At 44.8% G+C, this 72,089-nt stretch overlaps 1 protein-coding gene across 5 annotated transcripts; it reads right to left on the reverse strand.

Annotated features, from left to right (window-relative positions):
* Window positions 1-4,867: 4,867 nt before the first annotated feature.
* Window positions 4,868-57,956, reverse strand: STAMBPL1 (STAM binding protein like 1). 5 transcript variants are annotated; one of them, XM_059172460.1, is made up of 11 exons: window positions 57,761-57,956; window positions 31,793-31,875; window positions 23,242-23,459; window positions 20,208-20,283; window positions 17,200-17,295; window positions 14,811-15,168; window positions 13,843-13,967; window positions 11,522-11,665; window positions 7,049-7,161; window positions 5,899-5,998; window positions 4,868-5,189 (listed from the first exon to the last, which is right to left on the reverse strand). In XM_059172460.1, the coding sequence occupies exons 2-11, from the start codon at window positions 31,820-31,822 to the stop codon at window positions 5,133-5,135; spliced, it is 1,317 nt and encodes a 438-aa protein (XP_059028443.1). In that variant the 5' UTR covers window positions 31,823-31,875; window positions 57,761-57,956; the 3' UTR covers window positions 4,868-5,132. The 5 variants fall into 5 exon arrangements, with proteins under 5 accessions (XP_059028443.1, XP_059028445.1, XP_059028442.1 ...); XM_059172462.1 differs by lacking the exon at window positions 57,761-57,956 and adding an exon at window positions 56,957-57,094 and having other exon boundaries at window positions 11,528-11,665; XM_059172459.1 differs by lacking the exon at window positions 57,761-57,956 and adding an exon at window positions 56,957-57,094.
* Between the last annotated feature and the right edge of the window lie 14,133 nt (window positions 57,957-72,089).

Consider the following 72,089-nt stretch of genomic DNA (forward strand, 5'->3'; position numbering starts at 1 on the left):
GGATATCTTCAGGAGGATTTCTAACACGGAGCAGCCTGGAGAGGAAGGCCCGATTGCAGGGGGAAAGGAGTCTGCGCCAACACACTCGGTTCCACCAGAAGCCACTGCTGCCGCTAAGCTGACTCGAAAAGATATGGAGAAGAGGAGGAGGATGAGAAAGAGCAGGAGGAGGAGGAGGGGGAGGAGGGGGAGGGAAAGAGCCAGCCCTAGAGTTCCACATCAGAGTATGAAAACCGGATGTACAAGTCACGTTCCTTCCCGGGAAACCCACGTTAGGTCAGGTGCTGCTCGAGGGACACCTGCTGTCAGCTAGGGCTGGGACAGGTGTGAGTCATGCAGAGAGAACAGGCGTGGCTCTGGCAGATGGAGCTTCCGGTCTGGAGAGAAAGATGGACAGTACACAGGTAGCCGGGGTGCGCGGTGAGGGTCACAAAAGCGGAATATGAATATGACAGACGGGCTCTTACAGCCAGGGGCTCGGAGAGGCCCCCCTGAAGATGTAGTGTTTACGAGAAACGTAGTAGGAGTTAACTAGGAAAATATTGGGGGGGGAGCTGAGGGGAGTTGAGGCTGGGGAAGGGGAAGTAGGATGTGGGTGGCCCGGGTTCCCGGCAGAGGCCGAGATGGGACAGAGCGCCCCCGTGGAGAACTGAAAAGAGAACCCCAAAGCCTGGGACGACACACAGTCTGACACATAGTTTGACTATGACTGGGCTGTGATTTTCCCAAGCAGAGTTCATACCGTTTTCTCTGTGAAACGTTGGTCCCCAAACCAGATAGCACCTCCTCTGTCAGGAAGGCCATTTTGAGTGAGAAATTTGGCTATTGGAATTATTCACCATTTGTGAGTGCTTCATCTGGTGGGTTAAATTCTTCATGTCATTGTCAGAAATGTATCGGGAAAACAAACACGCAGGGACTGCCACCTCTCTGATTTATTCCCGGTGGCTACAGCTCTTCCAGAATGTTCTTGTCATGACTCCATGCCTGCTCTGACGTCTGGAGGGAATATAAATGATTACGGTTTGCCTCGTTGCTTTTGTGACATACACTATCTTGAGAGGCTATTTTTTTTAAGATTTTATTTATTTATTTGACAGAGGGAGATCACAAGTAGGCAGAGAAGCAGGCAGAGAGAGAGGAGGAAGCAGGCTCCCTGTTGAGCAGAGAGCCTGATGCGGGGCTCGATCCCAGGACCCTGGGATCATGACCTGAGCCGAAGGCAGAGGCTTTAACCCACTGAGCCACCCAGGTGCCCCGTGACATACACTATCTTGAAGGAAAACTGATGAGGACAAAAGGCTTTTACGCAGTGTAGTCAAGGACAGTTTTTCAGAGGCTGAAGCTCAGATGTCCCACAGGTGGTACTTCCGTATTGTTCTTAGGTCATGTCTCTTTCTTTCCCTCCACATTTGGTTTTGAAGCTTATTCCTCCGTCCTATCATTGGGTCCATTATTTCCTCCCCTCTTTAGATCACTCTGCATACACTACAACCTGAAACTCCTGAAGAAACGGCCTAAAATCATCCACCAGATCTCCCTCTACAAAATGACGTCCCTTGTCCCATACAAAAAATATATGAAGCAGGCAATTTCCACCCTCATATTAAGACTAGCCCTTGTTCTTAAAAAAATGAAATGCTTGTGATTTCAGATGGATGTCCCCAGATAGCCTTTTCCCATGTGAATGCATAAACCACTGAGTTTCACATGAAGAAAAGTAGTATTTAAATGCCATTGGTATGGCTCCTGTCAGTTCTGTCTCCTGTATTTCTAATATTTATTTAAGAGAAAGAGAGAGAGACAACAAGCAGGGGGAGGAACAGAGGGACAGGGAGAAGCCGACTCCCTGCCAAACAGGGAGCCAGATGCATGGCTGGATCCCAGCACCCCAGGATCACAACTAGAACTGAAGGTAGACGCTCAACCGACTGAGTCACCCAAAAGCCCCTTCCCCTGTATTTCTAATCTTACCCAGTCAAGAAGTCAACGGTCCTTGGTAAAATGAAATTCTTTTTCATTTAGAAAAATATTCTAAAAATATTCTAATAAATAAATAATATAAACATAAACATATTTATATTTAAACAAATATCATAAATATTAATAAAATATAATAAATAAATAAAATACCCTAAAAATATTCTAGTGACCTCGATAGATGCCTGGGACTGGGTGTCCCACAACAGTAAGCGTGTGATGACAGAGTTCTAGAAGCCTCAGGCATCTTCGTCATGAGCTCGGATTTTATTATTCAAATTTGACTTTGGAGTGTCTGGCTGGCTCAAAGTGTGTGTGGTTCTTGATCTCGGGGTAGTGGATTTGAGCCCCACAATGGGTATAGACATTACTTAAATGAGGTGGTTTTTTTGTTGTTGTTGTTTTGTTTTGTTTTGTTTTGTTTAATTTTGGCTTTCGGGGCACCTGGATGGCTCAGATGGTGAAGCCTCTGCCTTCGGCTCAGGTCATGATCCCCAGGTCTTCCGAGTCTGACTTGATTAAGTATGACTTAATCAATTTTCTTTTTGAAAGCTATCTTCTTAATTCCGTAACTCTGTTGGAAGGCATTTGAACACCAGATCACAGGGAACAGAGTAACAGCTATTCACATGCTCTTGAATGCTACTTAATGTAATTATGGGATTTCAGGAGATATACAGTAGCACTTCTATAAAGCATGGCAAATGGATAAAACATTAGCTTTTTGGCACTGGCCTTGCTATAGACTGAATGTCTGTACCTCCCACCTCTCCCCTCAAAATCCATATGTTGTAATCTAATCCGTGGTGTGATGGTGTGTGGAGGGAAGTGGCCTGTAGGGGTGACTAAGTCAGGAGGGTGGAGCCCTGATGATGGGATCAGTGTCTGTATAAGAAGAGACTCCGGGGAGATGAGCTCTGTCCATCACGTGAGGACACTGAAGAAGGTGGCTGTCTGCAAACCTGGAGAGAGCCCCTACTCAGAGCCCGAATGTGAGGGCTTTCCCTCAGACTTTGGGCCTCCAGAACTGAGAGAAATAAATGTCTGTTGTTTAAGCCACCCAGTTTGTGGTATTTTAGTCAGAACAACATAAACAAAGACATGCCTTTCGATAACTAAAAAAAGAGTCCTCTTGGACTCTTGACTCAGTATGATGAATCTCTCAGAGCCACTAATGTGGCTGTCCCCAAGGAAAGATGTTCTTGCCTCATGAAGAGCCAAGATGCTAGAAAAGGAAACACGTCTCTTGAGGGAACAAAGGAGAGTTTTTTTGCATATTTGTTGTCTTCATGACAAATAACACACTAAATTCTAAGAAGAACAAGGAGCTGAAAGTTTTCCTCTCTTTCTTGATCGGTGCCGAACACATGACATTCCTCAAGCATCCTCATCACCTAAAACACTCTCCGGCTACATAATTCTGTTAGACGGGCCAAGTGAGAAACATCTGCTTTCCACGTGTTGGGGTCACTGTGGCTGGTTCCCCAACGAAAACCTTCGTCTCAGTCCAAGCAACTGAAATACCACAGTCTTCCCAGCACGACCTGCGTGTCTGTGGCGTGGGAGGAAGCAGGGGGAGACATGGAGCCAACCCTGGGATATGGCGCTCGCCGCCACCGCATCTCAAATATATGCCGATCGTTCTGCAAACAAAACACTTCTCACAAGAATCCGGGAGCCACTTCAGGAGCTGAGCACAACCCACACACTACCCACCTTGCTCTTCGATAACTGACAAGGTCTGTGGAGAAGACAGTAATTTCTGCAGAACAGAGAACGTCGTTTCCAGTTCTGTCCGTGAGAACAAAAGAAAACAACCTCAGTAAGTGTTAAGTACTGTATGAGTTTGGTGGACGGCCGTAATAAAATACCACAGGTAGAGTGGTTCAAATGGCAGAAATTTATTTTCTCACAGTTCTGGAGCCTGGAAGTCTGAGATCAAGGTGTGGTCAGGTCTGGTTTCTTTGGAAGCATCTTTCCTTGTAGACGGCCAGACAGAGAAGACCTCCCTGTGTGCCCTCTTGATTTCCCTGTGTCGGCCTCCTCATCTCTCCTCCACATAAGGACCCCAGCCAGATGGGATGAGGGCCCTCTAGTGTCCTCATTTTACCTTAAACCTCTTTAAACGTTCTACCTCTGAAGACAGTCACATTCTGTCTCCACAATGTTTTTCCTTCTAATTCAACCAACATCGTCCACAAATCTCCCACTCCCCCCTGCATTTGATTCAAGTAAAAGCGTGAATTATCCAGATACCAGTTGCAAACCCCAGTCCAAGCTTCGGTAATGTTGTCTTTATGTCGCCTTACTCAGCTTAAAGGTATTTCTCTTCATGTTCCCTGTTCCTTGATTTATAGCTAGATGCTTTTCATTGCAAGTGCACTTTGCAAGTGATTTTCTTTTTAATTCTCTTGGGCTGAGAATTATCAGTTATTTCCTATACCTCATTTCTTCTCCCCGTCACCTCTATTAACTTTCACAGTAACAAGCTGTACGCTTTTATCTGAGTCTTTTTTCATTCTTCCCTCCGCAAGCGTCCCTGCTCGGACTCCTCTCCATCAGGTTAATGAATTGTCTGCTCCCCCAAGCCCTTTGACACCTGCTCCCTGAGTAGAAGCTCCCTGTCTGGTATCGGCCACTCACAAAGCTCTGAGCTTGACATTGAACGCCACACGGCTCTCCTGTGTGCAGCCAGGTGTCTTCTCCCACATGGTAACTGCCCATCTTGGACCATAGGAAGGGTGGCAGGACCCGATGGCCCGTCTGGGAGACCCCCGAGCACTCAGGATCTTTTGTTTGGAATTGCCTTTGATAGGAACGACGAAGAAAATACAGCAAAGCATTGAAAACTGAAAACGCACGCGGAGACCTCTCCGAACACCAGACATACCGTTGTTTGCAGCATTATTTATTGTGTGGTTGTTGTATCTGGGGGATTCACACTATTGACGTAACACAACGGTGACCTCTCCGGAGACAGAGCAACCCAAAAAGAAAACTTCAAAGTGGGCAAGAACAATAAATATCAAACTTTCTGATCTAAAATGTATAAATATAAAATATCAGTCACTTCAGGAAACGTGTTAAGAAAATCTGGCTACCGCACGTTCACGGGGAGGAGTCGTGTCGACGGGGCTCGTCTTCAGAACACATCACCTCAGGTCCAGTGTGGTTATTTTTATGTCTTTTACCAACACATGTTTGCATATCTAGGTGAGAAAAAACTGGTTTTACATCATGATATTTTACCCTGTTTCTCCGCAGAAAGGGAATATGGACTTCCGAACTTAAAAACATTTCTAATTTTGAAGATGTTTCCGATCAGAACAGAGAGAATCGGACTGATTCATTTCTAGCAAAAACACACAGACAGAGGTTGCCAAGTTAATTGTCACTTTAAGTAGATTCTAACTTCAAAGCAACGTTTCTCTGATGTTACTGTTAAAGAAAAGATATAGTCAAATGGTGTTTCTTTGGGGCTATCTGTGGCTACCCCAGAAGTATGATTACAGTTTCCAATGAACTGTTATGACAAAATTAATCTGGCCACATCAAGTGGAAAGAAGTCATGAGAAAATAAATATCATTTTCTTTCATTGTCTGCTTAGTTAGAGTCTGAGGAAAACTGCATTTCTTTAAGTATCCCATAGATCCATAAATGGAAAGACAACTTTATGCACAGTGAACTGTGCTACAGAAACAATGGCATTCTCCTGTAAATAAAATAATCGTGCAAAGAAATCAGAAGTAACTAAAAAGCTTGCTGAATTTTCAGGATAAGAAAACCCCAAACTAAGCAGTGTTTTATCCCATATTACACTACTGCTGTTTCTCTCCTTCAAGGGGGGGAGGAGGAAATGAACAGGTAGAAAATAAGTATCTGAAGAAAAAAGAAAATAGCCAGCAGAGTCTACTCACACTGAACAGCCTGGGGTCCTTGGTGTGCGGATGAAAGCCCTTCTTTTTACAAGCAGAAACCTCGAGCATGCCGGCATTGGTGAGCCGGAAAATGCCGGTGCTGTTCCGGGGTGAAAACAAAAAGTGGAAAAATTAAAGATCATCTGGATTTCCAGAGTGAGCGGGGGGAGGGGTGGGTGGCAGGGGACAGAGTGGGAGAGAGAGAGAGAATCTTAAGCAGACACCGCGCTCAGTGCAGAGCCTGATGCGGGGCTCGATCTTACCACCCTGACATCACGACCTGAGCTGAAATCAAGAGTTGGATACTTAACCGACTGAGCCACCCAGGCGCCCCTCCACAGTGATCTTTTAAACCAGTTTTGCAACAAGTGGCCCAGAGGAGAGAAACTCCCAAGGGGCCAAAGCCAACTCCATGCACCTGCTGGGCTGCAATGGGGAAGAGGCAGCTGAACTTGTCCCATGAGACTGGAATGCAAAACGGAGGGGCCATGGGAGGAAATGACAGGTGGCAGATATTTCTACTTTTTCTAATAACATAGACACTGTTTAAAGAAACAGCAAATATTTATCAAGTGCTAACTGTGGGGCCAGACACCATTGCTAAGCCCTTTCTACAGACTGCCATTCAGGTTCCTCTTCACATCAGTCCAGATGGGCAGGTGTCAAGGATAAAGAGACTGAGGATCATAGTGGTCAGGAATCCTGCCAGTCACACACCATCTGAAGCTGGAGCTAGGATTCCACTCTCAAGTGTATCCGACTCCTCTGCTCATCATCACTCTCTCATCATTGTCTCCCAAATCTAGAAAGGCTTTGAAGGTCATTAAGTGGAAGCTGGAAATTTTCTTACAACACGAGGCAGGACAGGAGAATGAGGAACCCAAAAGGCAAACTGAAATAACGTCCAGCTTATCTACTTGGAGATCATGCTCCCTAAGTAAAGAGAACCGGTAATTCTACTATGAAAGGACCTTAAAAGCCCTATGACTACAGAGGTAAAGGTAAAAGGGAGCTGGCCGGCACTGAGCCCTGCCTCCCGAGGGCCTGGGGTGCCTGCCTGTCCAAGTGCCACCCCCCGCCATGTGGACGCACTTGAACCCAACAGCCCCAGACAACGCCTCACTTGGACCCGGTCCCCAGGGCCACTTACTCTTTATGCTTTGGTGAACAAACTATGGCGACTGCCTCCGGCAGCATGAGCTGATAGGAACAGTGCGTGTGGAGATCCACACTGGACAAGAACGCAGTTTGGGTCGGATGTGTCTGTCAACGGGAAAGAGGACAGTCTTACTGGAGGACTTTGCCAAGGCCGCAGCCTGTTCGAGAGATCTCTCACAGCTGGCTTTTTCTTTTCTTTTCTTTTCTTTTTCTTTTTTTTTTTTTAACCATCATTGATTAATAAAACCAGGGTTTAATAAACTGTGTCCCTGGCACAATCCCTCCCCTCGTGTACCCTGAGAATAACCACGAGCCCGAGAAGAGGCTCCTGGAAGTGTCCATGCGCTTTCTGCGTATTAGGACAGACAGGACTGGGAATTAATTAGACTCGCGTCACAACGCAGCTAGGAGACCCTCCTGCTGGCATCTTAATTCCACACACGGGATCCCGAGGGAGCCCAGAGATAGTTTATATAAAGCCACGGACACGAATGGAACGTTTTCAGTGAATTTACTCCATTTTCCTGTGTGTTCTCCCGTGGATCATCATTGCCTACAAATAGGAGAGCAGAACTCTCCAGGGTGTCGGAGGTGTTTGGGACTCGTCCTCCACAGCAAGTAAATACCCATATGATGAGAAGGAAGGGGAGATTATAAACCAAGAGCTGTATCTTCCAGGTTTTGGGCTATAAACAAACTTGTGTTCACAAGAGACACATTAGAGGTTCACACTCGAATAGGAAAAACACATGCACCCACCATGATTTTAAAAATTCACAGTCAACCTCAGTTACCCTTGAGAAAGGAATGTGACCACTTTAATCATGAAACCGAGGTCCCTGGGTGTACGGCCTGGGTCCTGGGCCCATCGCTCACTGGCTGTATGACACTGAGAAGATTACTTAACCCCCTCATGCCATTTCATCAGCCTTAAAATAAGGACAGTAATCATTTTCTTCATGGGGTTGCTACATTAAAATTAATGAGACAATCCACGTAAAATTCTTACAACAGTGCCTAGCACAGAGAAGAATCACAATTATTCTCTGTGTTATTGCTGTTGTTATTTTTTTTAAAGATTTCATTTATTTATTTGACAGACAGAGATCACAAGTAGGCAGAGAGGCAGGCAGAGAGAGGAGGGGGAAGCAGGCTCCCCCTTGAGCAGAGAGCCAAGGCAGGGCTCAATCCCAGGACCCTGAGATCATGACGTGAGCCGAAGGCAGAGGGTTAACCCACTGAGCCACCCAGGCGCCCCTGCTATTGTTATTTTAAGACTGTCTTTTTCTGTTTGTTTGTTTTTTGAGATGGGGGCCATGGGGATAAGGAGGAGAGAATCTCAAGCAGACTCCCAACTGAGCACAGAGACCCACATGGGGCTCGATCTCACAATTCTGAGATCGTGACTTGAACCACAACCAAGAGTTGGAGGCTTAACCGACTGAGCCCCCCCAGGTGCCCCAATATTGTCATTATTATCTAAAGGGCACGGACCCATAAAAACAGCTTTGCACTTAACTATGGTCTGCTAAAGAAATGCAAGACTTGGGGCACTTGAGTGGCTCAGTGGGTTAAGCCTCTGCCTTCGGCTCAGGTCAGGATCTTGGGGTCCTGGGATCGAGCCCTGCATCAGGCTCTCTGCTCAGCAGTGAGACTACTTCCCCCGTCTCTCTGCCTGCCTCTCTGCCTACGTAGGATCTCTCCTTCTGTCAAATAAATAAATAAAATCTTAAAAAAAAAAAAAAAAGAAATGCAAGATTTCACAGTTCATTTCCACTTTATTTAACAGATATAACAGAATGAGGGGAAAAGCCGTTGATCTCTATTCACAGAAAATACATATACTGCAAAGAAAAAATAACTCCCGGTCTTGGTCTGCAAAGACGTAGGTCAGCTGAGGACTGGAAATTATCCCACCGTTTAAAAAACCCAAAGCTTTAGTGAGGGAATGACTGGGAGGGCCTGACTGCCTGTCCATCTGATTCAGTGCAAACCTTCTGTCATTACATAGAACTATCTATGCCTCAGCGAGAAAGTAAGAATTTGCTCAGAGGGATTCCAGCACCGTGGAGGCAACCAGCAGACTGTCAAACAGACCCATCGCCACTTGCCCACCCCATTTCTTTGCAGACAGAAGGCACACCGCGAGCATCCCGAGCCCTTCATTTCTGGCAAGAGGCATCGCTTCTACTTGGCCAATAATAGCTCTTCGCGGGAGAATGGCGCTCCAACCCCGCTCCCTCTTGGGAAATAAAAATGACCATGACCATGGCCACGACCATGATGATGACGATGGCTGCAGGTGCCACTTGCTCAGGCACTGACTCATTCGACAGAAGCAAAGTGCTATTACCATCCCCATTTTACAGATGCGAAGACTGAGGTAAAGCACAAGGGTCGTGCAGGGGGCCATTTAAGCTGGGAAGTCCACATGAGAACCCAGTCCTGTTAGACTCTGATTCCGCCCTTCTTTCCGAGGACTAGCTTACATCTGAAAAAAGCTAGCTCTGGAATTTTTTGCTACTATTATGTTAATTTAAAAAAATCATAAAATGTCATTTACAACCATAAAAATTTAGAAGTACAACGATTTAGGGTGTTAATCAAACCACAATGACTTGCAATGGTGAAAGAAACAAAAAAGCAAAATCCTGAAATTTTAAAATTTTGCCAAATTCACGGCTTAACCTCATTACTGCATGTATTACATACACAGGTCCTAAGGGAAAACCCGTTTTTAATGTGGAAAACATTTTATAAGAAATAAACAAACTATAAACTAACATTGACTCCTCGGCGTAAGTAAAACTTCATGGGGTATCATTCTTTCTCAGTTTGTGTTATTTCTTTGGCTACAATTTATTTTGCTTTGAAATGCCTCCCTGTGACAGAAAATCACATTCAACTGCAGAATACCTTGAAAATTCAGTAATTTCTAAGCACCCACTAAGGCACAATACTTACTGTTAAGGCAAACAGACATATGGGAAGTTTTGAAAACTCTTCATCATAAATCATTTCTTGTGTTTGACAGGCGGTTTATATTTTTCAAAGAGCTTTCATACTCGATGTCTTGTTTATGGCTCACACACAACCAGTGAGGGAGAGGGGGCAGTCATTAGCCCCACCTGGTCAGTGGGGACACCCGGAAGCAGAGATGACGAAGGACATATAGAAACCGAGGTGGAAAGGTGTCTGGGGGCCTTCAGGTCAGGTCATGATCTCAGGGTCCTGGGATCGAGCCCCACATCTGGCTCCCTGCTCAGCAGGGAGTCTGCTTCTCCCTCCCCCTCTGTCCCTCTCCTTGCTCATGCTCTCCCTCTCTCTCTCTCAAATAAATAAATAAAATCTTGGGGGGGGGGGGAAGAACCTAGGTGGAGCTGGGACTAAGGTCTCCTCTATCTCTGAAATTACATTAACACCAAATGCTTGCTGATTTTGTGTGGGGGGGAGGGTAGAAGAATCTAAGCATGTGTCCCGCCCCTCTTCAGTGCATCCCTATAAAGCAAATAAAATGAAAAATGGTCACCCATCTCTCTTCAAGGGTCCTTGAATTATTCCACATTCTCTCCGAAAATCTTGGCCATCCATCCCATGATAGTGGGATGACTTATTCCTACCCCAGGTCCACATGTATAAGACTGAATGGAAAAATTGATTGAACCATGGATAGGAAAAGTTGAGCGTCATCGCCAAAACCAGTGGCCACGATTTTCTGAGTTCCTAGAAAAATGTGCTTTGAAATTCACTGACATTATCTCATTTAACGCAAACCACGGCAGGAAGTCAATTCTTATGACATCTGTTCTGTGGATGATAAAGCTGATGCCCAGATTGCTTACATAATTTACCAACATTCCTGTAAGGAATTTTTAGCAAAGCTGAGATTTAAACTCATGGCTTTTGATTAGTAAGCCCTTTCTCGCTCCTATGATGGCCCGGGGGTTGTTGGAACCCAGTATTTTTGGCCCCACCGTGGCTGTTTATGCAGTGATAAATTCCTCGTTGGCCTGTTGGGGAGACATGGCAAAATCTATGGTCCCTGTTTGATATATAAAAGCATCTGTTTCAAAGAAACATTTTTAGGAATTTTCTTAAAATATTCCACTTCTGACCCATGGCAAAGAGAAAGAGAACATTAATAATGGTCTCGTTAAATTAGTTAAAAATCTGACTAGGTCTTTATTAGACTACAGAAAATCATCAAAGCAAGTCATCCAATTTCCAAATGTTTCTCTCTCCTTTAACGCTGGATGGTCAGAAAAAAAAAGATACTATTGCCTTGTCCAAATCTGGACTTGACAGACTTAGACCTGGCCTACCATTGGAGAGAATGCTTTACTATGATGACATTTATTCCACTTGAAAACAAAAATCAAGAAGAAGAAACGATTTAAAGGAAGCTCAATTTCCTCAGGGAGGAAAGCAGCACCCCACGGGAGAGACACCAAAACCCAATGCTCACACGTACGTGGATCCATCCCAGCGTGAGGAGGCCATGTTGGTCCTGCACACGGAATAACTCCTCCACGTTCTCCACGTCACAGTAGTCCGGCCCCGCTGACTGCTTTGGCACGATCACATGGGTGATAGTAAATTCATTATGCGTCTAAAAAACAATCAGCAAAAAAGAGTAACAAGCATCTGGGGGGCAGGGGGGACCACAAAACCACAGCCTGAGCTGGAAGCATAGTGTTTTGCGGGAAGACTCCACCCCCCGTGTCCACAAAATCAAAGCCTCACAGCTCTCTGGACCTCAAAACCTCTTTTCACGATAGAAAATGTTTAACAGGGGCACCTGCGTGGCTCAGTGGGTTAAAGCCTCTGCCTTCAGCTCAGGTCATGATCCCAGGGTCCTGGGATGGAGCCCCACATCGGGTTGTCTACTCAGCAGGGAGTCTGCTTCCCTTCCTCTCTCTCTCTGCCTGCCTTTCTGTCTACTGGTGATCTCTGTTGTCCAATAAATAAATAAAATCTTGAAAAAAGAAAAAAGAACGTTTTTAGCACTTTCACCAGGGCTGCTCCACTATCATCAGTTAATAAGCAATGCCTTGATATAGTACATGTGCAGGGGAAGAGATCCAGACAACACAGCATCAGGTTTATCTGGAGGGGGAGATACCAGTGAAACGGTTTTGTGGATTTACTGAAGGACATTTCTAAGGTTTGTGGAGGTTGATGGCCTTGTGTATTTTATTTTATTCATTGTACTTTATTTCACATCCAGACCTAATTTCTCTCCTGCCATTGGGGGAACTCACTGAGATCTTCCATAATTAAGGTGATGTTTTGGGTTTGCATTTAGAAAACGAAAAAGGAAAAACACAATACTCCCTTCAGGTCAAGGGAAGAGCTGAAGGAAGGAGTCTGGGAAGAGGTGATGGGATTCTCAGGGAGGAGATGCTTGTGCTGGGAGGAGCAGTCCGCTCTCCACAAGCACCACCTTCTCTCCGGTCTCAGGGATTTCCCCCCCAACTGGGGATCATCTGGATGGTCCTTCAGAGGCATGATGTGAGCCCTGTATGGCAAAGACTATGGCTGTTGGAGGTTACAGAATGCCGACACCAAGGGCAGTGCCTAACACATCATACTCAGCACACGTCTGTCTGATAAAGGAATGAATGAATGAATCAATCAATCAATCAATCAAACTGGGTACAATATATGGTCTTGAGGAAGCATCCAGAACACATTGCCCCTGACAGACAAACAAGGTGACCGAGAGAACATGGTGGGTCATGCTCCTGTGTTGGTCATCTGTGCTTTCTCTCTCCTGGAGGACACGTGAATACTTAGAACGGAACTACGGCAGGGAGACTGTGGGCTGAGTAGACCATAGCCATGAAGCAACAGTTCCCAGGCTAAATGTTTAGATGGAAAACGTGCCTAGACCCAAGGGCACCTTCCACAAGACAGTTTTCATCCTTCTTGCAAGTAGCAAACTAAACTCATCTCCTCTCTTTCGTCCTCCTTCTATTTTGACACTGTCTTTCATCATATATTTCTGATAGACTCTTCCATAAGTAAATGGGACCTGTGCCATAAGATTTCAGCTTGTTGAAACTACTGTATAAAACCAAAGAAAACAAGAGAATCCTAGTTTTATTCCACGCGGGTCTGCAAAAGGTTGGCGAGATGACAGACCTCCGATCTGACCCCAGATCAGAATGGGTAGAGTTAATTAGGTAAATATATGGGAAATAAACAACTGCTGTGGAAATCTGATTCAGAAAACTAGATGGCTTTGGAAATCTGGAGACCTGTAATCCATCATTTTTCTTTCTTTGTCTTTTTAAGATTTTATTTGAGAGAGAGAGCAGGGAGGAGGGACAGAGGGAGAGAAAGAATCTCAAGCAGATTCCACACTGAGCATGAAGCTGGACTCGAGGCTCGAGCTCACAACACTGAGATTATCACCTGAGCTGAAACCAAGAGTCGGATGCTTAACCAAATGGGCCAATCGGGTGCCCCAAACAGTTATTTTTCTAAACAAAGGTTTAGCATGTGGTTTGATTCATTCTCTACAACCAACTGATACAGTATCCTAAAATTTTACAACTCATTTCCTAGAAGGATCATTCCATTAAAAACAACAGTAGATTTTTGTGTTCATTAATCTAGATAAAGGCATCTTCATAATTTTTGCAATTATGGATTGCCTTAGGATGATATCTTAGGCTGCCATCTTAGGGATCTTAGGATGCCTTTATTCTGTTTTGCTAATGGTAAGAAAGTCATGACATCAGAACGTATCGTGGGCAGAGAGACATGAAACAAAGGCCATACCAGTTTTCCACAGAGTATCCCGCAGGTTTCTATTCCTCTCACTGTATTAGATTCTGCGAGCAGCAGAAATCTGTGGCAAAGGTCTCTTGGTAAAACTACACACCGCAGTCCTTCGACCACTAGATCTAAGAAATAGGAAAGGAAGAACCAGCTAAAGAAACAAATCTTACACCCCACCACCAGAACTGATTTTGGCAAGCAACTGCAGGGCAATCGAAACATAAAAGATGAAATTATCAGGTGCTCCGCTTTCTGTTTTATTTTTAAAAGTCTTAACAGCGGGAATCAAGGCAAAGGAAGGTAAAATTCCCCTTTATCTACAAACTGGTTCATGAGCAAGGGGGAAGGTGCCAGCTTCGCCATGGGTGATTTATAAAATGGCTGTCTAGCGTAACTCTTTTAAAATAAATGGACACAAGATGCCATCCGACTGTGTCTGCCTTTGGATTTGGGCCCTGCTGGGGGTCACAGAGCTGCCCCCAAGCTGCACTAACTGTTGGCAGAAGCACAGAATCTGCCTGGAGGTTGGCCACCCCCTGTGCGCCAGACCCTCCTGCCGCAGCAACAAGCGAAACATTTACGTTTTTAAGCCAATTTCTGCGCCAACCATTTTCTCGGCATCTTCTTTGCAGTGTACGTGTTTCTCTTTAGGATTCAGGTGGTTTCTTTGGTGAAAATACGAGAATGAAAAAAAAAAATGCTTGGAATTCTCTTTTCAAATCTCGGCCCCATGACCCCATAGGGCCCCGTTTATGAGAAGGCTGCTGCTCTATGGGGGGCAAGTCACGCTGCCTGAATGTGAAGGTTGCAGGGGACGAGGGGTGAGCCGGATGGCCCTGAAATTCACACCCCAACCTTCCGTGGCACTACCACCGTGGATAACGGGAAGAGGAGCCCCTCCCACGGGTCCCCGGACGGAGCCAGGAGGCTGGGTCCGAAGCGAGGCCGGGAGGCAGCCGGTCACTTACTCTGCACGGCGCTCAGTGCCGCCGCGGGCTTCAGAGCCCTGTTCACGGGAGGCGAGTGGCTGGCATCCCGGGCCGCCTCGCTCCTCGGAGGCTGGTCTGCGAGCACGTTCAGCAGCGCACTGGTCCTCCGCGCGGGCAAGCACGACAGAGCGCTCCCGTCAATCTGCTCCGACAGCGCCCGGCTCTCCTGGCTCCGCATCTGACCCCGCGCTAGTTCTTGTTTCTTGAGCTGGTCTTCGAAGAACAGGAACTGCTCCGACTCCAGCTGCTGCTGGCGCATCCGAGCCACCCGCTTCCTCTCGGCCTCGATCAGGCTCTGATGCTCCCGTTGTTTCAGAATTTCCGCGTTGTATTTGTTCTGGAAAAGGTGGTGGCCGGAATAGGAGGTTAGTTTCCATGGCAACCCCAGCCAGCTGGGATGAGACCCTTCCTAGCTAGACGCGGGCGGAGAGAGGCAGACAAGGCCATGTGCCCACAGGGACACGGGCGCCATAGCCCCTTGGTCTGCCCGAGGCAGTGGTTCTGAGTCCACTCATGTTACCAGGGGCGGGTCACGACAGTCAAGTTCCCTCCATTCCCCTGAGCTTTAAACAAATACCAGAAAACCAAGGTCAGGGTTGGCTACTTGGCCTGCCTGACTGAGAACCAAAGTGGACCACCTCAGAAATGGTTCTGTTGCTCTAGACTTCACTGTCCAATATGGTAATGCCCAGCCCCGTGGGCTACTTACGTTTAAATTAATTTAAATGAAATGACATTAGACACTGAGTTCCGCAGTCCTTCCTGCCAGCCACCTTTTAATACCATGTGGCTAGCAGCTCCCACACGGAACATTTCTACCGCAGGAGGAAGTTCTGTTGGTCAGTGTTGCCCTAGAACCTCTTGCCCTAGACTCTAGAACTCAGAGAGCCAGAACTTTACCGAGAAGGGGGAACCACAAGGAATCGGTCCTCAAAATATGGCGCAATCATCTCCATCAGGATGAGCCAGGAACTTGTTAAAATAAAGATTCCCAGGCTCCCCGGTCTTAAAAAAAAAAAAAGTCTAGGCATTATTAGGTTAAAGACTACAAATCTTTAATAAGCCCCTCAAGTTGTTTTGAGAAAAAGTAGCTTTGGTAGGGCTGGGGTGGGGGCACAGCTTACAGCGCACATTGGGGGTGCCCATGAATCCCCCAGAGTCTGGGCAGAAGTGTGGAAGCCGACCCAGCAGGAGTGGGGCATGGCGTGAGAGTCTGCACTTCTAAAAAGCTCCCAGTGATGCCTGTCCTGCCTACAGCAAGGGCTCACTGACGGGCATGCCCATATCCCAGGCGTAAAGGCTGCCACTCTATCTCCACAGAGATATCTCCATGACCTATACTTTGGGACACTGTTGCCACCTGGGACCAAACTGGTGTCATTAAAGGTAGACCAGGCGGTCCCTTCCTGGGAGACCCTGAGAGGACAACCCCAGGAGTGTTGCAGACAGGATGAAGACTGGCCTGGACTCTTCTTTCCTTTGCTGTTGGTTCGTTTGAGCATCTAAGATCATTCTCATGTATCATAGTTCAAGTCAAATCCAAATGATCAATAGTTGAACTTGAGGGAATGTTCAGACTGCCACATTCCCTCAGTCCCTTGGTCTAAAGGCTGCACTCAATGCTGACTTCCAGCTACACCCACGGGACACCGGGAGCCCTGTGCCACATTCAGAGCTCACAAGACTGAACTCCAGCGAGAGTCAGAATGAGTGATAATTCCAAAGCACATAAATATGCAATTGAACAAGAAAGGCAAAGCCATTTTTATAACAATGCTAAAGACTTTAAGAATTCGAGTTTTGAACTTGAGGTCCTAGAGACCGATCAATTTTTTTTCTCTTAATGCCATTCCTCTCTTAGACATCATTACCATTGCTACTCTTTCTGTAATAATGATCCAGAAACCACCATCCATTGGTGATACAATTACATTTTGCTCACATGGTTAGCTATTATTTCCTCTCAATATAATATTGACTGTAAGATCGAAGAATTGAATTCACATTTCCAAAGCCTACATAATAAGATAAATCAGAAATTATATACTGTTCTCCCTATCTCCTACCGACTCTGTTCATCACCAAAAGAGGTCATCTGTCTTAAGGTTAAAGTGGCAAGAGTTGGTGAAAAAGCTGCCTTTAAATCACTGTAGGAAATTTGTTTTCCAATGCATCACATGATTAGATGTTGCAAGGAAATAAAGATACCACATCTTTGGTGCAAGTGCTTAACCTGTATCTCAACATGATTTTTTTATTGCTTTTAATTTAAATGGACATGACATTTGAAAAACTCACATGAACATGAAACTCAAAAAAATATCTGCACACAAAACAGTCACGAGATAAATGTACCGATGGAACTTACTTTGCTTTGCAAATATTCTTGGTATTCTACGTTATATTTCTTTAAAAGGTCCTTTTTCAATTCATCTGTCCTTGGGAATGCAATCTCCTTCAGTTTCTTTTAAAAATATATATATACACATTGATTAGTGGGATTCTCAGTATAGTCTTTCAGATCATCAGCTGAGAAAGAAAAACAGCTGCCATGTGTATTAGAAATCAAGACACGAGTAACCAAAGATGATGGTGGACATAGAAACCTCTCTTCGCTATGGCTCCAAAACACCACTTTTCAGTAGGGAAGGGAAACTATTATCCCTTTTGTAAGAGCTCCATGGACTCCAGTAGTTAGATAAGCATTCTCTCTAGGGAGGTACCCCCGTTTTTAAGCAGTGGGCTTGTAACTGCACATTCCACTGTGGGCAAATGTTATGGCATCATAGTTGGAAGGGACACTGGAGAAGGTAGGTAGGGACTGCTGGGCTTGACTATAAAAAAGAGGCCGAGGCACTGTGCATACAAATGCAGATTCCTGGGCCTCCTCCAGGTTCCCCTGAACCCACAGGTCTAGAGAAGAGGTTAGGGAATGTGGATCTCAAACAAATTCTCAGTCATTATTCTCAATGGCCAGAAAATCTGGGGAACCTGATTTAGCCAAACCCTCCATTTCAGAGATGAGGGAACAAAGCCTATAGAGATTAGAAAGACAACTAGCTAGTGGCCCCATTATGACTAGAATTCAAATGTTCTGACTCTGGCCAGGCTTTTTCACTGAAATTTCTATTTTTTTAATCTTCTGTTATCCATCCATCCATCCATCCATCCATCCATCCTCCCATCCATCCACCCCTCCATCCTCTCATCCATCCATCCTCCCATCCATTCTCCTTTCCATCCATCCACCCATCCATCCATCCATCCATCTACCCATCCATCCTCACATCCTCCCATCCATCCTCCCATCCACCCATCCACCCACCCATCCATCCATCCATCCACCCATCTGTCCTCCCATCCATCCATCCGTCCACCCATCCATCTCCCATCCATCCTCCCATCCATTCTCCCATCCATCCATCCATCCACCCATCCATCCACCCATCCATCCACCCATCCATCTTCCCATCCATCCACCCATCCATCCTCCCATCCACCCATCCATCCTCCCATCCATCCATCCACCCATCCATCCTCCCATCCATCCATCCATCCATCCACCCATCCATCCTCCCATCCACCCATCCATCCTCCCATCCATCCATCCATCCTCTCATCCATCCACCCATCCATCCTCCCATCCACCCATCCATCCTCCCATCCATCCATCCACCCATCCATCCTCCCATCCATCCATCCATCCATCCACCCATCCATCCTCCCATCCATCCTCCCATCCATCCATCCATCCACCCATCCATCCTCCCATCCATCCTCCCATCCATCCACCCATCCATCCTCCCATCCATCCATCCATCCTCTCATCCATCCACCCATCCATCCTCCCATCCATCCATCCACCCATCCATCCTCCCATCCATCCATCCATCCATCCACCCATCCATCCTCCCATCCATCCATCCATCCATCCACCCATCCATCCTCCCATCCATCCTCCCATCCATCCTCCCATCCATCCATCCATCCATCCATCCATCCTCCCATCCATCCTCCCGTTCATCCATCCACCCATCCATCCTCCCGTCCATCCACCCTCCCATCCATCCATTTATTCAGCAAGCATAAACAAAGAAAATGTATATGATTTTGGAGAATGGTTTACCATGAGAAAAAAAAAAGAATAAAACTAAATCAGAGCAAAAGAGTCAGCTGGGCAGCTGGGCCTCCTCAAATCCCATACAGAACAGCCTGAGTCTGAATGAACAAGAGAATTCCGTGGAAATTGCTACACAAGGAATGGCAGTGAGTGGCCCTTCAGATGAGGGTGTATAGAAATTTTTTTTTAATGTAAATGACCATTTGACAAAACCTGAGTTCTTACAGGCAGCCTCAGGCCAGACTTACTGGTAAGACAGCCTTTTCTCCATTAGATGGTCAAGCATCTTTGGAGAGTTACTTAAAATTTCATGTTGCAATTGGCTTTGTATATACCATTTTATTTTCCTCCATGTAAGATCAACCCAAACTACGTAACACAGATACACAGGAAACATTTTTAAAATGTTATTTAAGGGACGCCTGGGTGGCTCAGTGGGTTAAGCTGCTGCCTTCGGCTCAGGTCATGATTCCAGGGTCCTGGGATCGAGTCCCACATCGGGTTCTCTGCTCAGCAGGGAGCCTGCTTCCCTTCCTCTCTCTCTCTCTGCCTGCCTCTCTGCCTGCTTGTGATTTCTCTCTGTCAAATAAATAAATAAAATCTTAAAAAAAAAATGTTATTTAAAAGTATATATATTCTCAGCTAAAAATACCGCTCACTCTATCAGGTTGCCAAGGTTGACGGCGAATACATAACTTTTCAGCAACTGTCTTCCTTTTCCTTGAGGCTATTTCAAGCCACCGCTTACCCTTAAACACTTGATTATGCCTTAAGCGAGTACCCCATAATACCTTCATAATAGCCTGCTTTTCCAGGTAGTACAAGAAAAGAACTAGAACTTCGGGGCCACTTTAATAATCAACACTAAGTTTCAGTTTTGGGGTTGAGGACTGTATGGAAGAATCAAAAACAGCCCAAATGACTCTCATACAAATCTGGGGAATTGGATCACCTTTCTTTCCAATCCCTGGGAGGAACGGGGAATAATGCTGTCTTCATACCACAAAGAGATTGAGCACATTCTTGATCATTTTCCTTTTCGGCCCCTTCCAGTTCCAATTAGACATCCCACACTGGCTCTGTAACAATGTTTAAAGGTTCCAAGAAGAAATCGGAACATCTTGCTTGGCTAATGGAATGAATTTTCTGTGCTCAAACTCTCCAGAGGATGAGAGGGAGGGAGGGAGGAGGAGGAGATTGATAATGGAGATGTATGGAGCATTTGATCCCCCGGGGGAGAATCGACCCCACAATACCTTCATAATATCCTGCTTTTCTGGGACTGCACATTGCTGGTAATCTCGATGGCTGGGAAGCTTTTCTACAAACAAGCTAGAAGAGAAAGTACATCTTAGTGTTACAGGGCAGAAAAAGCTCAGCGATGGTTTCTTTTTTTTTTTTATTTTATTTTATTTATTCATTTTTAGTGAGAGAAAGAGAGAGAGCATGCATGAGCAGGAGGAAGGGCAGATGGAGGAGAGGGAGAGAAGTAGATTCTGCCCAGTGTGGAGCCCAGTGGGGGGCTCCATCCCATGACCCTGAGATCATGGCCTGAGCCAAAATCAAGAGTCGGACGTGGAACTGACTTAGCCAACCAGGTACCCCCATCAGTGACGGTTTCTAATACAAGAAGGAAACTCCTTTTCAAAAAGGACGTGCTTAATCCATTATTATTTAACCTACATTCTTTCCATCAGCCTTTCCACCGAGGGCTGGCAAGATCATGGTTTTGGCATTCCAGGGTAGTAAGCTCGGCGGATGGAGCGCTGAGGTTAAGAGGCTCAGGACCCTCCCTAACAGACCCTGTCACTTCAGTCCTTCTTGGGTCCTGAGTGCCCAATCCTCCAGAGCCCTAGCTCTCTTGCGTGCCCTGCCGGCAACACGGAGGATGGTGTAAAAATGTTGAGAATTAGAAAGATCAACATAATCCCTTCTCACAGTTGAAAAAGACTCAAAGGACCACTGATAAGTCAGGAGTGCCATCGTGTCTGTGTGTCTCTATCAAACATTCATTTTTAAAAAGATTTTATTTATTTATGCGTGTGTGTGTGAGAGAGAGAGGGAGAATGAGAGTGGCGTGGAGAAGCAAGGAGCACGACGCGGGGCTCGATCCCAGGACCCCGGGATCACAACCTGACCAAAGGCAGAGGCTTCACCCACCGAGCCACCCAGGTGCCCTGATATCAAAAATTCTTAACTGCAAATTCACAGCTGAGAGAAATGACAGTCAGAATCCCTAGTGGATCCGAGGAGGTGCTAATTAGGAATTCATTATTTTTCCTCACCTTTTTGAGGAACAAGGGGCAGCAGAGGTAAAGGGAAATCCTTAGACCAAACCGGATTCACCACTTCCATGTAAAATGAAGATTTTGCTTTCCAAAGGGCAGGGAATTCTTGATTTTTGTTGGTGGTGGTTTTTTTTTTTTCCTTATGTCTGATGTCTCCCTAGCTGGTAGAACTATGTCCAGCTCATGATGTATGCACAGTAAATATTTATTAATTAAAAAAATGTCCTTCCTTGATAGACCATGATGGGCTATCAATACTACTTATGATCAACTGATATGCAATACCTTATAATTACTGTTGTCTTCTCCCTCACAGATCACACATGCTCTTGTCACATTGCCCTACGGGGCATGGGGATGGTAAAATAACTCATTTCTTGGGTGAGAAAATTACGGTTTAAGGAGGCTACATAAATTGTTAGTTGCCTAAAGTCACTCTTCTTTCTAAATGGAATAAAGACACAAAGTTGGGAGTTAAAGAGAGCTTAGAGAAGTCTTCCATTTGGAGGTAAGAGAGATTTCTGCCCTTACGTCTTCCATTTGTAATAAGGAACTGAGGCCCACGGGGCGGAGAATTACAAATTGTCACGTGGTAAATGACGGAAGGGAATTCCAACATTCCAGTGATTCGCTAACGCAGACAGAAGAGGGGCTGTTCGCTTTGCCACACTTACTTACCATCACTGCTCTCCCTTCCATGAACGTGGACGAAAAACACCAGCAGAGGACAAAACAGAAATTTTAGCGAATGGTGACTTAGAGTTCAGAAATCAACGTTTTTGGGATATGTGTGCTATCACTGATGTCGAACAGCTTCCAATTCTGTATTTATCGTTAGCTCTCTAGAAACCAGCGGTTTCCCCAGGTAGGCTGAGTGTTGCCAGCCATCGGCTTTCTCAGAAGTTCTCAGGTTAGGTCCCCAACTGAGCGAGGGACGTCAATCATCATGCGACTTTTAAATAAAGTCAGAGTATGGGGTTCAGGACTATGTCAGTAACAAGCATGTGTCTGATGGAAAGTAGGGTATTTTTTTCAACAGTTTGACTCTCTTTTATACCTAGCACTATTGCACCGCTAAATAAATTACCTCTTTAAAAAAAAAATAGATCCTATTCATTTATTTGAGAGACAGAGAGAGAGCACGAGCATGAGCAGAGAGAAATGGCAGAGGGAGAAGCAGGCTCCCCGCTGAGCAAGGAGCCTGATGCAGGACTTGATCCCAGGACCCTGGGATCATGACCTGAGCCAAAGGCAGACGCTTAACCAACTGAGCCACCCAGGTGTCCCAATAAATTGCCTTAAAATACTAAGTAGGGATGCCTGGGTGGCTCAGTTGGTTAAGTGGCCACGGCTTGATTTCGGCTCAGGTCATGATCTCAGGGTCCTGGGATAGAGCCCCATGGTGGGGGGGCTCCAAGCTCAGTGGGGAGTATGCTTGAGATTCTCTCTCCCCCTCTCTCCTCCTGCTCTCTCTCTCAAATAAATACAGAAATCTTAAAGAAAAATACAAACTACAAAGCGAAACTGACTGCTGCTTTCTATCCCTGAGTCAAATCTTCTTTTAACTCCCCCTTCTCAAGCCAACAAGTCAAATTTTAAAACCCTTAATGGTCTGTTCCAGGCGCTGTGGACAGAGCTTAATATGGCTCCTGCTCTCATGAAGCCTACATTCCTGTGGGGGGGAGGATGGCACAAAATGACATATTCTTGGTGAAGAGTGACAAAGACAGGCACACACACGTCAATACCCTGCTGCGCTCCTGTCCCTGAGACTCCCTCCATTCCTGAGCCTCAGGGATGCTGCGGGGACGCCTTTGAACACATTACTTGGTAACTGAAAAACCTGGGACAGTTAATGCTTTTGGAGATTGCAAAACTGGCCCGAATATGACAATGTTCCTGGAGCCCAAACCATCTCACTGAAATAGCATGTAAATATTTCCCCCCATTTTTCTCATTTCAAAGACCTCTCCCTACCAAAAAAAAAAAAAAAAAGACTTACGTTATAAATTTATTATAGAGGACGAAGGCATTTTCCAAATTTCCTTCTTCCAAATACACCGACGCCATCCTCTCCATCTCCACTCCAGATCTAAAATAACGGCGCGGAGTAATGTCTTCCGTGATGGTAATGTTACAGCCAAGCTTGCTGAGGGCTCGGACTCGCTCTTCTGGACTCAGGGAAACATCCGTGTGGTCAGGCATAGCAGCTAACTTTTTCTGCAAAGCAAAAAATGAAATCTGAGTAGACATAGGAAATGAACAGGACTGAAATGACAGGTGTATTTTCTGTACTGAATCCCTGATACCAGTACCTAAGGAAGGCGTTTAGTAAGAGTTCATGGTAATGATGAAAGTGAAACCTTTGGCCAGAAACACATGGGCTTCACCCCAAAAAGACATGCATCTCTACGATAGACACACCTTTGTGTTGGGGGCAAAATCTCCTTTAGGGTTCAGGGTACCATGCTGTGCCAGTTTCTGGGTATGCAAATGTTTTAGGTTATTTTAGGTAAAGTATCACTAAGCTTTGTGTCTTCATGGCTATTTCCATTCTGGCCCACGTGAAACAGGCCAACAGGCAGACTCTTGCCTGCGTAGGGCTCACGTCATTCCGCTCTGAAGGGTCTCCAAGAGATGGCCTGTATTCAAAGTTACTCTTTGATTCAGTTCTCTTCCAGAACATATCCTGTTTAATAAGAAGATTTTAGGACCTCTGTGCTTCTTCACCCAGTGAATGAAACCCCACCAGTAAGTCCTCTTCAAGCCCATGGATACCTCCCATTTCTTTTTAACATAAAAAGACTCTTGGACCTGCACGTAATAAAGTACATTAACAGGCACGGCTAATTAGTCCCTGACTGAGAAAACAACGAAAGTCATTACTAAGAAAAAGTCAGTGATGTTAAGGCATACATTTGTATTTTATTCATGAAAATAGCATCTGTACACATTTGGGGAAAAAACAGAACGTATGCATTCAGGATAACTGTTCTGTGATTCAGCGGAAAGGTCAGTGCTTCGGAAAGGCAAAAATGTCAACTTCTTTTTCTTGTTAAAGGCCGTAGAGCAAATATTTGGGGCTTTGTAGGCCCTAGAGTCCCCACCACAACTACTTAAGCTCTGCTGAGGGACAAACGGCCACACACAACATGTAAGCAAAGGATCCTGGTTCTGTTTTAAAAACAAGTGTGTGACTTTGGTGCTCACACCCCTGTCTGCTGACCCCAGCTCTAGATCACTGCATCTCCAAGCCCACTCTATGTACCAGCACTGCCAGAATCAACTGGGAGTTTCTTCAAAGTACAGAGTCCCCAGGTGCCTAGGTGGCTGAGTGGGCTAAGCGTCTGCTTCTACCTCAGGTCATGGTCCCAGGTCCTGGGATGGAGCCCCAAGACCAGCTTCCTGCTCAGCGGGGAGGCTGCTTCTCCCTCTGCCCCTCCCCCTGCTCCTGATTTCTCTCTCTTTCTCTCTCTCTCTAAGTAAATAAGTAAAACCTTTAGCAAAGTGTTTTTAAGAAAAAAATAAAAATTCCCCATGTCCTTCATGCTATTTGTTATGCTCCAAAAATAAGTGAAACCATATGATAGTTGACTCTCTCTGCTTGACTGATTTCACTCAGCATAATCTCCTCCAGTCCCGTCCATGTTGCTACAAAAGTTGGGTATTCAGCGTAACAAATAGCATGGAGGACATGGGGAGTTAGAGAGAAGGGAGTTGGGGGAAATTGGAAGGGGAGGTGAACCATGAGAGACTATGGACTCTGAAAAACAATCTGAGGGTTTTGAAGGGGTGGGGGGTCGGAGGTCGGGGTACCAGGTGGTGGGTGTTATAGAGGGCCCAGATTGCATGGAGCACTGGGTGTGGTGCAAAAATAATGAATACTGTTATGCTGAAAATAAAAAATAAATAAAAAAAAATAAAGTACATTTCTTAATTAAAAAAAAAAAATTCCCAACAGGCCTCCCCTGGCATCGACAGATTAGAGGCGGGCTTGAAGAACCCAGGGTTGAATTTATGTTCCCCGAGGCACTGCCGCGTGCTGCCTGTTTGGGAAACGCTGCCTTAGACCCCTCTAGCATCCTTTGATCAATAGGAATGGAATTAGCCCAGAGCAAATTTAGCTCCCAGAACTGCCTCTGTCAGTCAAGGGCAGCGCCTTCCATTAAAAGGTCTGTAGAAACTTAAAAAAGAAATCCAGGTGGAATGGATTTTAGTCTGGCCAGGAAGGATGGATTCAAGCCATCAGGACAGGCTACAGAGTCCCGTGTGTATAGCTCTTTCCATGCCTGGGGAGGGGGCCACCGTGGTGGTAATTCTGTAGCAGACAGAACCCTAGAGACCTGGAATTATTTTTTCGTTTTCTTCTTTTTTGTTTTTTTAAGATTTTATTTATTTATTTGAGAGAGCCGACGGCGGGGCTTGATCCCAGGACCCTGCAGTCATGACCAGCTCCATCCCAGGACCCTGAAATCATAACCTGAGCCGAAGGCAGATGCTGAACCCAATGAGCCACCCAGGCACCCTGATTCTTGTTTCTAAAGGGGAAATCTACAACCAGCCACAGAGGCATAAACCTGTTCTCCTCCCTGTTTCCTTCTCCCCGAGGAGGCTGGGGTCCTCAGGGCCTGGGCTTCCTAGCCCGGAAGTCTCCAGCGATCCCTCCCGTGACAAGGTGGCAAGTTCAGTTTAGAGCGGAAGGGATAAGGAGACTTGCGAGTCTCCTGGAGTCTGTCTCCAGGGCCAAGTGATAAAGAATAAAGCAGACACTGGATTTTCGACCTCAGCATCTTCAATCAGTTCTCACTGGGTCCAGAATCGTGAGAAGAGGGAGGTGTGACCGCACACAACACCCAGCCCCGCCTCCGGGACCTCACCTTACGCGAAGGCACACTTCCTTCTAGCCAGACCCTGCTGGGCTGCTCCTACAGTTTTCGAAAAGACTTTCTAATTTCTGAGAAGCTGCTGGAGGCTTCCCCTCCTCAGAAGCAGGAATGGAAGCTTGCGGCGTCTCAGCCTCAGGCCTGAGCGCGGGCGTCTCGTCCAAGGGAGAAGCCCGGCACGTGGCAGCCACGCCACGCGCACCTGTTGCTCCCGGCAGCACCCGGGGAAAATGCTGCTATTCGACAGATAAAGGAGCCAATAGCATCAAAAAATGAGGAGAAAAAAAAAACAAACAAACAAACTATGAAAATTAGCCCATTTTCCAAAGAGGGTTTCCAGGTTCCTACACGTGCAAAAGTAATTGGTCCACTCTTTATTACTAAACAGTCTGCACTGAATTATAATTATTTGTATGCAGTGTCCATGTTCCCTCAGGATGTAGCATATTCCTTGCAGCACAGACAATAATCAATACATTTACCAAATAAAGGAGGAAGAAGGAAACAGGTGCATTGTGATTATAACTAGATTTTACTTGGACGTGAAAATAAGATTTATTTTTCCTCTGTTGAACGGTCCTATCCTTTCCAAACTCAAAATTGATCTCAGAATAAATGAGGAAAGAGCTTCCTGTCTTCATCGATCTATCAAGTCGGGTTTGTGATATCTTACAAAATACAAAATATCCCAATGAAAAAGCCACAGTGTTCATTTGACACTGTCATGTCTACTAACATTTTAATCGTGGCTAACACGTAAGACATGGAAAACACGTAAGACACTCCAAAAGGATGATCCCTTCCTCTGTGGGTGGGATCCCCCCCACAGCGCCCCGACAGCATGGGGTCTGAAAACAAAGAAGTTCCTACAGTTCTCCACTCCTCATCGTCTCAAAGCAACCAAGCCTCTGTGAAGGACGTTCCTGGCAAAGAGGACGTGGGCCATAACCTATTTCAGAGCAAGAACCAGGCCCTCCATTTCTTTCTTTCTTTGTTTTTTTTAAGATTTACTTATTTGAGAGCAGCCAACTATATAAACCAATTAATAACAAAATCAAAGAAACACATCAACAATAATACAATAATAGTAGGGGACTTTAACACTCCCCTCACTGAAATGGACAGGTCATCCAAGCAAAAGAACAGCAAGGAAATAAAGGCCTTAAACGACACACTGGACCAGATGGACATCACAGATATATTCAGAATATTTCATCCCAAAGCAACAGAATACACATTCTTCTCTAGTGCACATGGAACATTCTCCAGAATAGATCACATCCTCGGTCCTAAATCAGGACTCAACCGGTATCAAAAGATTGGGATCATTCCCTGCATATTTTCAGACCACAATGCTCTAAAGCTAGAACTCAACCACAAAAGGAAGTTTGGAAAGAACCCAAATACATGGAGACTAAACAGTATCCTTCTAAAGAATGAATGGGTCAACCGGGAAATTAAAGAAGAATTGAAAAAAATCATGGAAACAAATGATAATGAAAATACAACGGTTCAAAATCTGTGGGACACAACAAAGGCAGTCCTGAGAGGAAAATATATAGCGGTACAAGCCTTTCTCAAGAAACAAGAAAGGTCTCAGGTACACAACCTAACCCTACACCTAAAGGAGCTGGAGAAAGAACAAGAAAGAAACCCTAAGCCCAGCAGGAGAAGAGAAATCATAAAGATCAGAGCAGAAATCAATGAAATAGAAACCAAAAAAACAATAGAACAAATCAACGAAAGTAGGAGCTGGTTCTTTGAAAGAATTAATAAAATTGATAAACCCCTGGCCCGACTTATCAAAAAGAAAAGAGAAAGGACCCAAATAAATAAAATCATGAATGAAAGAGGAGAGATCACAACTAACACCAAAGAAATACAAACTATTATAAGAACATACTATGAGCAACTCTACGGCAATAAATTTGACAATCTGGAAGAAATGGATGCATTCCTAGAAACATATAAACTACCACAACTGAGCCAGGAAGAAATAGAAAGCCTGAACAGACCCATAACCAGTAAGGAGATTGAAACAGTCATTAAAAATCTCCAAACAAACAAAAGCCCAGGGCCAGACGGCTTCCCGGGGGAATTCTACCAAACATTTAAAGAAGAACTAATTCCTATTCTCCTGAAACTGTTCCAAAAAATAGAAATGGAAGGAAAACTTCCAAACTCATTTTATGAGGCCAGCATCACCTTGATCCCAAAACCAGACAAGGATCCCACCAAAAAAGAGAGCTATAGACCGATATCCTTGATGAACACAGATGCAAAAATACTCAACAAAATACTAGCCAATAGGATTCAACAGTACATTAAAAGGATTATTCACCACGACCAAGTGGGATTTATTCCAGGGCTGCAAGGTTGGTTCAACATCCGCAAATCAGTCAATGTGATACAACACATCAATAAAAGAAAGAACAAGAACCATATGATACTCTCAATAGATGCTGAAAAAGCATTTGACAAAGTACAACATCCCTTCCTGATCAAAACTCTTCAAAGTGTAGGGATAGAGGGCGCATACCTCAATATCATCAAAGCCATCTATGAAAAACCTACCGCAAATATCATTCTCAATGGAGAAAAACTGAAAGCTTTTCCGCTAAGGTCAGGAACACGGCAGGGATGTCCATTATCACCACTGCTATTCAACATCGTACTAGAGGTCCTAGCCTCAGCAATCAGACAACAAAAGGAAATTAAAGGCATCCAAATCGGCAAAGAAGAAGTCAAATTATCACTCTTCGCAGATGATATGATACTATATGTGGAAAACCCAAAAGACTCCACTCCAAAACTGCTAGAACTTATACAGGAATTCAGTAAAGTGTCAGGATATAAAATCAATGCACAGAAATCAGTTGCATTTCTCTACACCAACAGCAAGACAGAAGAAAGAGATATTAAGGAGTCAATCCCATTTACAATTGCATCCAAAACCATAAAATACCTAGGAATAAACCTAACCAAAGAGACACAGAATCTATACTCAGAAAACTATAAAGTACTCATGAAAGAAATTGAGGAAGACACAAAGAAATGGAAAAATGTGCCATGCTCCTGGATTGGAAGAATAAATATTGTGAAAATGTCTGCAATTCCTATCAAAGTACCATTCATCTTTTTCAAAGAAATGGAACAAATAATGCTAAAATTTATATGGAACCAGAAAAGACCTCGAATAGCCAAAGGGATATTGAAAAAGAAAGCCAACGTTGGTGGCATCACAATTCCGGACTTCAGGCTCTATTACAAAGCTGTCATCATCAAGACAGCATGGTACTGGCACAAAAACAGACACATAGATCAATGGAACAGAATAGAGAGCCCAGAAATAGACCCTCAAATCTATGGTCAACTAATCTTCGACAAAGCAGGAAAGAATGTCCAATGGAAAAAAGACAGCCTTTTCAATAAATGGTGCTGGGAAAATTGGACAGCCACATGCAGAAAAATGAAATTGGACCATTTCCTTACACCACACACAAAAATAGACTCAAAATGGATGAAGGACCTCAATGTACGAAAGGAATCCATCAAAATCCTTGAGGAGAACACGGGCAGCAACCTCTTCGACCTCTGCCGCAGCAACATCTTCCTAGGAACAACGCAAAAGGCAAGGGAAGCAAGGGAAAAAATGAACTACTGGGATTTCATCAAGATCAAAAGCTTTTGCACAGCAAAGGAAACAGTTAACAAAATCAAAAGACAACTGACAGAATGGGAGAAGATATTTGCAAACGACACATCAGATAAAGGACTAGTGTCCAGAATCTATAAAGAACTTAGCAAACTCAACACCCAAAGAACAAATAATCCAATCAAGAAATGGGCAGAGGACATGAACAGACATTTCTGCAAAGAAGACATCCAGATGGCGAACAGACACATGAAAAAGTGCTCCATATCACTCGGCATCAGGGAAATACAAATCAAAACCACAATGAGATATCACCTCACACCAGTCAGAATGGCTAAAATCAACAAGTCAGGAAATGACAGATGCTGGCGAGGATGCGGAGAAAGGGAAACCCTCCTACACTGTTGGTGGGAATGCAAGCTGGTGCAGCCACTCTGGAAAACAGCATGGAGGTTCCTCAAAATGTTGAAAATAGAACTGCCCTATGACCCAGCAATTGCACTATTGGGTATTTACCCTAAAGATACAAATGTAGTGATCCAAAGGAGCACATGCACCCGAATGTTTATAGCAGCAATGTCCACAATAGCCAAACTATGGAAAGAACCTAGATGTCCATCAACAGATGAATGGATCAAGAAGATGTGGTATATATACACAATGGAATACTATGCAGCCATCAAAAGAAATGAAATCTTGCCATTTGCAACAACATGGATGGAACTAGAGCGTATCATGCTTAGCGAAATAAGTCAAGCAGAGAAAGACAACTATCATATGATCTCCCTGATATGAGGAAGTGGTGATGCAACATGGAGGCTTAAGTGGGTAGAAGAAGAATAAATGAAACAAGATGGGATTGGGAGGGAGACAAACCATAAGTGACTCTTAATCTCACAAAACAAACTGAGGGTTGCCGAGGGGAGGGGGTTTGGGAGAAGGGGTTGGGATTATGGACATTGGGGAGGGCATGTGATTTGGTGAGTGCTGTGAAGTGTGTAAACCTGGTGATTCACAGACCTGTACCCCTGGGGATAAAAATATATGTTTATAAAAAATAAAAAAATTATAAAAAAAAAAAAAAAAGATTTACTTATTTGACAGAGAGAGAGCAAGCACAAACAGGGGGAGTGGGAGAGAGAGAAGCATACTCCCTGCTGAGCAGCGACCCCCCCCCCCACTCCCTGCTGAGCAGCGACCCCCCCCCCCCCCACCCGATGCAGGGCTCGACCCCAGGACCCTGGGATCATGACCTGAGCCGAAGGCAGATGCTTAACCACTGAGCCACCTGGATGCCCCCTCCATTTCTCTATGATCTGGGGCTAAAGCTTTGCACGGGCAGGTGCTGGCTATCAGAGAAGGCTAATGATCATAACAGCTTCCCCTGATCAAGCCCCCATGATTGGCTGCGAACCGTAAAAATATTGTTCCCAATGGTTGTAATGTGCAAAGTAGAAAAATGGGGCCATGGAGGTTACATAATGTGCCTACATTCTCACCCTGAGAATGATCTGGGACACACAATATGTCCCTGCGATCCCAGGGCTCCTGTCACCCCTCCTAAGATGTAGCCAGAGAAGGGAGAATGAGAGTTTTGAGCGTGCGGACCTTTGCACTGGATCCCAGAGCAACATGGACCTGTTGTATGTAGAATGTCTCCCTTGGTCGTTCCCACACCAGAGAAGCTTCCAGGTATTCTCCTTGAAGAAGTGGAGGCACAAAGGATGAAGTCTCTGCTTATGAAGTCGATTCTCAAGTGCCCCTCCCCCACCCTCTTGGAATCTAACCAGAGAGATTAAAATTTCTCACTTTTGTGGACAGAAAGAATTATTTTTAGTTCCAGTGAAGAGGGCTTTATTAGTCACTTCCTCATAGGAGGGGACCGCACAGATGGATAAGAAGCGACAAGTGCTCAACTTCGTGAAGGGAGGGTGACTCATTTCCCATGTGATATGTTTCTGTTCTTCTTTTCGGGTTTTCAGGCCGCGTGGAAGGTATGGGTTGGCGCTACCTACCAGAGAATTCACAGTAAACGGCTGATCCATCTTGTCCTGTCCGCAGAATGAAGGGGTTCACGGTCTCTTCTCAATCACTTCATCTGTTTCAAAGACAGAAAGCAGAGCTATGGTTATTATTTATTCTTATTCTTATTTATTTATTTATTTATTTATTTTTAGAGAATCTGAGTCTCAAATCTCAAACCCCGGGTTATTTCTGGCTCAGAATATAAACACTTCAAATCGACTTACATAACCTGAGTTTTTAGAGAGACTTTGGAAATCTCCCGAAAAAAACAAAACGGCAGGTGGCTCGGTTTCCTTGAAAGCAGACCTTTGAAAACGGGGGTGGGACGAGACTTCGTGATTGCCTAGTGCGCAGTGTGTCTTCTGGGGGTTTTCTTACTCAGAACTCCACGCAGGGTTGTTAAGTGGGTTTACTTTGTTCTTGTGGTGAAGAGCTTGGACGCTGGGGCGGTGGCCTCCTATGTTGGGTGGAGTCCGTCTGGGCCTAAGCTAAGCTCTTCTAGTTGTGGAAGGCAGAATTGTAAGACAGCTCTCGGACTCCTGCTCCTCAGTCTCCATGCTCCCTTTGAGTGTGCAGGAGACCTATAACCGACTTCTAATCCACAGAACACAACAGAGGTGAGGGAATACTTCTCCCATGTTCACGTTATGTCACGTAGCAAGGATGAAGAGGTCTGTAGATAGATAAAGACGTCTGACCAGCCGGCAATGAATCAATCCAAAGAAAGATGATCCTGGGTGGGCCTGGCCTAATCAGGTGAAACCTTTCAAAGATTGAGACAGTCTCCCACTGGCCTGGAAGACTCAGCCGCCATAAATAACCACAGCTGCAGGGACAAGAATTCTGCTGGAAATCATGTCAGTTTGGAAGAGCAGCCCGAGCCTCAGATGAGTCCCTAACCCAGGGCAGCACCTCCCTTGCTGCCCTGTGAGCTCCTGAGCAGAGGAGCTGGGTTATGCTGTGCCCAGACACCAAACCCACAAAACTCGGAGGTAATAAGTGTATGGCCTCTAAGGCCATGACGCTTGTGGTGACTTGTAAAGCAGCACAAGAAAACAGGTATGTCAGCTATGAGACTTTACGTACATTATATGGCCTTTTGTGGACAAGTGTTGTTGGGGGAAATAATGTGACCTATGTCATATCAATGCGATAAGGATGAGATGAGTTAGCAGAGGAAGTGCTTGGTATAGTTCCTAGCACAGTCAAGACTACAGAAGTGTCCGCTCTTACGATGGTCTTTAGTTTACGTTGTAGAACCTGAGGCTCGGAGTTACGTGAATGTGCTCGGGTTCAAACAGTCCCTCCACGAACATTCTCTCCTCTCTGACACTACTTGGGCTCCCACTCCATGACACCACTTCCCACTTCTAAATTTATTTTGGCTCTTTACTCCACAGATCATTTATGTGTTGCTGGACACAACTTCTCTTCAGTTCCTTACTCATGACGGGGGGGCGGGGGGTTAACCTACATTCATTCATTCTGATCATAGCATTCTGTGATTCTAGAAATCTCACCCATTGACCATTCAATCCTTCCAGCTTTTTTTCTGGCCTGAATCCATGCCCAAGAAACCCTCCACAGAAGGTCACATGGCATCCTTCATCCTCTCTAGTGATTCCTGGAGTAGACAGGAAGTTGGGTTTTTTTGTTGGTTTTTTTGTTTTGTTTTTTTAAGATTTTATTGACTTATCTGACAGAAACCACAAGCAGGCAGAGAGGCAGGCAGAAGGAGAGGGGGAAGCAGGCCTCCCACTGAGCAGAGAGCCCAACGCGGGGCTGGATCCCAGGACCCCGAGACCACAACTCGAGCTGAAGGCAGAAGCTCAACCCACTGAGCCACCCAGGGACCCCTAGACAGGGAGATTTAAGCTTGTCGCCTGCAGGAATGGCCGAGAAAGTAACGACCTGGGTGGGGGGGGGGGCACACAGTCACAGTGTAGCTTAAAACCTTAATTAATTCTGGTATTCTGGTATCTCAGAATGCAGGCAACATTATTTGGGGGAATTACAAGTCCTTGGTAAGAAGAAATAAACCAGGGAAAGGAAAGAAGAGAAAAGAAGGAAGGAAGAGAGAGAGGGAGGAAGGAGGGAAGGAAGGACGAGAAAGAAAGACATTAAAACAGTTAAAGAGACAGAACAAAAAGGCTTATGGGAAATTTGCGGCTGGGTGGGGGGAAGGGAGGGAAGGAGACAATGAAACACTAGTTAGTCATTGACTAGGGTCTTGCAGAAGCCTAGAGCTATTTTTTAGGGGTTGCTCAGATCCTTACATGGAGAACAAACAATTTTAAAAAATTAAAAACATTGCAACAGTGCTTCTTAAACTTTACTGTATCTAAAAGTTATGCCAGCCTGGGGCTTATTTAAAATGCAGATTCCTAGAACTCACCCACAGGGCTTCTGTATCCAGCCGTTGTGAGCCCACCAAGCAGCACTGATGGTTAGGACACGGCCTGGGGAAATCTGACATGTGAGGTTTCCAAATAATACTTGCAGGGACGCTGTCTTTGGGGACGCATCAAGCAGGGCCCCTCGCTGCAAGCGAAGGCACCCACTCTTGAATTCATAAGAAAATGGGAATATCACAGATTTCCAGGAGGGCCTGGGAAATGGGGATTGGAGGCTATGTAATCCCCCCAAATCACTCAGCAGCACTGGTGTGAGTGGAAGGGGGTCCCCCAGCTTCCAGCACAGCCACCAGCTGCCGTGTCTTGTTTGATGTCACCAGTTTCTAGTTCAAAGTATGAGATGGAGTTCTGTGGCTGGCGGAGCCCAGGTCACATGCCCACAGCCAGGCACCGGAAAATGCAAATGCCCAGCACTTGACACTTCCACGGGAGGCAGTGGGATGGGCCCAGTGAGAGAAGGTTCCTGGTGGCCAGGCCCAGGTGCTCAAAAACAATGACCAGCGGGCACAAGACTCAAACCAAATTTTCTGTAATGATCTTCTGAATGTACAAAATGCATAATTCAATAGATCTTGAACATGGGCTTTTATTTATTTATTTATTTAAAGATTTTATTTATTTATTTGTCAGAGAGAGAGAGAGGACGAGCAGGCAAAGTGGCAGGTAGAAGCAGAGAAAGAAGCAGGCTCCCCCCTGAGCAAGGACCCCGATGCGGGACTCGATCCCAGGACCCTGGGATCATGACCTCAGCAGAAGGCAGTGGCTTAACCGACTGAGCCACCCAGGTATCCCGAACATGGGCTTTTATTACCTTGCCATAGATGCAAACCCATCACTATTAACGCCCACACATAAACTTACCTGTAATTCACCAATAGAAACTGACTCCCTCAAATGTAAGATGAAAGAAGTTTATAGATGGGTCGGTCAACTCATTTCTTTGGACCATGCACTCCTCAGAGGGAGCGGTCTTGTCTGAATTTTTTTTTTAACCACTAATCCTAGCATCAATCCAACACAATCTGTTACCCAAGTCAACATAGCCAGTGACGTTCTCTAGACCAGTAGCTGTCCAGCTGTGCGGCAGGATCCCCAAGACCCCAGTGAGGGGTATGCAAGGTCAGCATTATTTTCATACTATCCCTCAGATAGTTATTTGCTCCTTTACCATTTATCTGTCACGGTTCTGCAGCAGAGACGTCCAGAGGGGGGATGGCTTATTTGCATATCCCTGTCAATGTCGTTTCAGTTTTTAATACAATAAATATAAATCCATAAAGACCATACAGGCAAAGCTTGTGAATATCCTTCGTAATTTTTAAGAGGGCAAAGGGGTCCCAAGTCCAAGACGTTTGAAAAACACTGCTTTAGGGGTGGCTGGGTGGCTCAGTGGGTTAAGCCTCTGCCTTCAATTCAGGTCATGATCTCAGGGTCCTGGGATCGAGCCCCGCATCGGGCTCTCTGCTCAGTGGGGAGCACTGAGCCTGCTTCCTCCTCTCTCTCTGCCTGCCTCTCTGCCTACTCTCTGTCTGTCAAATAAATAAATAAAATCTTGAAAACAAATGCTTATTGAAAAACACTGCTCTAGACCAACCATGCAAACAAAACAAAACAAAACCTCGCCATGTAACTTCAATCTAAACACCAAAAGTATGGTCCAGAAGAATCTAAAAGGAAAAAGTACATGTTGAGTGTCACCCTCCGTTGGTGCTACTGCGGTCCTACTAAAATAATTTTAAAAACTGAGGGCAGGGGCTGCTGGGTGGCTCAGTCGGCAAAGTGTCCGACCGTTGACTTAGGTTTCGGTCGTGATCACAGGGTAGTGGAATCGAGTCGGGCTCTGTGCTCGGCTCTGATCCCCCCTCCCTCGGCCCTTCTCCTCTCTAAAATAAATATATAAATCTTAAAAAAAGACAAAGAAAACTGAGGGCACCGTGGGAGGTGCCTGACATAGACCCTGAGACCCAGAAAAGCAAATGCCACAGACTGCCAGTATTTGAGATATCCACTCTTTTTCTCAAAGAAAAATACAATTGTTAGCTACTATATAGTGGCCCCAGTAAAAACCTACATTTTTCCAGCCTGCCTTGGCCTTAGATATGGCCATGTCCCCAGGCCCTGCCAGGGAGTGTGAGCAGAAGTACTGTGATCAAAGTCTGGATCCTGCCCCTAGAGAAAGGGAGCCGGCCTCCCCCACCCACTGGGGCCCTTCCTGCCCGCTGACGCTGCCACGCAGGTGCACGAGCACAGGAGCCCAAGGCATGGCAAAGCAAGAAGAGAGAGGAAGCCCTCCAGGCTGCTGCTCATGCTCAGACCGGGACAGAGACAAAGGTCTGTCTTGTGCAATACCGTGTTCTGTTTAGGCAGCTGGACGTGCATCCCGACAAATGCCATAGTTTAACCTAGAAAGGGTGATGCAGCGCAGCCCGAGGGAGACCGTGACCGACACCAGTAAGGACACAGGTATCCTCCATCAGGGGGATCACGTCCTCCATCACATCCCCAACAGCCGGCTTGGCTGCCTCCATGCCTTTGCAGGCAGTGGCAGAAACACCCTCCTCCCTCCTGTGACCTCACAACTCACCCAAATCCTGCCCAGCCGGGGAGAGCCTGCATACTTCTTTAGACTTCAAACTTCTTTAGATATTAAGCTCCAGCCCCGAAGACAACATTTGACTGTTATAAATGCTTAATTTTGTTGTTACAGAAAACTTTAAAAATTCTAAGTTAGTTATCAATATTTTAAAAATGGGGAGATTTCATATAAAAATTCAGGTTTTAGCTTCTCCTTAAAAAAAAAAAAAAAAACAACACAGAGGATCTGGCACCACTGGGCCCAGTACTTGGGACATTTGTTTTTATCGTCTATCGTGAGTTTAGAACAGTACCTGCTACATGTACATATTTGTTGTGTGAATGAGGAAGCAGTTCCCTTAAAGTCTAGAATATACTCTCCACCACATTCCCAGACATATAACAAAAATTTGGTAAATTTTTGGATCTAAATCTGTGCTAAAATATGTCCCCCAAGCACCTGGGTGGCTCAATCATTAAGCGGCTGCCTTTGGCTCAGGTCGTGATCCTGGGGACCTGGGATCGAGACCTACATGGGGCTCCCTGCTCAGGGGGAAGCATGCTTCTCTCTCTCACTTCCCCCGCTTGTGTTTACTCTCTCCTTGTGTCTCTCTCTGTCAAATAAATAAATAAAATCTTTATAAAAAAAAATATGTCCCCCAAATGCACCAGCCTTCAAGAATTTACAGGTAGCTCATTTAATTCTCTTAACACACATCTGTTCATTAATTCAGTCACATATTCGTTCAACAATCATCAACTGGACATCTAGGATATACCAGGCATTTTTCCAGGCATGCATGAACAAAACTGGCAAAGATTCCTGCCCCTTGTAGAGTTTATATTCTCATTGGAAGAGACAGGTAAACAATAAACATTTTAAATACATTGTATAAGAAGTTAGAAGGTAATATGTGCTTTTGAAAAAAGAAAAAGAGCAAAGGGAAGGAGAAGCTCTGTGGAGGGGGTAAGCTGGGCAGCAGATGACAATATGAAACGGAATTTTCACAGTAGGTCTTATCTGAAGCCAAAAATGAAGCAAGGACTTGTAGGAGATGAGGGAAAGGAGAGAGATGGTGCAAAGGCCCTGAGGCAGAAGCATCACGTCCTTGAGAAAGAGCAAGGCAGCTGGCTGGAGTGGCCGGCCAGCCTGATGCTGGCCGCACCACGTTCTTCTGCTCCTCACCTGTCAGCAAGGATTGTAGGAAGCAGGCCAATAATGACTTTAGGTGCTAAAGATAAGATAAACACTGGAATATGGAGGATCAGAAATAAACAGCAGAGAATGTCTAAGGCAGAAGGGAAGTACTCGGCATCATGCACCAGTAACACCTAAGTTCCCTTTGGAAGTGGGGGCTCCAGGGGCACAGAGCAAAGGCAGCCTCTGTGGCCGGCCTGGCTGGGGGTCCCGGCTGCATCGTCCTCTTGCCACTCATCCTTCCTGGGCCCTCCCATTCTCACCTTCTTCACGCACAACTGGGCTCATCACTTCGGAGGGGCCCACAACCAGTTGCCAACATTCACCAGGAAGGCCCGATTCAATCCCAACGTGCTCCCTAGCCTCCCTCCACCCCGGGGTGGGGGCACATTTCTGTGACTTCGTAAATCTGAACCACAGGCCACAGATACATTTTAAAGTGAAGCAGGCCCCTTGAGAATTCTTTCTGTTTTAGAGCCCCCTGTCTTCTTGCCCAGATCTCCAGGCCCTTTTCCTCACTGTAGCCTCCAAGGACACACCATTTCCCTCTTCCCATGACTTTTTAAAGAAGTTGAGGAGGAGTATCTGACTTCTGTGAATCTGGGCATGCAAGGGATTGGGGAACTGGTAAAAAACATATATACTGGGTGGCTCAGTGGGTTAAAGCCTCTGCCTTTGGCTCAGGTCATGATCCCAGGGTCCTGGGGTTGAGTCCTGCATCAGGTTCTCTGCTCGGCAGGGAGCCTGCTTCCCTCTCTCTCTCTGCCTGCCTCTCTGCCTGCTTGTGATCTCTGTCTGTCAAATAAATAAATAAAATCTTTAAAAAAAACCAAAACCTATATATTCACTGAACACATGGAGGCCAACTCCTATCCCTGCTGCCCAGCTAAGGGGGACCTCCTGGAACCAAGGAAACAATTCCCAACCACGCCCAGGGCGGATGGGACAGAAAGCGGGTCTCACTTAGAAGTGGCCTGGGAGGGGGCAGGACCCTTTCCTACCTGATGCCTCACAGCTCTGAGTTTGTGAGAGTTTATTCTCTCTCTGTGCCCACAGATTTACAGCCTAGGAGCAGAATTTCTTTTGAATTTGGGGTCCCAATGGGATGTCTCCCAATCTCAATTTCCCCCTCCCCCACCCCTGCAAGGCAGTGTGAAAGCAGCTCTACTGATGCTGCCTTTGCTTTAAAAACCAGCTGCTGGGGGCTCTGGGGGACTCAGCCGGTGAAGCATCTCCCTTTGGCTCTGGCCATGATCTCAGGGTCCCCGGATCAAGTCCCACATCCGGATCCCTGCTCCGTGGCGAGCCTGCTTCTTTCTCCGCTCTTCACCCAGCTTATGCTCTCTCGCTCTCTCAAATAAAGAAATAATCTAAAAATAAGTAAATAACTGAAAATAAAAACCAGCCGCAGATAATGCCAAGAATGAAGGAGAAAATATCTTGCCTAGCACAGTGTTTATCTCATGACCTTTTACTTGAATGCCTTTAACTTTCCTTTTCTTTCTTTTTTTCCTTTTTTAGGGGGGCGGGCTTTTTTTGTGGCTAAGCTCAGAATTCTGATCCACTTCCATGCACACAACCGTATTTTCCCGAATACCGGGGGTGTCTACCGGACAGTGAGCAGCCCCCTCCGGGAGCCAGCCAGCAGAAGAGGCAGCGAGGTGAGCTCCTGGGCGTGTCCTTTGCTGGAGGGCCCTGGCACAGACCAACCGGAAAAGCAGGAGCGCCCTGCCAGCAGGGGAGAGAGGCTGGGAGCACCTCGAGCCACCTCCCAGGGTCTCACTTCTAATTGGCCAACCAGCAGCCTTTCTGGCCCCCGCTGGGTTAGAGTTCATGTTTTTCAGGAACCACACGACAGGGTGCAATTTACTGTGGCGGAGAGAAATAAAGGAAGTGCTCCTAAGCGAGGCTGTGAGCTGCTGCGTCAGCATCTGATTTAGATAAAAGGTGGTACAGGGTCATTCTCACGCCTCAAAGGACAGGGGCAGAGAGAGGAGTCTCCCAAGTCATTCTCTTGGCGGGTTGGGACCGGCTTTAGAAAGGAAATGACCGAGATCCACACGCGCTGTTCACTTTAATAAAAGATTTAAAAATTCAGGCAGTAAAACCAAAGATTACTTTCTCTTATCCTCCTTGGTTAGTATCTGCAAATCAGAAATATGCTGATACATTGTCTTTACAAAAGGCTGATACATTTAAAAAATAAAAAAGGCTGATACAGGTCTTCACAAATAAGAGGACACCTTATTTGTTCTAAAACACGGAGAAGATGAATATGAAATCTGATAAGAATATTAGAAATTGCTTTATTGCATTTTCCCCCTGTATTTGTTAAGTTCCCTATGGGAGTACCTACCAGATGTCAGGTGCTCCTCTCTTACCCCTAGAGGGATAGTCCAGATTAAACACACAACAGTGTGGTTTAGATTAGATCAATCAGCAAGAATGCAGTTGCTACAGGAAAAGTGATTAAATAAATTACGGCTCCAATACATGTTTTACATTACTTCAAGATAAGTCTAGGCTACATTGAAAGCTATCAAGTCTCACTTTGGTCATAAAGTAATTATGTCTCATAACATAATATGATTTTGATCCTGACACCAGAAGGAAGGGGCGGGGACCTTTAGCACCCACAGCTTGGGCTTTGGGGCCATATACACCAGTAGGAGAACCCAGTTTCCACCATTTATTAGCTGGAATTGCTATGACATCTTTTTTTTTTTTTTTTTTTAAGATTGTATTTATTCAAGGGACGGCACAAGCAGGTGGGGAGAGGCAGAGGGAGAGGGAGAAGCAAACTCCCCGCTGAGCAGGAAGCCCGAAGCGGGACTCGATTCCAGGACTCTGGGCTCATGACCTGAGCCGAAGGCAGCCACTTAACCGACTGAGCCACCCGGGAGCCCCTATGACATCTTACATAACCTTTTCTGTGTACTTTATCTTCCTTTATTAAATGTGGGAAAAGAACAACCTTCTAGAAGAACTCAGCTGAGCTTAAATATTTGAGAAATATATACATTAAGGTAAAACATAAGGTAATAAACAGAAGTTCTATTACAGAACATCAGCTGTTGAGCTGCTGAGTTTTACCCTACAACTATCCTCCTCTGAACTGTCACCACATAAGATGTAAGCGTCATTGTTTGAGACACTCCCAGGATTCTGTGAGATATTGCCTAAGTGATACGGGGTTACTCTGGCAACATAATGAACTCTTCAGCTTTGTAATTCCAATGGCAAAAGTAGTGAGTCTGCATCACTAAAATAATAATAACACAATTTTTTAAGATTTAACCACTTTCGAATATCTTCTCTGATTAAAATATAATTACTGTTTAACTCTTTCTTGATGAGTCAACCTTATTTCAGTGTACCTGCCCACAGCAATGCTTTCCTATTTCTCATTTGCTCTTGTCTAGAAAATCAACTAAAAAAGAACTGCTTTACCAAACTTCTGTCTGACTTCGGTCTTTCTGTCCTTTTAGTTTTAGATCACTGATGAATAGTTTACATTTATTTGTAAAATTAAAGTGGAGACTAGACATGGGTCTCAAGGACACGAATCTTTTTTTCCCCCCCTTCCAATGTCTTCTATATGAGTAAGGTAAGTTCTGGGCAGGTGAGGATTACTGTCGCACTATACATCACCTTTAATATAGCAAAAAAAGCTATCATTATCATAATAAGGACTATGAACAGGAAGCTTTCCTTCCCTGGGTAACTGGAAGAAAGCACTAACCCTCACCAAAGCCCGAACAGATAGAGGGCATTTGAGCCTAGGGATCAGACATGCAAACTCCAGGGTCAGACCACCTGGGTTCATATTCTGACTCCAACCATTAAATGTAGGGTCACAGCTTCTGCAGCTGCAAAGTGGGGTTGAGACAGTAAGAAAGGAAAAAGCTCTTGATAACCGTCAAACAGAGAGCACGATGCTTGGTGCTGAAGAACGACCACACCGTTACCTACATGTTACAGATGCGGCATCAAGAGCCCAGAACAGGTAAGCAACTGAGCAAGTGGTGGGGCGGGGACTCAGGACTAGGTGCACAGGATCCCTGAGTTCAAGGTCAAGCAGCATGCCGTAGTCGATGGTGAAAATCAGGGCAAGGTCAGATTCTTGGGGCTTGGATAAGGATGGTAGGATTTACTGCAGAAATGAAAACTCATGCCTTTGAAATAATGTAAGCCACACATAGAGATGGGGGTGGCTGGTGGTGTGGAGAGTTGGGGGAACTGGGGAGAAACTTCTAACTACAGATCGGATTGTTTTAATGGTTCCTGGAATATTAGGGTTTTCTGCTTTCTCCTGGAGTCTGTTTTAGTAGCTAAAGTTTTCTATTTTTTTTTTTCCCCGTTTCATCTGTTTGTCAAATGCAGATAGTCAGTGTTCTCTTTGGGTGTCCTGGGGTGCCTGGGTGTCTCAGTCGGTTAGGTGTCGGACTTCTGGTTTTGGCTCAGGTCCTGATCTCAAGGTTGTGAGTTTGAACCCCATGTTGTGCTCCATGCTCAGCTCGGAGTCTGTTTTAGATTCTCTCCTTCTCCCTCTGCCCCCTCCTTCTGCCTGTCCCCCTCCCCCTCCTCCCTGCTTTCTCAAATAAGTAAATAAATAAAATCATTTCAAAATAATTAATTAATTATTTAATTGGTTGGTGATTATAGCTCCCTTTTCTTTCCTAATATAAATTATTTGTGAGTTTTCCTCTTTCTTTCTGGATTAACATTGTCAGAAATTTCGCTACTTCATCGATGATTTCCAAAGAATCACCTTCTGGGTTGGTTTATCCTTGCAATCTTATTTGATTAATTTCTGTTCTTATTTTTATTATTTCATTACTTTCACCATGTTTAGAATTAAGATACCACTTCATTTCTAGTTTCCTGAGGATTGTTCCTTGTTTTCTACAGTTTATGATTTTTCTGCATGTGTATTTAAGCAGAGAAAAGAGAGAAATGAAATTTTACTTTGGCATTACAAATACCTGATTCATAATCTTCTCTCTGCCAAAGAAAGAAAAGGGCATTCATTCCCTTCACTTGTTTTCTAGTCTGTCGACTGACCACCTGGAATATGGAGTTGAGATATTCAGACACATAATTATTCTACCAAGACACAGTTCAATTCAGAATATGTGCTGGTTTTTAATTTAAGTTCTAAATTGTGGTATTCAAAAGGCATTTCACGTGCTCATAAATGTGCTAATTTCAGATTCTGGTTTTTTTTCCTCTTAATGAGATGATCCAATTAATATGCATCATAAAACACTTAGAAAATGAATCTGGGTGTCGGGGAAAAATCCACATTTTTACACAATTAATTTGTCATCTTAAATCCGTATGAGCACATTAATTTTGTTATTCTGCTGTTGAGGTACTAAAATTTCCTGGAAATTATCCCTACAAAAAATAAGCCCTCCAAAAATAAATAAATAAATAAAAATAAGCCGTCACTAAGTTTTAATGAATCCTTTAACATGCTTCCTTTTTTTTTTTTTCCTGCAATAAGCCTGCAACAAAATACTATCCAGGAGTTATCTAATTCGATGAAGCATAATGAGTCAGAATAAATTTTTTAAATAACCTCATTTTCTTGCCTGCCAGTCGCCTGAAGCTCGGAGCTATAAGGTCAGTCCTTGGGCATTACGAATCCATTTTATTTAATTTTCCTAAGTTTCCTAAGGACAGTCCGTGACCAGGATGAATCGAGCCTGGCACTTCTACTCAAAAGCAAAGGCTGTCCTCAAATATTTCTTGACAAGCATTTCTCTGACATTCCCTGACCACAGGAATTTTAAGTGTTCCACACGTTCCTGTGGATAGCAGCAATCACATTTTCGGTTTTGTTCTAGACAGTCTCTTCGGTGCAGTAGACCAAAGCAAAATCGGCTGTGTCCTTCCATAGCCATGCCTGGTGGTCCATTTTAAAATGTTTAAGGAGCCCCTCATGCTGCCAATGTGGTTAGCAAGCACCCGGCTGGCTGCTGGGCCTGTGGGCTCACCACTCACTCACTTCCTAGTTTCCGGCCTTGTCGCCAACATCCTCTACTCTGATGGGAAGTTTCCCCTGAGTGTGGTTCCTGGGCCACCTGCACTGTAATTCCTTGGTAGAGAAGGAGAGTGTCTGTCATAAGAAAACAGATTTCCGGATGCCACCCAGTCAGATTTCCTGAGGAGACTGCCCCACAAATCTCTATTTTTATCAAGCAGCCTAAGAGATGCACAAGGAAACCTAAGGTTAACTACATCAGATTAAACTGCTGTAAAATGGCTACAAACACCCTCCTAAAAACCTGGCCTTCATCAGCTGCCTATTCCCTACTGCAGACCGAGCATCTCCTCTGTGATGTGGAGGTGTCCCCCCATACCTTTCCTCACCCTGCTCTCAACTATTAATTTTCTGTCTTTTCCGTTAATGTATCTTTATCTCATGAGACATGTTTTTTCATGACTCAAACTGACACTGCATTCGAGCATTCGCACTGTGTCTTCAAATGTCTTCCATCCCCTTCTGCGAGGACACCCAACTGTGCTTTCTCACATCTTTCATACAAATAGTGCTGGCTCCAAGTAAATCCAGCCTTTCATGTATTTGTACAACATTATTTATTCGCTGATAGGCTGTGCTAGGAGTTGAAGCTACAACAGTGACTAAAGAGACTGATCATATCTGATCTTAGGACATGAACAATCTGCTAGGGGCAGGGTGAGGCAGAGGCGTGTGGGAACTGCTACAAAGACAAAATACAGGAAAAATAGACAGTTCTGCTTGCTTCCCCCCCACCCCAAAGATGCCTCAGACACAATAGTGTGTCTTCCTCTGTGCAGGAGGAGGCAGTGTTTTGCTCCATTATTATTTTTTTTTTTAAGATTTTATTTATTTACTTGACAGAAAGAAATCACAAGTAGGCAGAGAGGCAGGCAGAGAGAGAGAGAGAGAGAGGAGGAAGCAGGCTCCCTGCTGAGCAGAGAGCCCGATGCGGAACTCGATCCCAGGACCCTGAGATCATGACCTGAGCCGAAGGCAGCAGCTTAACCACTGAGCCACCCAGGCGCCCGCTCCATTATTATTGATGTCAACTTTGATCTCTTGTTTGAATCAAGTCTGTCAGCCTTCTTCCCTGTAAAGATACTATTTTTTCCTTTGTAATTACATAGTGTCTTGTAGGGAATTACTTAGAGAACCTGCAAATACACCTTGGCACACTAATTGTAGCATCCAAGATGATTCTTGCCTTAACAATGATTACTCTGGCATCCGAAAATAGTGAATTTTCTATTTCCATCCTCCCTTCGACATTTCTTAGTTTAGGTGGCATTTTTGGTTGAACATTGTTTAGTTTTTGTACAAAATGCTTTAATCTCAGCCTGTTAAATGGTTCCATCTCTTCTTTATTGTATCCGGATTTTTCATCGTTTTTAAAAAAGATTTTGTCTTTTTGACAGAGACAGAGACAGCATGAGCAGTGGAGAGGAGGCAGAGGGAGAGGGGGAAGCAGACTCCCCCACTGAGCAAGAATCCTAATGAGTGACTTGATCCTAGGACCCTGAAATCGTGACCCAAGCTGAAGGCAGACACTCAACTGACTGAGCCACCAAATTCACGAATGCCCAAAAAACTCCAAAAAATGTGTTTATCAATATTTTCCTTCAGTAATTTTATGGCTGGATATTTCTGCATAAATAGACCAATAGCCTTTGACCTGTGTGGAATTAGTTTTTGTAAAGAGTAAGACAAGGCTACAGTTTTCTTTTACCACTAGGTGAAATGGCCCTGAATCTCCTTGATCACACTTAGCTTCTTATTTAAATTGCAACTCTGCCCCCTAAGGTGATCTGCCCAAACTAGGCACTTAGTACTTAGGTATTAAATTAAAGTATTCTTGGGGTGCCTGGGTGTCTCGGTGGGTTAAGCCTCTGCCTTCGGCTCAGGTCATGATCCCAGGGTCTCTGCTCAGCGGGGAGCCTTCTTCCCCCCTCACCACCTGCCTCTCTGCCTACTTGTTATCTCTCTGTCAAATAAATAAATAAAATCTCAAAAAAATTAAAATAAATTAAAGTAGTCTCTGCCAATTATACTTCAATAAGCTGAAAGAAACAAAAGTCTAGCAGCAATGGATAAAGTCATAGAGAACAGGAACTGGCACCCCATGGGATGGTAAGCAACCATGGATGCGGAACCCCAGATCTGGACTGAGCAGTGAAAGGATTGGAGAAGGATAAATGGTTACTGAGGGAGATTCTGAGGAGAAGACGTAGACCTTGGAAGGTAAGTGAACACACCGAGGCATGGGAGCACAAGCAGGCAAAGATACGATCCGTTCTGGCACTGACAGGAATGGCAGACGGCCGGTGCTTCTGACTTGCAAAGAGGAAACTTCTCCCTCACCTCAACGAACGGCATCAACATCTAATCAATTGCAAAACACCTGGCAAGACCTGGAAATAGACCCCTTGGGTCTGCGCCTGAAGTCCACAGTTAGTCTGCCACCGCACATACACACACGTGCACACACACACACGTGCACACACAGACGTGCACACACGTGTGCACACACACACGTGCACGCATGCATGCACGCTCATGGAGAAACGTCAGACTCACCCAAAGGGAGGGAGTTTCCATAAAACAAATGGCTATTGCACAGGGCACCTGGGGGTCTCGGTCGTTAAGCATCGGCCTTCACCTCAGGTCATGATCTCAGGGTCCTGGAATCTGAACCCCACAAATGGCTCCCTGCTCAGCAGGAAGCCTGCCTGCTTCTCCCTCTCCCATTCCCCCTGCTTGTGTTCCCTCTCGCTGTCAAATAAATAAGTCTTTCAAAAAAAAACCAAGAAAACAGCAACTGGCTATTGCTCTTACAAAGTGTCAAGATGATGAAAGACAGAAACACTGAGGAATGGTTTCAAATTAAAAGAGAACACAGAGACAAGACCACAAGATGCCAGGCACGATCCTGGACCATTCGGACTCGGAGGAAATGTGAGTAAGAGCTGTGCATTAAATAGCAGCAGTGGGACAGTATTACTTTCCAGATTTTGAGAACTACTGTGATTATGGAAGCTGTGAATATTGGGGGAAGGGGGAAAAGGATATACAGAAAACCATGTACTATTTTTGCAATTTCTCCAAAGTCTGACATAATTTTATTTATTTATTTATTTATTTATTTATTTTCAATAAATAAATGTTATTGGGATGCCTGGGTGGTGAAGTCAGTTAAGCACCTGCCATCGACTTAGGTCATGATCTCAGGGTCCTGGGATCGAGCCCCACATCTGGCTCCCTGCTCAGCAGGAAGCCTGCTTCTCCCTCTCCCAGTCCCCTTGCTTTGTGTGCTCTCTCTTTCTGACCAATAAATAAATAAAATCTTAGAAAAAAATAAAAATAAACTCTGACATTATTTTAAAGCATTGTTTTTAATGCTCAATTAGTACCTTAAAAATCCCTCAGAAAGGAAAAAAACAACAAAAGGAAGAGTCTCCATCCCTTGCAACAGTTATAACATCAGTTGCTTCTAAAGCGTAGGGAGCATTTGCAGAAAAATAAGAAAGAGAGTTCAATAAAAATAAGCAAATGGAATAAACAAATCACAAGAGGAATATAAAGGACTAAGTAATGTGAAAAAACCACACATCTGAACAAGGTATCTTCATTTATTGGATTGAAGAAAGTTTACATGATTGATACTAAATGATAATGAGGATTGGAAGAAAAATTGTCATTTTTTAAATAATATGCATTCCTGTTAACCAAGCAATTCTGTATCTAAGATTTCCCCTTGGGCCAAATAATGTCACACACACACACACACACACACACACACACACACACTCCTCTCTCTCTTTCTCTCTCTCATATCTCAGCATGGTTTAAAAATATGAAAATTTACGGGGCGCCTGGGTGGCTCAGTGGGTTAGGCTGCTGCCTTCAGCTCAGGTCATGATCTCAGGGTCCTGGGATCGAGTTCCGCATCGGGCTCTCTGCTCAGCAGGGAGCCTGCTTCCTCCTCTCTCTCTCTCTGCCTGCCTCTCTGCCTGCTTGTGATTTCTTTCTGTCAAATAAATAAATAAATCTTAAAAAAAAAAATAAAGTTGCTGACTTTCTAAAAAAATACATATATATGAAAATTTAGGAAGTAAAAATAGCCATCAAAAGGGTGTTACTTAAAATAAAGACTATCTCTAGTTGATGAAACCATTAGAAAGGGCTTACATCTACATACACCACCCCAAGAAGATGTCCAAGATCTAGCATTATTAAGTGGGAAAAAAACAACTGCAGTAGAGTAGCATACAAAGCATGACTCCGTCCTTGTGACACTCACACTTATGCAGTTGATGTAAACCAACATTTGCAAGAAAAAAGTCTGAACAACACATACACTGAATTTCTCCCAGCTGTTCTCTCGAGGACGGGATCATGAAGGTCTTTCACGTTCCATTCATTCATTTCTGTACAGTTTGTTCCTGGGAGGTATCCCTTCATAACCTGACAAGTTAGACTTTCATGATACCTATCAATGTTGAGTAGCTAGCTCCAGATTTTAACCCTCGCCCTGCCAGGTTCCAGATGTGCAAATTTTGGTAAATTACTCTCTGAATCTGTTCCTCCGGTCCAAACAGAGCTTCATTGTGTCCTTCTTCGTGCACAATATTTCTAAGGTAGTGGATAACTGTAGTAGTTACTCAGAGGCCTTCTAAATCCAGAGGAGCTGGTCTGGCCTGATGGCGGAGCTGGGGGAACTCAGGGTTACACACATCACACGGAGCTGCTGCAAAGAGGAGGGAACTGGCTACAGACCTCCAGAAACCCAGAGAACCTGCTGCATAAACCTTTAGTGTCAGTTCTACCAAGTTCAAGACCCTAAGCGCCCCCCCCCCCCTTACTCCCTTCTGCCTTTATGGTGACAAACCAGTTGGCTTGGCCCATCTCTCCGTTAACCCTCTGTTTTCGGACCAGACGCTGTGTGTCGGGATCGTGCGTGTCACACTTGTCTGCATCAGGTTAGCCCCCTGCTCAACAAGACACACTGGTAACCTCGTGCCTACCAGAAGAGGTCTAAACACCTTTCCTTGGAGGCACTCGAGGGCCAGAGATGTGCTGACCCCTTTTCTTGGGCACAAAGAGACTTTGTATTCCGTTGCCCCCCAGTGTCTGTTTCCCCCCTACTTCCCTCTTTGATCAAACCCTCTCTGCTCCATGCCAACACCTGACACTCAGGACGTGTGAAGCTCCTTCTAGACACGCCCATCAATCCCACGGTCTTCTGATTCCATCGTCCAAAATTAGTAAGAAAACAAAACACAGGATATAGTGCCATTATAAAAACTCCAAGACGGCCTTCCTGTATCTGTTATTACTTAAAACTAGAAACACAAATCTGAATATGAAATCAGAACTAACTCTTTGGGTTTCTTTTCTCTCCAAGTGTGGTTTACTGACCACCTGCACATCAGAATCCTCTGCAAAGGTGGTTAAAATGAAGGCTCCCCGACCCCACCCATATTTCCTGAATTATAAGTTGGGGGCTGGAGGCCTTTGGTTTGGGGAGACCGGTTGGAGACGCCTCCCCCAGTTCTCACTCTAAATCTTTCAGTAACCTTATACTTGGCAACAGAAAAATGACCTTTATGCCATAAGAACGGGATACCCATCTACATGTCTGCAAAACCTGTATTTTAATCTCATGGATTTTCCATTAATTAGAAAAACAAAGTTCCACCCCCACTCATGATTCCAAGTGATCATCTTTTTTGTTTGGTACTCGCTTGATTCAAGGAGCCATTTCTCTGACCCAATTTTACAAAAAAAGCACTGATTTCAGGCCTCTCCCTTCTAATTTTGTTCCACCCATCATGTCTATTTGCGTCTAATAAAGAAAACTGATCTTGGGGAACAGTTCATAAGCCAGCCTTTCTTTCTTTTTTTTTTTTTTAAAGATTTTATTTATTTATTTGACAGAGAGAGATCACAAATAGGCAGAGAGACAGACAGAGAGAGAGATGAGGAGAAGCAGGCTCCCTGCAGAGAGCCCCATGCGGGACTTGATCCCAGGCCCCTGGGATCATGACCTGAGCCGAAGGCAGAGGCCCAACCCACTGAGCCACCCAGGTGCCCCAATAAGCCAGCCTTTCAAGGACGAAAGATGGGAGAAAGAACCTGAGTCAACCTATCAGAAGATGGCAGCATGAACCCACAGGCTTTATGCCTCTCTCTACATCTCTCCTTTATGGTTGAAATGCACATTTCCGGTGTTAAAAGCTCTGGTCTAGCCACAGGATGAATAGAAGCACATGGTCCTTAGATGAGCTAAATGCAACCATAATGGCGATTACTGGTTTTAGTTTTCTTGCTGCCTTTAACTAAAAGGTGCACAGCTGATTGCTGTCCCAAGCCACTCGCGTCAGAAATGTTACTCTCTCATAAGAGACCCGCACTGCAGTTGCTTTCTGAGCACCCACCAAGGAAAACAGATTGGCCATGTTCACTCCAAGCCATGAAGGGTTAATAATGAGTCCTCACTGGCCTCCTGTTTCCAAATTACCCAGAGATTTCATCAAGTCAAACAATCGAAATGAGTAATTCCTCACGTGTCCCTGAACAGATACCTCTTGTAGGAGGCTGAGTTGAACCTCTCGTTTGGTTACTATGATCCCACTGAGACGAAGGTATATCAAAGGTTTAAAAAACAAAACACCAAATCCACTGCAACTCAAATTCTTTTAATAAGGACCTTTTTTTTTTCTTTAAATTTAGAAAACATTTTTCTCTGGTGCTCTTACACTCCCCTGGGGAATAGGGCCACAGGGCATCTCGCTCAACCTCCTGACTTGCTTGGTATCCTAGGAGTTGTGGTGATAACCCTAAGCTACTGAAAGAGGGATGGAGAAGCCAGCCTGGTCCACGATTCACGCCTACTGAATGTGCTAGAAACAGGAGGGCAGGTGTGGTGAGGAACAAAGCATGCACCTGTCCAGCTCCTCCCAACCCACAGGGCTCCCCGGGATCAAACCACAGTAGGAAGCCTTCCAGGCTGAGCACGGCCATGGCTGGGGACCTTTGGGAAATCCCATCTGTATTTTCTTTAAATCAGGTTTAAACTCACAAAATTTAAAAACAGCTCCTTTAAAAGGCATTGAACTTTACTTAAACAATAATGTATAATTACTACGAAAAATTAAATCGAAGAATGCAGACAATTTTTTTTTAAAGATGAAATTTAAAAATTCTCAACTAAATAGCACCCATTAACTTTTCACAAGACCAGGGAAAGCTTTTACCTCCTTAGAAAAAAGCAATACCAGTTACAGACTTCTGGAAGCTACGTAGGAGAACAAAGAATTATGAGAACAAAGAATTACGAGAACGAACGTAATGGTAAAATATTGAAGTCAGTGACGACATGTTCCCCCTGAAAGAAGCTCTGGCGGAATTCTGGATTTTTTCCTCTTTGTTGCTCTGGCAGTTTTCCACCAAAAATTAAAATATGGCCTCTTGGGCGCCTGGGTGGCTCAGTGGGTTAAGCCGCTGCCTTCGGCTCAGGTCATGATCTCAGGGTCCTGGGGTCGAGGCCCGCATCGGGCTCTCTGCTCAGCAGGGAGCCTGCTTCTCTCTCTCTCTGCTTGCCTCTCCATCTACTTGTGATTTCTCTCTGTCAAATAAATAAATAAAATCTTTAATAAAAAATAAATAAATAAATAAATAAAATATGGCCTCTTATAATTAAACATAATTACTTCAACAAGTCAGGAAATAGCTAAAATTTTTTTGCCGTTATTCTGGAAGATGCTCTGAATAAAAATGGTTATTGTTTTCAAGACTGATTGACTGATTTTAGAGTGAGAGAGAGCCAGTGGGTGAGGAAGAGGAGCAGAGAGAATCTCAAACAGACTCAGTGCTAAGCATGGACGGAGCCTGATGCTGGGCTCGAGCCCAGGACCCTGAGATCACGTTCTGAGCCAGACACTTAACCAACTGAGCTCCCCAGGGGTCCCCTGAACAACGCTGGCTATGAAATGTCATCATAAGTCCATGATGGCTCAGAAATGAAAGACATGTGAGACTCTGGGGGTGTAGAGAGAGGTGTATGGCATAGATGGTGGATGGCGTTTAATAGAATGCTGATATTTACCCAATAATGCAATATACACATACACATCAGTGACATCTCTCCTCAGACCCAGTGACTCCTTACATATACTGTGTCTCCCTGACATAATGTATGATATAATATATATTATATAATGTATAGAAATGTATAATACATGTCTTACAATATATATACTATGTACGTCATACAAACCTTGTATACCCTATGTTAAAAAAAATACACAGTATTACAGTACATAAATAATATGTAATGGATATAGTCGGGTATTATGCATTCATTAGGGAGACATATCCTCTCTGCCTCCAGCAAAGAATGATGAGTATAAGGAGATGTACCAAATGGATATGCACTACGTATGTCAATGATCAGAAACAAAAAAACAGCGTGTTTCTCAAGCACATGTGAAAACAGAAACTGGAACCCTTCTTAATAAAGAACTTCATGAGAAACACAATCTGCAAAAGAGCACAACATCCAGGAAAATGAGCAAAAATTTTGTAGGACGATCTGGGTACTCATTCTCTATTGGAGATAGCCAGTTCCACACTGGAAATGACTGGCGCCCTGAATCGACATGGGACCAGCGCTCACATTTCCTGCCCCAAGCAGCGTTCCTAGCACTGCGCACACGGTATAGCAGACAGCCCTGCGTACATGTTAGGAAAACAGGTACCAGAGTCTGTGTTTCACTCCCAGCTACGACCACAACCCTCTTTGCACTCAATTTTTACTCTGCAAAAAATGATACCTATTGCATGAAGTTGTTTTATGAAGTAATAATAACAAAACATACAGCCCTTAATGTTGTGCCTAAAACTTCCAACCACTTTTCATTTACACCTACTTTATCCATTTAAGCCTGCTCCAAACCTTATGAGACAGAAATGAATATCCCAACTGAAAAAGGAAGAAACCAAGGCCCAGAGAAATCAGTGGACTTGCCCGAGGACACACAGCTCGTCAATGGCATAAAGAACCCACGCTCCTAACCACTCTGTCATCCATCAGATAACACGTGTTAAGGTTTTGTAAGTTTTTGTACAGTGTCTGGTACTGTACAAAAGAACTAATATTTATTAATTAATATATATAATATATTATATATAATATAAATAATATAATAATTAATTAATTAATATCTAGCCAGTGTGTGCAAGACTCTGAGGTTACACCAGGGTTCGGCAGGAGCGGACGTTGTGACCCACTGGATGGGGAACAAGGGAGCGGTCATGGTCATGGTCACGGTCAAGTGCACTGACCCTCTTCCACATAATGACATCGGTCTGCCTGTCTGACATTCTTCCTTCTCCATTCAGCGTCACTGTGATGCTCCCTGGTCAGGCCATCGTTAGCCGACACTAGATTCCATCCCAAATCCCTTCTACGAATCCAATCAAGTGCCAAACAGCCAAGTGCCAAAAACTCTTCTAAAAGGACACTTTTGACACTTACTCCTTTCAAGGAACCTACCTAGAACTGGCCACCTCATCTAATCGGAACCGTACACCCTGGCTTAACAAGAGGCCTTAGTAAGACATGGACCAGACACGCCTTTAAGTCAGGTTCAAGGGCTCACGTGCCTACTTACTAAACAAATCCCCAATAAGAATGACCCCAATAAGCATGACCATGCTTCATTATGCAGAGAATAGCAGTGTTGATGTTACTTCAAAACAGTAATAAGCCATGTTTTATTTTATACATTGATTTTTAACATAGCCCAATAAAAAAATTTTTAAATATTGAAGGATCTCATCTGACTTTTGTTCAGAATGAAATGAGCTTGACTGAAAGACATAAAGGGAAGGATATCAAAGAGAAAATGTGCATTATTAATGTGCACTCTCATGTTAATATCCAGGTAAATTTCAGACGGCTTTCTAATCTCTCATCCTGAAACTGGATCATGAACCACAGGTTAAACTTCTAATGACTGGGGATGGAAAGTCACTGTATTAAAAGAAAAAAAAAATGAAAGAAAAGAAAGGTATAATATCCCTAATATTCAGTATCAGCGAATGCACCCGTTTCCAAGAGTACCTTGAGAGGCTAATTTGCTAGAGCAAATCAGAACATATGAATTATTTGTATTTATATCCAGTGGCTAGATTTTAATAACTCTAAGTTACTTAGTAACCAGCAGGCCAAATTAATAACCTCTAAGTCAATCACATTAATGGACAAACATAACACAGATTTAATTTAAAACTTAAAAAATCAACACGTGCTCTGAAGATTTAGCAATTTGCCAAATGTTTAATTGGCTCCTCCACTTAGCATGAGGAGATAGAGGAATGTGCCAGAAGTTCACGGGATTTGCTTAGAAATGCCAATCATATCTGACAAAAGCCACGTCTGGATACAGCTACATCCAGAGTATTCCTGAGCTGAACATTCTGCTGTCAACTCAGGGTTTCTGAATGTCCACTCACATGTCCGACTGGACAATTCTGATAGCTGGCCTGAGCGAGTCAACAGGTGCCAACACAATGCTGTTTGTTTGTTTCCGTTTTGTTTTGGAGGGACTTTTACCATTCCTTTGGTTGAGGAAATCAGTCTTAGTTGAATGTACTCACTGGGCTTTGACTGGATGAAATGATTGAATATTCATACCAAGTTATGGCTAAAAATACGTCATACTAGACATGGATAGAGGAGCTAAGTTGGGAAGATAAACATTTTAGAATTGCTATTCATGTAACAAATATTCATTGGGCAGCTGCAATCCATTAGCCTAAGGGACCAAAAGCTGACTCACATATTCTCAAGGATGACCATGAGTCATTTCTCATAGTTTCAACCCAAGTGACTTAGAAATCCCCTACAGCGCCTTGGACACAATCATAAACCCAGTGGATTAAAATGTAGTCTAATTGGTAAATGTATCCTTCCAGGTAGGCAGCTGGGATTCCTGGGCTCCTCTCACATTCCTCCTGCCCCCTCATATTCTGAGCATGAAGTACCAGGCTTTTCTTCCCTGTAAAGGGCATTCTCACTTTCTGGATTGTAAATGTAAGTAGGCTTGGGAAGGGTCCTAAGAGGAGGAATACCAATCAAGCTATGTGCTATGTGTAAAAAGAAGTAGCTATTATTAACAATTCCTTAACTATTTTTAACTGTCTTCTCAGGACCCAACCCCAGAGACATTCTCCTCTCCAAAAGAAACCTCTCTGCGGAAGATACCCTGGGGCCATGATTCTACCATTTCTTCCTTCAAGCCTCTCACTCCTCCCATCCAAGTACTAACCAGGACAGACCCTGCTTAGCTTCTGAGATCAGACAAGAAGGCCTCTCACTCCTAATGATCCTCCCCAAAGGCCCCAAAGTAGGCAAGAAACTGGCCCCCAGAAGCTGGCAATATGAATAAAGGGCTAGTGTTCTCTGCCTGATCAATTCAATAGTACTTACCTTACAAAACAGCATAAGACAACACATTTCTTCTTCAAATTCCCAAGAACCGGCTCCTACAGAAAGGACAGCTGAAGCGTATGCAAAAGCAGCTTCCCAAGCAGCAAACTATGTGCCATCTATATGCTTGGACAGAAAAAACAAGCAGCCCGTTCATTTTCTAGGAAGACTCCAGAACATTTCATGTCTTTGAATGAAGACATGGGTTGGAGAAAATGATAAACAAGAGGGGACTCTCTCTCAAAGGCACAAACGTGTACTAGAAAGAAGCAGAGATGTTTAGAGGGTGGCTACAGGACCCCGGCTAGGATGCACTGGCCGAGCACACCTGTTAAGTTTAAATGAGCATCCACGAGACAAATACAAGACTGCAAACGGAAACAAGCTCTGGAAAGAAACAACACAGTGGCTTCATCTCTGTGTGAAACAACCACAGAAAAAGCAGCTTTACCTCCCCTCCCCCAATCTTAGAAAAGGAAATCAAACATACAGATGTAATTTAACTGCTGGAACACACCTGCCATATTGACCTTGACAGGGCCTTGAATCAGGAGATCACAAATCCGCACCCTAGTGATAGCCTCGATCATTTTGGACACCCCTAAAACCTAGCACTTCGTTTTCATTCTTAGAGATTAGCAGGATGTTTGCAAAGCAGGGCGCTCGCGGGAGCTTCCTTTGAAAGATGTCTGTTGTACTTACATCAAACACTGATTTCCAGAAAGCCGTCCCCACCCCCACGCCGACCAAACACAAGACTTTCTTCAATTCTCTCAATCGGGTTCTGCTTCCTAAACAATGTACTACTTATACAATTGTAATTTTTTTTTCTTCAGTAATTAGAGCACCTTCGGCTCTTGGATCAGCAGCGGGGGTTGTGTTAGAGAGTTTTGGAAAATTATGTCTTGGCGACATTCCACTTCCTTTGTGGACTTCATTAAAAGGGTTGGGTTAAGGCTTCCATGCTCCAGGAGAGGGGACGCGTCTTAAGAGTCGCGCAGAGAAGGCACAAAAGTCAACACCACCTAGAAAAGCGCGACCCCCGTCCCGCAGGGGGGAAGGTTCTGTTTGTCCTGCCCTCGCGTCGCCTGCCCCGCCTGCCCCGCCCCGCGCGCCCCAGAAGCCGAGCGGGGGTCCTTCCGAGCGCCGGCACCCTCGCCAGAGCTGCACCCCGAGTGGGAATCAGAAGCCCACGCGCCTAGGTCGCCGCCGGAGTCCCGCCCCGCCACCGGGAGCCGCCGCTTCCTGCCTTCCCCATCAAGGTGAAAGTAACCCCTAGGGGCCGGCGGGGGCCGCGCACCGGCAGGAAGGAAGTGAGCCCCGGCAGCGCGCCTCTTCTCCCGCCGAGCGAAGCCCGCGGCCGGAGGCAGCCGGCGGGAGAGGGGGCCTGCGGCCACCGGCACCCGGCGTGCACCCTCGCCCGGGCCGGAGCGCGCTCACACTCACCAGCAACCCCGGTGTCCGGAGCCCGCGTGGGACGGCGGCTGCGGCGGCTGTCCCCGCGCCTGCCTGCCGTGTGGCCTTGGCATCCGTCTGGCCGCTGCAGCCCGGGCCGCGGTGGCTGTCGCTGGAAGGCCCTGCGGCCGGGTGATGCGCCAGGAGCGCCCGCTCGCCGGCCTGGGCCGTGCCCGCCACGCTGCTCCGCCGCGCGGCACGGTGTCCCTGCTCCGTCCGCTTGCGCCGAGCCCGCGCCTGGCTCTCCCTCTCCTCCTCCGCCCCTCGGCGGCCGCGCTCCCCAGAAGCAGCGCCGAGCAGGTCCCCGGAGAACCCGCGCGCAGGCCGGCCGACCCGAGCCTGCAGGCGTCCCCGCCGCCGCTGCTGCCGTAACAGAAATTGGCGCTGCGATGGTCCCGGCCTCCCCGGCCCCGGCCCCCGGGGGCAGCCTCCGCCCCTGCCTCCGCCCCTCCTCTGCCGCGCGGGCTCCCGCATTCTGCAGAGAAAGCTCGCAGGTGGCAGCGAGTCCCCGCGGCGGCCTAGAGCGCCGGGGAAACCGCCCGCTGCCACTTTCTCCTCTGAAACGCTGCGCGTCCCCTCCCTAGCCCGGAGCCCCTGGGACCGGCGTGCGCTCCACCATCAGCTTCACCGATGGCCCCGAGAGGGTGGCTCCGAACGGCGCGGTGCACGCGCGCCCCATGCAACTGGCCGTGGCCTTGAAACTCGCACTGGAGTCCGAGGAAGGCCGGCGCGTGGGTGCAAAACCCACTCGTCCTAGTGTTAGATATTCCGCCTGGAGGTTCATGCATAACTCACCCCACCGTGCAACACGTTAGTCCTCTTCCTCCCCTCCCTGCCTCGCGTACTCGGGTGACGCGATCGAGTCAGCCACCTTCTGGGTATCGTGTTATTATCCTGGGCAGTGTTTCTTAGTATGGTCCTGGCGCAGGGTGCCGGGCACCCTTGGTATGAAATCTTATTTTATCCTCTCCACAGCCTGATGAAAAGGGCTCTCACGGTTCCCACGACTGCGACCCGGAGAAACAATTTGTCCCCGGGTACCCACTTAGAAAGTAGTACAAGTTAAGATTTAAATTCTGAGATGACGTCACTACGCGGTATTTCTTTCTGTGGGCCCTGCAGGTTTTACGAATTTATAAACATCTTACAAACACTGCTGCTGCTGAACCACCACAGACACTGTTCCACAATTTAGGGAGGAGGCTATTTCCAAGAGAAGTGATTGCAGAGATGGGGAGTGAGAAAAGGTTAGGCTTTTCCTAACCTGCTTTTCTTGGAGAGACCAAACTTCCGGTCCTGGCTCTGCCCCTAGCTGAGCTGCTGGGCCTTGGCATGTCCCACCTTCTTAGGTCTCTCCTCTCCTTGTGTTGGTGTTTCGGGATGAAAAGGTTTGACTCTTGGAGGCGGCCTGCAGCCCTGATTTTTGAAAAGCGATGGTGTCATTGTTTATCTCACTTTGAATTTAGTTCCCAAGTTTAAAATCAGGAAATTTAAGGGAAACGCAGACTTTTGGTGCGTTCTGAGAAGTTGAAAGAACTGGCAACGTTTGGTTCATAGTGGGTTCCAGCACCCATCAGCTGGAGCCAAGTCGGAGGTGTCCCTTTGACCCTGGGATGATGCTCTTCAGTTTTCCACAGTCCCCACCACTCCCGTATGCCCCCACCCCACTGACCTTTGAAGATAGGATAGACATTGGAGTGTGCAGTTCCAGACTAGATAATCTCATGACCTACTAGACAATCTAAAAATTCAGTTGTAGTTAAGAAGATCAACCAGGTTCCTAAAAAAATACTATGAAACAAAGAATTTCATGTGAGCATTTATAGTGGTCATTGATAAAGATCTATGATAATAAGATCATTGATAAAAGATCTACCTAGAATCCAAACTCTCATAAAAGCCAAAATGTCCCAGTACTCACTGTCTCCACCCTCTGGCATCCCCGGAATCATCCTATGACTTCAGTTCAGAGGTCTGTGACACAAACAGGAGACATTCTAAAAATAATGTCATTCTCTATGAAGTGATGTTTGTGGTCATAGGCAGCAATGCCAGAGCTGACAGTTGGACATGTCCAGTGGCAATACCAACTACCCTACCTGTTTGATGGACTTGATTCTTCAGCCTTCCTGTCTCTTTTGGTTTGCTACCTGCTGGCCTTTCGAGACATCTCTCTTCCGATTAAGTGATCAGAATTGGTTTCAGTGTTTGCCACCAAAACTCTGATCTAGGGACTTTTGGGACGATCCAGGTCTGTCTTCCTTTCACTAATTGAATTAATGAAAAGTGGGCACCAGTGTCTTCATTCTGCTATTATCTTGGAATTTTTAAGTGTGCTATAATTTTATCTGCACTTAAAAAAAAAAAAAAAAAAAAAGATTTAACATGAGCCACAAGCCAGGCAGGGAAGGGACAGAGGAAGAGGGACAAGCAGATCACCCTCTACACCCCCCACTGAATCCGGCAGATTCCCAGCCCTGAGCTCAGGACCACAACCAGCCAGAGCAGAAGTCAGATGCTCAATTCACTGGTCCACTCAGGTGGCCCTTTACTAACACTTTTAAAGATTTTATTTTACTATGAATCCAATGTACAATTTTTTTTAAAAGATAGTATTTTCCCCCCTTACTAATCATATTAGCAAAGATTGTGTTTTAATAACCATTGCCCTCAATACCAGTGAGGGTGCCATGAAATGACCCCTTCGTCTGGTGGTATCATTTTATACACAGCCAAGGAAAGGAATTCTTCAGTGTGTTAACAGAAGCTATGAAATATAGCCTTTCCCCCAAGTAATTCCACCTCCAGGAGGGAGCTGGTTCTCAGGAAATCTGAAATGAGAAGTAGGATTTCTCCACTGAGATGTTGATCATCACCTTTAGGCATTAAAGTTAGGTTTATGATGAGTTTTAAATAACATTGAAGCTGCTGGTGATCCAGTGTGATCCAATGTTAAACAAATCAGGGTATAAAATGGTGTCCACATATAATCTCAACTAGGTGAAACCACAGGGAAAAAATCTAGAATTTATTAAAATTATTCCTAGAAATTAGCTATTGACAATTATACTTGCCTTCTTTACATTTTGCTATAATTTTAATGTCTTATACTAGGCATGCTTACTTAGGAAAAAAGAATATTTAACAATGACAAATATACAGAATTGGTAGCCAGAAAAATATGAGCACTGTGTTTTTCACAGTGCCTTGTTCATACTGGGTACATAATCAATATTTAAGGTAAGAACAAAGGGAGAAGAAGGGAAGGAAGGAGGAAAAGAAGGGGGTCACATTGTTTCACAAAGAACAGTGAACTAAGGGATTGTAATTACTCTGTCATTCGCTTAGTTGATGGCATATATAGAAACAAGGCAGTGCATTCTAAATTGCTTTATTTTATTTTTTTAAGGTTTTATTTATTTGAGAGAGAGAGAGAGCATGGGCAGGAAGAGGGCCAAAGGGAGAGGGAGAAGCAGACTCCCTGCTGAACACAGAGCCCAACATGGGGCTCGATCCCAAGACTCTGAGATCATGACCTGAGCTGAAGGCAGATACCCCCTAGGCATCCCCTAAGTTGCTTTATTAAGTCACACTGCATTTAAGTGTTTCCCAGTTGTGGTGTGTGGCAAAACATTGAATGTTGGGCGCCTGGGTGACTCAGTGGGTTAAATCTCTGACTTCAGCTCAGGTCATGACCTCAGGGTCCTGGGATGGAGCCCAGCGTTGGGCTCTCTGCTCAGTGGGGAACCTGCTTCCTTCTCTCTCTCTCTGCCTGCCTCTCTACCTACTTGTGATCTCTCTCTCTCTCTCTTTGTCAAATAAATAAATAAAATCTTAGGGAAAAAACCCCAAAACATTGAATGTCTTTCTCATGGTTGGAGTAACACGGAACCGGTGCTCAGCCTTTTTCTTGTCCCCGGACATCAGAGAGAGATCCGAGAAAGTGAAAGAACCACAGGGTCTTGGTGCGCACGACAAGGAGGCCCCCTTTTGCCTCTGACTGGCCGCCATATGGAGGTCTGCCCTTCTCTTTGGGGCCCCAAAAGTCCAAGAGTTTGGAACAGCCTCTAATCAGCACATCTGTTGACATCCTAAGAGAATCTTATTTGCTGGCACTCACAGTACAAGGATTAAGTGGGCCGGGTTGAATTTACGTAAGTCAGGAGACCAAAATTACATTCGTAGACTCCAGTAATTGTTTGGTGTTTGCACATAAAGTGACGGTCCCTGGGGTAATAACCTCCTCACTCGTGGTCCTTGCTGAGTTTAGATGGACTGGAGTCCTTGTTCTTTGTTTACAGTTTCCTGGCTCTGGATTATCTTTAAAGTTGAGGGAAAGACCCAGTTGATTCTATTGCAAGGAATATTCATCTCAGAGATTGTGTGCTTAAAAAAAGGCTGTATCTTAAAAACATGTGTTCTTAAAATTAGGGGTTTGCTGTTGTTCATTCCAATAGTTCTCCAACTATGGCTCAGTGACCCCGCACCTCCTTTCAGACGGATTTCAAGATCAAAACGATTTTCTTTTTTTTTTCTTTTTTAAGATTTTATTTATTTATTTGTCAGAGAGATAGAGTACAGGCAGGCAGAGTGGCAGGCAGAGGCAGAGGGAGAAGCAGGCTTCCCGCGGAGCAAGGAGCCCAGTGTGGGACTCAATCCCAGGACGCTGGGATCATGACCTGAGCCAAAGGCAACCACCCAACCGACTGAGCCACACAGGCGTCCCCAAAATGATTTTCTTAAACACATGAATACATCGTTTGACTTCTTCACTCTCCTTCTCTCATAGGCTTCCCATGGAATTTTCCAGAGCTACAGGTATGATGTCACCACAGCTGGAACACAGACCCAGACCAGAGAATGCAGCCAGATCTCTGAAGCCAGATGTGAAAGAGATTTCTAAAAGTATATAACAAAGCCCAATTTCTCACCAATTTTTGTTTTGCTGGGGAAAACAGCGTTATGTTGTAATGAAAATGAGATATTCCTTTTCACATGTGATCAGTTTCTTATTTTTTAATAAATTAGTAAGGTATTTAAAATTTTTAAATTTTATTTTCTAATACAGTACAAATGGGTAGTTAGAAATCACATAAACAGAAGCTCTCTGGGGGCCTCCATAGTTTTTAAGATCATTTGAAGAGTGTAAAAAACCCCCAAGACCAAAAAGTTTGCAAACCACTAGTCTAGGCTATTACGGAGCTAGTAAGTTCTAAATGACCTGTTCTTTGAGGAATTTCATCATAACTATGGCAACTAGTCCGTGTCACTGAACACAGGAAGTGCGTTCAAAAGTGCTCCAAACACAGACACGGCAGGCACCTTTGACTTTTTCCATTTGTGAGATTCATTTTAGTGCTCCCTTCCTGTTAGTTACTCTAGGCTCAGATTACTTTATGTCCACCGTGTTCCTGTAGCCAGTACACTGCGTGAGGCTTCAGAATTGCTGCAGCTGTGTCTTCTTCTACCAGCCATCTCCCTGAGCCCAGTTTTCCCCCTGGAAACACAAGAATGATGGCTCCGGATAGCTCTCCAGGTGGTCATGAGGTGAATTAATATGCAAGCATTTTGCAAACTCGCGTGTGCTTGGAAGATAGAAGACTTGCTACTATCAAACATTTCAACACCCAGGCAGACATGTGATGAAGATGTAAATTCTCACTTGAGCTGATACTATTTGATGCCTTGGATTTAGGCCCATGACATGTGGATAAATGAGAGACGTGTTAATAGGGACGCCTGGCGGGCTCAGTGGGGAGAGCCTGTGACTCCTGATCAAGGGTTTGTGAGTTTGAGCCCCAGGTTGGGTGTATGAATAGTGTTTGGGGTGTTGCTGGACTTTTTTCTACAGATCTTTTTTTGCAGGTTGTGGGGAAGTCCAGAAACGGGGAGAGGAGGCTAATGATAGAACTGCATCTGACCTTCACCATCAAAACATGTCCTAGAACAGTCACATCTCCCCTGGGACTGCTCCCACGCAATAGAAATCCTTCCATGGTAGGCTTTAACTATTATTTAAAAGCTATTCAGTAGGTCCAAGGGGCATCCCTTTGAAAGAGAAAGTGCAAAACACACAAGATGGTGTGATATTGGTTCTTTAAATTTAAAAATCTCTTTGGTCAGCAGAGAAAGAAGGTCATCTTCTGTTATAAGGGGAAAAAAAGTGCCCACTAAGGTTTTTACCAGAGTGAATAACACTGTTTTAAAATACAATTCTTGGGGTACCTGGGTGGCTCATTCAGTGTCTGCCTTTGGCTCAGGTCATGATTCCAGGTTCCTGGGACCGAGCCCCGTGTTGGGCTCCCTGCTTGGCAGGAAGCCTGCTTCTCCCTGTCCCACTCTGCCTGCTTCTGTTCCCTCTGTGTGTCTCTCTCTGTCAAATAAATAAAATCTTAAAAAAAAAAAAATACAATACACTTCTTAAATGTGTGGCTCTGTAGACAAAGACATGACCTTTTCCAAGGACACATAGTTTAAATAGCAGATCTGTAAATATATATTGGGGCATGGGCTACTGGGCTTAAAACTCAGGCTCGTAATGTGGCTAACATGTACGTCTGAGCCTGCTCAGGCTGCCCCCACCAAATACCCAGACTGCATGGCTTTAAACAACAGAATTTTTTTTCTACCTGATCTGGAGACTGGAAGTCACAGTCAAGGGGCCGGCTGATTGCTTTCCTGCCAGGAGCTCTCCTCCTGGCTTATAGTTGTTCCCTTACTGTGTCCTCACATGGGTGGGGACTGGGGAAGATCTCTATCTTCCTCTTGTTTATTTTTTAAGATTTTATTTAATTTTTTTTTTTAAGATTTATTTATGTATTTTAGAGAAAGAGAGAGAGAGAGCATGCCAGCAGGGGGAGGGGCAGGAGGAGAGAGGAAGAGAGAGAGTCTCAAGGAGATCCCTGCTAAGTGCAGAGCCTGCTGTGGGGCTCGATCTCACAATGCTGAGACCATGACAGATGAAACCAAGAGTCAAACCCTTAACCGATCGAGCCACCGAAACATGCCAGATTTTATTTTATTTTTAAGTAATCTCTATACCCAGCGTGGGGCTCGAACCCACAACCTTGAGATTAAGAGTCACACATGCCATCGACTGAGCCAGCCAGGCATCCCAACCCATCTCCTCCTCTTCTTATAAGGCCACCAACCCTGTAGGATTAGGACCCCAACCTCATGACCTTATTTAAACTCGATTATCTCCTGGAATCCTGCTCCAAATATGGTCATACTGGGAGTTAGACCATCAACATGTGAGATTCGGGGGGAATGAATTCAGTCCATAGATCTTATTTGCCGTTTAAACATAAGTACAAAATAAACCACGAATGAAACTTCATAGTTTCCTATGTGTCTCTTAGAAACTACAGGATTCATTGTACTCCAAGGGACAAAATAATCATGAGTGTGTCATAACACACAATGATTTATTCAGTTTCTCTGACTAAATGTCAAAACTTTGCCATCATAGGTACTCTGTCATAGCATATGACTTAGTTTTGAGAGACTCAGATGAACCCAAGGAAATACCCCTTCCTCCGGAAAGAGAAGGGGGAAATTCTTTCAAATTTTTAAAATTTTTTTTATTAACATATAATGTATTATTAGCCCCAGGGGTACAGGTCTGTGAATAGCCAGGTTTACACACTTCACAGCACTCACCATAGCACATACCCTCCCCAATGTCCATAACCCCACCCCCCTCTTCCTTACCCCCTCCCCCCGGCCACCCTCAGTTTGTTTTGTGAGATTAAGAGTCTCTTATGGTTTGTCTCCCTCCCAGTCCCATCTTGTTTCATTGATTCCTTTCCTACCCCCCAAACCTCCCACGTTGCCTCTCAACTTCCTCATATGGGGGGGCATATGATAATTATCTTTCTCTGATCGACTTATTTTGCTCAGCATAATATCCTCTAGTTCCATCCATGTTGTTGCAAATGGCAAGATTTCGTTTCTTTAGATGGCTGCATAGGTTGATGGACATCTAGGTTCTTTCCATAGTTTGGCTATTGTGGACATTGCTGCTATAAACATTCAGGTGCACATGCCCAGAAGGGAGAAGTTCTAAAAGCTTGAAGATATTGCCTTTCTCTGACTTAATTATTATTTTTTTTAATCAGAAAAACCTATCATTCTTTGAGGTGGGAGATAGAGTACATTCTGAACAAGGAGAATCTTCAAGTTCTAGAATCAGAAAGTACCACAGATATCAGCTGATCCAACCTCCTTAGTTCACAGAAGAGGAAAGGGAAATCTTAGAAGGTGGTGGTGGGTTGTCAAGGTCACTGTTGCCTACACGGGGCTGTTCCATTATAGTTGGGAGACTGATTAGCTCGCTACGAGCTAGTGTGACTAGATTTTACGTTTATTGGTCATACGTCCTTTCCCAAGCATTATGCCAATTGGTTCTCTTCACAATCCTGTGAAAGGAAGGCCTTGTGTAAGGGCAAAGGATGAAGGCTTGTGTTTCTAGAAATGATACACAGAAAGGAATGGGGAGAAGAGTGCAAATCTGCAAACCAGGGAACAGTAAAGGTCAGGGTTAAAATGGGACTCAGATGCTACCTAGAAACAAATGGGCATCAGTTACATATTATAAAGGGCTAAGTCAGTTTGTGGAAGTGGACGATTTGGGTGGCAAAGTCATTGATCACAAAGAATGGGGGTACTTAGAGTTGGACAGATTGGACTTCAAAGGGAAGTTGATTACTTCTCCCAAACCCGAGTTTCTTAACTAGTAAATACAGTAAAGTTCTTATGAAGAGTAAATGAAATCACATCTAGAAAGCATGTAGCAAGGTGTCTAGCACAAGAAGGGATGCCGAGTCAAGCAATAATGGAGGTTGGAGTAAGATGGTGAAGAGCCAGATGGAAATGTCGACCTAGTAATCCCATGAAATTAATCTTGAGATGTAGACCTTGGGGTTCTCTGCTGAGGAGTGATGAGTACAACCCAGAAGATGGATGAAAGCCTGAAGGACAGTGAACAGGAAAGGCCTGAGCACCAAAGATTGAGCCTCAATGAATGTCCACGTGTCCTGGGCTGCAGAAGGTGGCTGTGTTTCCAGAAGAGGAGTGAGCACATACACCAGGTTACGGGAATGGCTGAATGCTGGGGCAGGGCTGGGATGCCCACTATGGACCAGGTATCCCAACAGAAGGCAAGAAATAGATGGGGTCTGGGGGTCCTCAGAGCCCGGGCAGCTTCTGCCTCCAAGGTGAGGCAGCAGAAAAAGGATGTGGTAAAAAGAAAATGAAAGACTGTGGAGTATGGAATGACATAGAGAAAAGAATAAGATCCTGAAGGGATCTGGACAGGCTGAGATCAAGAATGCAGGTGTGAAGATTCATTTTCAGGAGGAAGAAGACCAAAATGAGTCATGTTCTCCTGCTTTGTAACTCCTCCTCAGCAAGCTTTTGCATTCAAATAAAAATCCATTCAGCATCCAAACTTTTATTTTTAAATTTTTGAAGATTTTATGTATTTATTCAGAGCAGGAGGAGGGGCAGAGGGAGAGGAGAGACAGAACCTCAAGCAGGCTCACAGTGAGTTCAGAGCCAAGTGCAGGGTTCAGTCTCATGACCCTGAGATCATGGCTTGAACTAAAATCAAGAGTCAGAGGCTTCACTGACTGAGTCACCCAGGTGCCCCAGCATCCAAACTTTAGATGTCAATTTTAAAGCCTTGCTGTGTGTGTCACAAAAATGTTGAAAGTGTTGCTTTCATAATGTTAATTTTTTCCCCTTTTTTCCCTTGTCTTCTAAATGGCGGTCATTCCAAGGCTTTTGTTCCAAGGCCCCTTCTCTTTATTTTAAATCTGTAAGGCTTCCTAGATTCTTCCTACTGATCTGTTCTCACATTACCCAGATTCCTTCCAAAGGAAGAGAAACCAGGATTAATTTAGCAAGCAAGGGTCCTTTCAGCACCTCCCATTACCTCTCCAACTCTGAGAAAATGGTGGAAGCCTGAGAACCTATAGGAACTTGCATCCTTGTCACATACCATTCATCTGAGACATTAGGAAAGAATGAAAAGTATGGAGTCAAAGATACATTGTAACCACCTCCAAATGTAGTTCTTTTGTTTGATATTCCATAAGGTAGAAGTGCTTCCCGGAGCCAGGAGCTGTCTTACCAAATATAAAAATTCAACAGTCATCTGTGCTCAGCCAAACAGCAGTTACTGACTTCACAGCATTGGATTTTAGGATCTTTAGGGAGATAAGGTTTGAATGGATGACCCCTTACACTGTGTTGGTCCAAGGTTTTTCCTCTGTACTTGGACCATTAGCATCATGAACACGAACCGTGTCTGTAGAATGTGAGTTTATTTACTAAGAGAGGGTCTGCTAAGTAGATCAGTTAAGAGAATAGGTTTAGAGTGAGACAGACTTGGTTCGAATCTTGGTTCCAGCACTTTGCAGCCCTGTGACTTTTGAGCCGTTAAGTTAACTCCTCTGAATTTGAGTTTTCCTCTCTATAAAACAGGGATTGTCAGGGATGCCTGGGTGGCTCAGTCAGTTGGGCGTCTGACTCTTAATTTCAGCCCAGGTCATGATCTCAGGGTCAGGAGACAGAGCCCCATGTCAGGCTCTGAGCTGAATGCTGAGTCTGCTTGAGATTCTCTCCCTCTGCCCCTCCCCCTGCTTAGGGTCTCTCTCCTCCTCTTTCTCTCCAATTCTCAAATAAATAAATAAACCATTACGGCTAGTGGTAAAAGAGAATTTCCGATTAGTAAGTCGAATAGATGGGTAGAGTCAGCTGGAGAGACCCCCCTGCAAGTTCATTAGCCACATGGTGATACAAAGCTATGTGTGCTGGGCGAGGAAAAAGATGGGGGAGACAGAGTCTGCCTCCCTGTCTCTGTCCTTACAGGCCATTTAGCATGCAGATACCCAAGCAGCCTTTCCTAGAAAATGTTGTGCTCTTCTTAGAAGCCCTGGTTCATCTTTCAGCCCCAATATCAGAGCCAGAAAGTGATGTCTGCAATGCAGGCTAGACTCAGGAGACAAAATGCATCTTTCAGCAGATGTTTCATTAAGCTCTGACTTAGCTTGATTAAAATCTAGATTGACCTGGCCTACAGAAGCTGTTGCAAGGGAAATAACATCCCCTAGCGTTACGTCAGTGCCTAGAGAACGATTTCAATTCCAGACGTGCCTGGATGGTGGAGAACAGATTTGCGTGTCATCTTTGCTTTCCTCTCATCCTTTGTAATTTTTCTTTTTTTTTCTTTTTTAAGATTTTGTTTATTTATTTGACAGATGGAGATCACAAGTAGGCAGAGAGGCGGGCAGAGAGAGAGGAGGAGGAAGCAGGCTCCCCACTGAGCAGAGACCCTGATGTGGGGCTCGATCCCAGGACCCTGGGATCATGACCTGAGCCGAAGGTAGAGGCTTTAATCCACTGAGCCACCCTGGCGCCCCATCTTCCTTTGTAATTTTTCTAATTATATTATTTTTCCTAACCTTCCTGCAAAGAACATCTATTACTTGTGTGATCGTACAAACTTAAAGGTTATGAAGGAAATACATCTCCTGTCTTACTAACACACCAGTGTAAAAAGCCAGTGTGCAAGGAGAGTCGGACCACTGTGTTCAAGAAGATTTGGAGAAGGGAGGACCTGGAGGCAAGCATGTGGGCATAAAGTGGGTTGAAAACTTTGAGTTTATCTCTAATATGTTCTTTTTTTCCCTCTCCTGTCTTCCCATTCACTGAAAAAAAAAAAAAAAAATCCATTATGGCAAATAGAGATTTCTTTTTTCTTTTCTTTTTTAAAATTAATTTGACAAACAGAGACCACAAGTAGGCAGAGAGGCAGGCAGAGAGAGAGAGAGAGGAGGAAGCAGGCTCCCCGCTGAGCAGAGAGCCTGATGCGGGGCTCGGATCCCAGGATCCTGGGATCATGACCTAAGTCAAAGGCAGAGGCTTTAACCCACTGAGCCACCCAGGCACCCCAAGATAGAGATTCCTGATGCTGCCAAAAAGACGAGGTGGAAGGTAAAGGCTTTGTTTAGGAGACAGACCTGATTGCTCTGAGTTTTATTAAAAAAGCTAAGGCCCTTCAGTGATCCTTCTGATGAGGGGATCAGGATAAGACGGCCAACACGCTGCTTTAACCTACGCACCCCTGGTGGGTGTTTTGCCTCGTAAATCTAGGATGGCTTTAAAAAAGCTGGTATTCACATCTGCTTCCCCCAGAACCCTTTCTATGATGATGCAAATATTCTTTCCCTCTTACTCCAGGCTTTAGGATGTTGGATTCCATTTGTGACGGTTAATTTTACGTGTCAAGTTGACTGGCTAAGGGATGTGCAGATTTGGTAAAACACTATTTCTCGATGCATCTATGAGGGTGTTTCTGGAAGAGATTAGCATTTGAGTTGGGAGACTGGGAAAAGATCATTCTCCCCAGTATAGGAGGCAATCTCCACCCCATCCACTGAGGGTCTGAATATGACAAAAAGGCAGAGGAAGGTCTAATTTGCTCTCTCTAAGCTGGGACATCTGCTTCTCCTGCCCTCGGACATAGGCTCCCGGCTTCTCAGGCCTTTGGGCTAAGACTGCAACTACCGTGTCTCAGACTAGCCTGTCAAAGGTGAGGGCCTGGGTCTCTCAGCCATTTGGATGTCTTCTTTGCAGAAACATCTGTTCATGTCCTCTGCCTATTTCTTCACTAGATTATTTGTTCTTTGGGTGTTGAGTTTGATAAGTTCTTTAAAGATTTTAGATACTAACCTTTAATCTAAGATATTTGCAAATATCTTCTCCCATTCTGAAGGTTGTCTTTGGTCCACTGTTTCCTTTGCTGTGCAAAAGATTTTTATCTCGGTAAGTCCCAATAGCTCATTTTTGCTTTTGTCTCCCTTGCGTTTGGAGACGTGTCTGGCAACAGGATATAATGAGCACTGGGTGTTATGGATAACTAATGAATCACCAAACTCTACCTGTGAAACTAATAATACACTCCATGTTAATTAGTTGAATTTAAATTTAAATTTTTAAAAAATGCTTGCATAGCAGAAGTCTTGAAAAGTGAAAATTTCCCTATAGAGCGAATGGGTAGACATGCTTACTGCCCATTATAAAGATCCAGTGTGTTCTTCTGTGTTTGGGTATCTATCTCTGGCTCATGGGCTTTGCTCCCACAGGAACCTATTAGCCTGCAAGTAGGGCAAATTCTCATACCCTTTAGCTTTTGCACTTGCTGCTAGAATTGCTCTTTAGAAATGGGAGCCAGTCAATAGAGAAATGGCATCTCAGCTTTTTCTCTTCTGAACTTCTAATTCTAAGCTCACATGGCAGATTGCTTCTAATTGGTGGGCCTAGATCATGTGATGCTTGGGAGTCTGGGGAAATCCAGTATTTGTTTTTCTACAGTTTCCATAGTAGGATAGTCTCCAAACAGCTTGTTCAGGATGACAGGAGGAAAAAAAAAAAAAGAAACAGACAAATGTCCACTATATGAATAGTTATTCTGTATTTCCCAAATTGATACATAACAGGAATTCTTAGGACTTTGTCAAAGGTTAAATGCAAAGCCAGAGGTCTGTAATATTCCTCAGGGAAAGACTTAATTCCACGGCTCCCAGCGGAGATGTTTGTGTCACTCAGCAAAAAATACGCCAGATGGCGCTCTAAGTAGTAATTATACTTCTGCTCTCCCCTAGTTGCGTTGGGTGCATTGTTAGAGCAGAACAGAATCCTTCTAGGAAAAGAAGATCGATGTGGCCAGATTCCAGTTGTTCCTATCATATTTCTCAAATGAGATGGCTTCTCGGGCTGTAGGTGATTCAGGGCTAGAAGGAACATGTGCTACAGGTGTCCAAAGCCTACCATAACAACAAGCAGTGACTCAGTTGCCACCACCTGGGGTAATAAAGAGAAGGCAAGACTGGAGATGGGAACGTTCTCCAAGAGGATGGTGAGCTGGTGGGAATGGAGAAGCAGTCCTCGGGGGAGAGGTCCTAGAGAATCATACTTGTTGGAGGTTTTAATCTATTCATTCTACAGAAGTCTTGATGTGTGTGTCTCTGTGTGTATTATGTTTAAGAGTAACATACATGTAGAGACATGATAAGCTCAGTTAATTATCCTAAAGGGAACATAACCATGAAATCATACCCCAGGTTAAGAAATAGAACTTTGTCAATATCCAGAAGCTCACGTGCCTCCCAAGTGCCATTTCCTTCCCTTCCTCAAAGATAGTCACTAAGAATTCTAATATCCTATTACTTTTCTCTTTTGAACTTTATAAAAATGGAATTGTGGGGTGCCTGTGTGGCTCAGTTGGTTAAGTGACTGCCTTTGGCTCAGGTCATGATCCTGGAGTCCCGGGATCGAGTCCCGCATCAGTCTCCCTGCTCAGCAAGGAGCCTATTTCTCCCTCTGCCCCTTGCCCTGCTTGTGCTGTCTCTCTCTCTTTCAAATAAATCTTTAAAAAAAAATAAAAATGAAATTGTTTGTACATCCTTTTTTGTGTCTAGCTTCTTTGTTCAACATTATGGTTGTGGGATTCATCCGTATTTTTGCATGTAACAGTAGTCTGTTCGTTTGTATTGCTGTCTAGTGTTCCATTATATTCCTATATAAAATTTTATTTATCTATTCCACAGTTCATGGAGTCCAACTTTTGTCCATTGCAAATAATGCCCACTTGAATTTTTTTATGTCTTTGGTATTTACATTTTGGTTAAGCGTATGCTAAGAGTGGAATTTTTGGTCACAAGTGTACTCATGTATAGAACTGCAGTAGATGTTCCAAAAATATTTCCAGAATGGCTGTAACATTTTGCACTCCACCTGCACTGGGTTTAAACTTGGAGGGACATCAGGCGTTTGAAGATGAATGGAAATTTCCATCTTGGATCCTCAAACTTCTTTGGTGGTTAACTGATGTTGGGGAGGAAGAATTCTCTCTTCCATTCGAAGTCCTTCTAGTTGGAGTAAGAATCAAATTGACATTGACATGAGGCAGATTAACAAGAGATAATAAAATTAAATTTTATGTGTATGTAGAATCCACATGGACATGGAAATTCCAAAGACATATGAGTTAGAACTGAGGTGGTAGGGGTCTGGGACTTGAAAGCGAAGGAATGCTGTTCACAGGAAGATCAAAGAG

The sequence above is a fragment of the Mustela lutreola genome, chromosome 4 (genome assembly GCF_030435805.1).
Source record: "Mustela lutreola isolate mMusLut2 chromosome 4, mMusLut2.pri, whole genome shotgun sequence".
NCBI lineage: Eukaryota > Metazoa > Chordata > Mammalia > Carnivora > Mustelidae > Mustela > Mustela lutreola.

Bases quoted from the DNA above. Each gene is read 5' to 3' on its own strand.
- STAMBPL1 (XM_059172460.1), bottom strand. From the start codon at position 31,822: ATGGATCAGCCGTTTACTGTGAATTCTCTG. The intron at 7,162-11,521 runs GTGAGCATTGGG...TCCCGTTGACAG, and splicing joins TGGGATGGATCCACGTACGT to ACACATCCGACCCAAACTGC. The intron at 5,190-5,898 runs GTGAGTAGACTC...TTTCTCACCTAG, and splicing joins AGGACCCCAGGCTGTTCAGT to ATATGCAAACATGTGTTGGT.